This window comes from Esox lucius, chromosome 11 (assembly GCF_011004845.1).
Source record: "Esox lucius isolate fEsoLuc1 chromosome 11, fEsoLuc1.pri, whole genome shotgun sequence".
Classification (NCBI taxonomy): Eukaryota; Metazoa; Chordata; class Actinopteri; order Esociformes; family Esocidae; genus Esox; species Esox lucius.
In genome coordinates, this window is record NC_047579.1 from 39015793 (window position 1) to 39087881 (window position 72089).

Genomic DNA, 72089 nt, shown 5'->3' on the forward strand with positions numbered 1-72089 from the left:
TTCAACTTCAGATTCTATCCATATTTCTCTCATAAAACATATTTGTTATTCTCTGTAAAATTTACAAAAGACATCCTTTGTAAGGGGTATTTTGACCAGCCCTCACAAATTGGTCTGTGATACTCAAAAATTTAAACTAAAAGTGAGAAAAAAAGGAAAGGAAATATTGTGCTTTAAATAGGCCATTCAGTATTACAAAGGGGGTAAATAATAAAACAACATACAGTACCTGTCAAAGGGTATTTGTAAAATAATAGTGGAATTATGTAGCAACCATTAACATGATAAAAAGATAAAAATATATGTAATATTGTAGATTCTTCAAAGTAGCAACCCTTTGCCTTCATGACAGCTTTGCACACTTTGCATTCTCTCATATCAGTGTCACAGCCGTGCCAGGCATCTATGCAACCTCTCCTAATACCTTCACTGGTGCTTTGGTAGAAGTTGGTGTAATAATTACTGACCATAACAAAATGATTTCAGATGCCTTTAAATGTATTTGTTGTTTATGAATGTGGAATGGCTGTTTATACAACTCCTTTTCTGAAAAAGTTGGAATATTTTAAATAAAATCAGAAGGAAATCATGTGCAGACCATTTAAACTCAATATTCATTAGAAAATAGTACTGTGGTGGATTGAGGGGGTGGGTATGTGATGGACGCTATGTTCCTGCACGTTGGCTCTATCTCCTGGCCAGGAGAAGGGCCTCAGCGGGGGGTTCAATTACCCTACCCGCCAACATCACTCCAACAAGCATCAGTAAACCCTATCTGCGCCGCCCAGGGAAACCAGGATGGGACCCAGTCCGAACCCAAAACTGGGGAAGAGGCAGCCGACTATCATGATCAGTTCCTGGGTTGAGAAATCTCAGGGGATGTCCTTGATGGGAGCTCACACCAGCCCCAGCTTGGAACAGCACAGTTGGAGGACTCTAACCTCTTCCAAGCAAGTTCCTGGGGTGAATGATCTGATGGCTGCTTGCTTGGCAATTAAATTACAGTTATTGTATTATGTAAAGGAGGAAAATGGTCAAGTTACTGTCACATTGCTGATCAGTTATTAAGGTAGGAATACTGGTAAATAGTCTCTAAATAGTTTTTGGTTTGTGAGTTCAGAATTCTGAAAACGAAACAATGTAATATAGGCTACACCTATGTATTTAGGAAATGTATTGGAAGGAGGGTGTAGCTTTCAAAATTTGCTTTTCTAAATCAATTACATTCACAAATAAATTAAACTACAATAGTCAGGTACAGTAGGCCTGACAATTACATTTAGTTCCAAAATCATGTTTAATTAACATTTTAAATAATGTTAATTAATTAATATTGTACCTTAAATTTTCTTATGTAGGCTATAGAATTTACAATCTTACGTTTTAGCACCCGGTTCAAATGTTATCATTGGATTGAATGGGCGTTATCAGTGGTTATCAGCCTCATAGGTATGGGTCAAAAGGGGCCTGCTACGTCTACTGGTAGGCTCAGAAGGCTGTCTTTTGTCTTTTGTTTGCCCTAATACACTTCTGAGGTAAAGACCATCCAGGTAGGCTTTCATTTTGGTTTCTTCCTAAAATTTTCTGCCAGTCATAAAAGGCACTTTCAAATCAAACAATTAGGAAGTTATAGATAAGCTGCATACTGGGTGTACATCCACAAATGACATAACTTATCTTACATTCACTAGAAATTCTGTGTTAGAGACACTTTTCACTAGAAAGCTTACATTCTACTGGAGAAAGTCCCTTTCTTTTTTTATAATATGAAGATAAGCATTTGGAGAATTGTACTTCCTCTAACAATGGGTGAGTTTAAAAGACAAAACATCTTATTTCTGGAAAATGTAGAAAATTGTGAACACTGCTTTGCTTCAAACATATTTTAAGGGCTGCTTATCCCTACTTTAAGTTGAAAAATGTAAATCATATTTAGCTTACAATCATCCATCAATTTATAAAAGGAGGTGCTTAGTGATAAAATAGTACAAAATGTATTGAGATAAATTAAATACAAATGTAAAGTTGCAAGCCGTTGAATCTGAAGCATAGATCGGTGTCTCTGTTTATGTAGTCACTTCTTTGATTGTGAGTTTTTAAATCAACATTTACATTACACATACATTTGTGATGTACAGCCTATTTCCTTAAAAAACTGTAAAATCCGGGCAATAAAATTGTAAAAAAGTACACATCATTACAAAAATAAGGCTTGACTTTTAAACAATCATGGTATATTGACATTCACTCTGAAAGCCAAATCAACCAAAAAAAAGGAATTAACAAAGGGTTCTGAAATAAGTAATAATGTTCTCACTGAATGTTGTTAGGTAACAGGGAAGTGAGTCCTAAAACCCACCCAAAATGTATCCTATACACATTTTTGTAAGCTGTTTCAACATTTCATATTTTCTTGTACTAGTATTGTCCAGTGATCTGAGCCATTATCCCTTGTTCACAATTAGTACTGAAGTGTGGGTTCGTGTCCTGACAACAGCTTTTTTACAGAAGCAATCTCTCAGTATGTACAGTATTTTTTTTTATTGATTGATCTATTTTTTTTTTCTTTTATTTGGAATTCAAATTTTCATAGGTGCAATTATTCTGTTAAAATAATATCTTACTCAACACAAGTGTTGGGAAAAGTAATCAGAAAATATAATTTTGCAACTATTAAATTACTAATGACTTCACGCTGGATGTTAATAAAAGGATAATTTCATTTCCCTATATACATTTCCATTAATTCTGTATACATACCATCAGCACTTTGTATTTCATCACTTGATATGAGATTTTTTGCATTTCACTGAACTTCAGTCTCTTGGCAATTTCTCGCATAGAATAGCCTTAATTTCTCAGAACTGAGATGTTTCAGTAGAAACTTCTTTGTTTCTGGACATTTTGAGTCTGTAATCAAACCCACAAACGTTAATGCTGAATATACACAATACATCTAAAGAAGGCCAGGTTTATTGCTTCTTTAATCAGCACAACAGTTTTCAGCTGTGCTAACATCATCGAAAAAGGCTTTTCTAATGATCAATTCGACTTCTAAAATAATTAACTTGGATTGGCAAACACAAGGTGCCATTAGAACAGAGGAGTGATTGTTGCTGATAATGGGCCTCTGTACGGCTATGTACGGCACATTTTAGAGTGGCTTTTTATTGTGGCCAACCTAAGGCACACCGGTTCAATAATCATGCTGTCTAATCAGCATCTTGATATGCCACACCTGTGAGGTGGATGGATTATCTTGACAAAGGAGAAGTTCTCACTAACACAGATTTAGACAGAAAGAAATAGGCCTATTGTGTACATAGAGAAAGTCTTAGATCTTTGAGTTCAGCTCATGATAAAGAATTTGGGCAAAAACAAAAGTGTTGTGTTCATAATTTTGTTCAGTGTAGATATTCAGTTAAAAATCCAGCTACAATATTCATTTACAACATTAACAATGTCTGCAATTTCTGATCAATGTGATGTTGTTTTAATGGATAAAAAGATGTGCTTTTCTTTCAAAAAGAAGGACATTACTATGTAACCCCAAACATTTGAATGATAGTGTGTTTTACATCCACTTGCATATGGTGCGTAAGTACTTTGCAAAAGGTATATGCACTTCAGGTGGGCACATCCTTGGGTGGGATGCCAGGTGGCATCCCTGGGGAGGGGGGTGGGTCCTGTCATGCCCTCACCCTGATTCTGTTCACCTGTGTTGTCTTGTCAACCCACCAGGTGTCCCCCATCCCCTTGTTATCCCTGCTTACTTAACCTGTCTTCTCTGTTTGTTCTAGTTGCCAGTTTGTCTTGTTTGTTCTTCCAAGTAGTTCCCGAGTTGTCATTGCTTTGTAATCCCAAAGCCCTGTGTCGAGATATCACGTGTACCAGACTCCTGCCTGTTCACCTACTCTGGTCTCCTGCTCATCGTCCGCCTGTACCTTCGCGGAGATCACCTGTGTACCGAACCCCTGCTTATTTGACTGCTCAATTCTTGCTTTCCGACTGTTTCAATGAAACACCTGAACAGTAATTCCTGCCTCCTGTGTCATGCATTTGGGTCCATGTCTGATTTCTGATAGGCATGGCTCTGTAGTAATTACGGGTGCTAAACTAGCATGCCTGCAGTCCTGACCTTGAAAACATTTGGCGCATTATGAAACCAAATATATGACAAAGGAGACCCCAAACTGTTGAGCTGCTGAAATCAGCTAAACTGATTACTGCAATTGGTCTCCTACTTCATTTTTAAAACTAAAGCAATTGGTCTCCAGTTCCCAAATGCTAAAGTATTGTTAAAAGGAGCGGTGATGCAACAGTGGTAAATATGCACCTGTCCCAACTTTTTTGAAACTTATTGTTGGCAACAAATTCAAAATGACTTTCTCCCAAAACAATAAAAATTCTCAGTTTCGACATTTAATAGGTTGTCTTTGAACTATTTTCAATTAAATATACAGTTAAATGATTGTGCATCATTGCATTATATTTTTATTTGTATTTTACACAGTGTCCAAACTTTGTTGGGATCGTGGTAGTAAGAAAATTATAAAAGGTTAATCCCATCTGTCAGTGAATTTGTAAATAAAATAAAAATCTGTGGTGGGGATTCCCCCTTTTTTGGAAACGGGGTTGTAGACAAAGCTCGCCTAAGCGGCTTAATTTGTTGTTACACTTCACATACAACTGTTAACCCTTTTCTGTTGTAATATGTTTGGTCTATTTTTCTCACCTACAGTTTTTCAAATGGCTTTATCTTCAGTGCCAGGTGAGTGTTCCGGTGCAAATTAACAAAAATCCCCAGAACATATTAGATGACATGTTAGAATGTATTTTAAAAAAGAATAGAACGTTCTCAACTCTGTATTGCTCTCATGTGGAATTTCTTTTAATCACCAAGAACAGACATTTTAATCAGTATAGGATCTTTGCCAGGGCACAAACATCCCATAAAACACATCTACATACATGCACTTGTATATGCTGCCCATATCCACAAACCCCCTTTTTGATTCTTGTGTATCTGCATTGAGCAAAGGCCTATAATTTCTCCCCACTAGAGAGTAGTAGCATTGACAATGCTGATTTATTTTGAAACTTTAAGAAAACACTTCTTATTTTTTTACCCAAATTATACCATGTCCGCAGGAAATGCCCATAATGTTAGTGCAATTGAGAATACAGCAGAAATAAATGCAATTTAACTGTAGCAGATTTTATGTTGATATTTTTTGGTAGAAGTAGCAAATTTCCTTAACCAAGAAGGAATGACTCCTTCACAAGGATTTGGTTCTTGGTAACATTCAGTGGTGGTCGCTACCATTAGGAAAGGTAGGCAGCCACCTATGGCCCAGAAGGCGTAGGGCCCCGTGAAAGTTCAGACTGAAATAATATTCTTAGCTTATTCACTTAGTACAGCCTAGCAAACACTCTATTTAGCCAACAATAATTCCTGGACATCGGAGCACAATGCACAGAAATCATTTTTGACAACTTTCACCTTCCACTGGAGATTCCGAGGACGTCCCGTGAGACAATATAAACATTGTCGATTGGTGGCACCCAGAGGCATCGTCAAAATCATAAACAAAGGTGTGGGAAGTGTGGAGGCATCCAGGCTAGGCTAAGACTAGCCCCCATCGGCCTTCACTACCTAGCCTTTTCCTCGCTAACATACAGTCACTGGTGTCATGATTTACGCGGAAACGTGACTTAACAACAACATACCCGACAGCGTAATTCAGAGCTGATTGGACTGAAGTAGACTCTGGTAAAAACAGAGGGGGTGTATTGTGAATTTATGTAAACAAAACATGGTGTACAAACACTAACTTATCCGGGAGTCACTGCTCAACCAATCTGGAATACCTGATGATTACATGCAGGCTTTTACTTGTCTCGGGTGTTTACATCAATTGTTGTTATGGCAGTCTACATACCTCCGGATGGTAATGGTAAGTTAGCAATGAAAGAACTGCCATTAGCAAACAGCAGACAGAACACCCAGATGGTGTTTTAGTGATTGCAGGGGATTACAATCACGCAAACCTGAAAAGGGTTTTTCCCAAATTCCACCAAAATGTCACCTGTCTCACCAGAAGAGACAAGACACTAGATCATGTGTAATGTTGAGGTCTTTACCGACATTTTCAACATGTCATTGCCCCAGGCGGTTGTCCCAACGTGCTTCAAGACCGCAACCATTGTGCCAGTGCCGAAGCAGTCGACCGTGTCTAGCCTGAATGACTTCTGACCGGTTGCACTCACCCCCACGATCATGAAGTGCTTCGAAAGACTAGTTCTGGCCCACCTTAAGTCCTGCCTCCCCCCAACACTGGATCCCTCCCAGTTTGCCCACTGGTCAAACAGGTCTACAGAGGATGCCTTCTCCACAGCTCTACACTCTGCCTTGACCTACCTGGACAAAACCAACACCTATGTGATAATGCTATTCATAGACTTCAGCTCAGCATTCAACACGGTCATCCCCTCTAGGCAGGTCAACAAAATCCATGACCTAGGGATCAGCCCTTCTCCCTGCAACTGGACTTTGGACTTCCTAACCAACAGACCCCAGTATGTCAGGTTAGACAACTTCACCTCCTCCACCCTGATCTTGAACACTGGTGTTCCACAAGGCTGTGTACTGAGCCCTCTCTTCTACTCCCTCTTCCCCCATGACTGTGTTCCTGTGCACAGTTCCAACACCATCGCCAAGTTCGCAGACGACACCACGGTGGTAGGCCTGATTAGTGACAATGACGAGTCAGCCTACAGGGAGGAGGTCATGGGTCTGTAGACATGGTGCTCTGACAACAACCTGGCCCTCAATGCAGAGACAACCAAGGAGATCATTGTGGATTACAAGAAGTCTAAAGGCTGCAGCCACGCCCCAGTCCTCATTGATAGTATTGAGGTGGAGCGTGTGTCCAACTTCAAATTCCTGGGTGTCCACATCTCCGAGGACCTCTCCTGGACCCTCAACACCTCAGCCCTGGTCAAAAAAGCACAGCAGTGCCTGTACTTTTTGAGGAGGCTGAAGAAAGCCTGCCTGTCCTCCCAGATCCTTATGAACTTTTACCACTGCACAATCTCAATCATTCTAAAAACTACATCACAGCAGCAGCTCCATAGCCAACCGGGAAGGCACTTCAACGGGTGGTAAAAACCACCCAGCGCATCACTGGTGCACAGCTTCCTGCCATCACAGACCTCCAGCGCAAGCAGTGTTTGCGCAGGGCGCGCAGGATCATCAGGGTCCCTCCACCTCCATGCCACAATCTGTTTGCCCTCCTACCATCAGGCAGGGGGTAGAGGTCTATTCGATCCCGCACCAGCAGGCTCAGGAACAGTTTCTTCCCATCTACCTTGCTGAACTCTGTGACCCAGAGAACTCTGTTGACCCATCACTAACCATACCTCCCCGCCTCTCAGGGACCTTGTTGCACTACTCGCTTGTGCTACTCTGTCACTGCCTTGCAAAGCCTGATAATGGTCGTTTTCAGTTGTTACACATCTAGAATGCCATTTAGAAATTGCCATTTCTACCCAATCAACTATTATCTCACTTGTAACATACACTACACCTAAACTTTCTGCCCTCCTCCATTTGCCTTGATTGCACAATTAGTATTGCCATTTGTACTGCATTTGCCTTGATTGCACAACTACACATTCCAATGGTATAATACATAGAGTATACATAATACTTGTAAATACTTGTAAATACATTTTCTGCCCTCCTCTAATTGCACTTCTGGTTAGATGCTAACTGCATTTCGTGGTACTGTACTTTTCAATGACAAAGTTTAATCTAATCTAATGTTTCAGACTGAGCCCCCCCTTTTACTCTAATGGTCTGTCCCATATTGTTTCTCACGGCAGCAACCCAAAAGACGTTTAGGTTGCTTACGGTGACCATCCACCGTTCCGGCGTGATGGATACGATTAATTTTTCATGAATAGCATCAAGGCATTGTTGATGGTTGCGCAAAGCATCTCAGGACGGCAGCATGGTTGTATGAGCTGTTCTGGCATGTCAAGAAGTTGGGCCACGGTCAGTATTATGCAAATGATTCCAGCTAATGTGAGGCATTTATCCAATGGAAGTAGAGTCTTTCATAAACAAGGGAAGGTCTTCCTTGTGGGTCCCTCATTTTACTGCAACATGTGAAAATATTTTGCATACCGTAGACAAATAGCGTGGTGCTGAGCAGCACAAATTGCCTTCCAAAAATGGGTATTCATCCTTGCAATCCGGGCTCCGACTCCCACAGATCAGTCCTATGTTTGGACAGTCTGAAATACTGCAGACCTCATGAGAAAGATATCTCACAGATACTGAGTAAAAAACTTGAATGTAAGGTTTTAAAAAACATACAAAGAACAATGAGAAGCCTTGAATGTTTTGAAATAAACGTAATTGATAAACCTGTTGATTAATCTGTTGCCATAGTGGTGCAGACTAGAGTCTGACTGATTATAATTGTGAATTGATTATAATAAAAAATTAATGTTGTTTATTGATCAGAAACTGTCTGAGAAGCCCATTTTCCAATTTAAAACTTGCATTCATGACAAGCTAAGTGAGTGTCATCCTGGGGACTAATAGGTTCAGGGACCTGGCCTAGTGGGCAGAGAACAAGTGAATTGTCAATTAAATGCTGTCTTATCTCTGCCCCATTCTCTAAGACATTTTTCATTTCATGGGGGATTCCTTCTCATACTATTATTGCCATTTTTCCTTTCTCTCCAGTATTCTTCCACATAATAATTCATGTTTTTTTCTTATCTCACTAGGCCTATGAAACAAAACTGATGCAAGGATCTTTGCTGTTTTTACTATGTTTAGTTTGCTATTATTGGATGTAAGGCCTATTACCTAACATTTTGTGTACCAAATTGCTAGCACTCATTGATTGGTTGAACAGTGTTAACACAAGTTATTTATATTGGTGTGAGGAAGATCCAATTCAGATCAAGGGTTTCTTGTGTATTAAAAGAGTATAACAGAGTTGCAGACATTTTTAACTACTTTGATTTGTTTTTCTGTCCTGCACCTGATGTTTAAAATGCAGTTGAAAGTACACAGTAAGCAAGTTTTTATAAAATGTTTGAGTAGATCATTATTTCTGATTTTCCTATAATTTCCTTTTTGTTAGCCGAAGAGATCAGACTGGTCAATGGCTCTAGTCGCTGTTCAGGAAGAGTCGAGGTTCTTTACGAGAGCCAGTGGGGAAGAGTGTGTGGTCAGAACTGGGACATCAATGACGCCAATGTGGTTTGTGTCCAGCTGGGATGTGGGAGGGCTAAAAGTGTCCTAGATAGTGCCCAATTAGGACACAGGAGTGGTGGTGGGACTACATGGCTGGATAATGTTGGGTGTCGGGGTAATGAGAGTTACCTCACAGAATGTTCACATGGAGGGTTGAAACACCAAGACTGTTTTCAGGCTAAAGATGCTATAGCTGTCTGCTCAGGTAAGAACACTCCCCGTGTTTCTGTCATGACTCAAAGATGTAAAATGTATGAAACATATTGCAATACCCTAATCACAGTAAATGAGAATGTTGTAACACTGATAAGTACTTCCAACTGAGAAGCATATTCCAGTAGTTTTAACACTTAGTCCAGAGTGAAAGAAACATTTAGTAATTGAGTAAATAACCTTGTTTCCTGCTGAACATCAAATTCAGTTTAATGCTTGTGAAAGAACTATGTTCAGGAAGGTATAGTGGAATTCTTGATCTATATCAATGGGTTTATTTTATGTTTTAAATGAGCAACATTGTTGTGTACATTGCTGTGTATACACACCTTGTACATGTGAAATGTAAAACATAAGCCTCAACCTAGTTATCATTTTTAACATTTTCAACGACTATGAAATATCCAACCAAATTAGAAATGTTACTTATGTGACAGTTAGGAATGCTGGAGCAATAAGGGTAACAGTCTTTGTCAAAGACCCAATGAGATAGACTTTTACAATGTAAGCTCAGGGATTCAATACAGCAACCTTTCAGTTAGTGTCCCCATGCTCTTTCTTGTTACCTGCAAACTTATTGCTTTAAACCATAATTTTCTGTTTCATTCATAGTTAAACCAAGCATCCGACTGGTTAATGGGACAGACCTCTGCTCTGGGAGGGTGGAGGTCTATCAAGCTGGCCAGTGGAAAAATGTGTGTGGAGACACATGGAACCTGCAATATGTTAACGTTGTGTGTAGACAGCTGGGTTGTGGAAAAGCGCTGTGGGCCCCAGAGAAGGCCTACTTTGGTCAGGGCAGTGGGCGCTCTATCACTCAGTGCTCACGCACAGCACAAAGAACGCATGAATGTGGTCATGGTAACGACGCTGGTGTTGTTTGTTCAGGTAAGTGTAGAATCTATTGTCTACACTTCAGTTACATCAGGATTTGGTTTGAAAATTCTGAAAAATGTAGAAATGTCTCATCAATGGGACAATCCTGGTAAGCATTAAGTATTACTGCCATATTGAGCCCTATTCTGCCACCTAGTGGAGAAATTACAGTTTCACAAAGTCTGGAACAGAGTATCTGGCTAATTCAGTATATAGTCCAGCAGACTGTTCCCTCAGTTAATGTAAGTTCACTGGATGTTTTGACCTACAGGTTTGGTCTTGCAGAAGCCTTACCTCTCCATAGACCCGTCCTATTCTGACATCTTACATGGAGAGCAGGTCCAACTCACCTGCAATCTCCCAACCCTCATCCCATGTAATGCTGTAGAATTCATCTTCAACCTGAATGGAGACTCTGTCATGAATGTAACTGTTGGATCCTCACAGTCCAGAGTTATGTTAACCCAGTTTAAAATGGATGCTTCACATCAGGGCAGATACAGCTGTCTCTACAGAACCACCTCTAATGGCCAGGCCGTCAGCTCTCCTTACAGTAACTCAACTGAAGGTGAGATAGTTTGAGGAATCTAATCATCATAGTTAATCATCACATACAGTTTTAATGAGTGTAATCACCACTGTCAAATTCCTGTTTATATTTTCTACAGTGGTCCTTCTACATCCAAAAATCTCCCTCAGTGTTTCAAATGTTTCGATGTTCTGGGGATCTAAGGGGCCAAAGGTCACCAGGGGCCACAGCTTCTCCATCACCTGCTCCATTCAGCCACGGTATCCTGGAGGTCTCTTCCATCTGGACTTCTCTGGCTCCAACAGGACTGAGACTAAGCCAGCAGTCAACCACTCTGCCTCCTTTCACTTCCCTTTTGCAGAGTATAAACATGAGGGGAACTACAGATGTAGCTATGAAGTCAACTTTTCCACTTGGGCATTAGGGTCAGCTAAAAGTAATCTGACCGTCACCATTAGAGGTAAAAATAACACAAGCTTTACCAAAAAGCTGTACCAAAAGCATCCTTTATGAAACCTAATGTAGAACAATTTGAGTATTCTAACGAGTTATTTTCCTTCATGTCAAGTGTTGTGCTTGTTTTTTGTATTATATGAACAATAACCTTAATTTGTCCACTTCAACTTCTTTACTTATCTTTATGACTTTTTTTTTAATACTTCTATTGTCTCCAGCATCCATGGTCCCCTTCATTGCCTCTGGAGGGACTGGTGGGCTGGTACTGCTGTCACTGTTTCTGGTTGTCCTCTATCTAGTCAGGAAGAGGACAAGGGGGAGCAGGAATCCATCTACAGAGACAAACCAGAGAGAATGTAAGTGTTTTACTATAGTGATACTCAAAGCCAGAACCTGAACTTGAGTTAGACCTTAGGATTGGAAAGTTGAGTCAAGTGGAAGAACAATTCAGTCTGAAATGTGTTTGTTAATAAATCATTTCATTTGGAAGTATTTTTCGGTCATCCAGACTTTGCTGTTGATAATATTAATGAACCAATGTTTATGTGACAGGTATCAATAACAGATACGACAGAGGCCGAGAAGAAGGAGACTATGTGAATGTTGAAAATGTCCTTTACCAGAGAGGCCCTGAAAAAGTGAATTGTGGTGTTAAAGGAGTTCTACCTGGGTTTCGTGTTACTACAAACAGTTATGATGAGGAAGATGATCATGATTACATTAATGTCTCCATTCAGGACATTGCTCATGACATGAATGAGGACATTTATGAAAACTGTTAGGAAAATGAATAGCAGACTGACTTATTTCTGACTCAATCACATGGATTGGCCATAGAAACAATAATGCTATAGTTACAGCTATGTTTGGTATAACATTTTCATAGCATTTTATTTAATAATTAATGACAAAATCTTGATTATGGATGCATTATTATTGCATAATTTGTGAGTGGGGCACCATCTGCTGGTTATTGCTTGGCAGGAAATACATTTTTTTGAAAGACATTTCAGGATAATAGCATTTCTCCAAGATATGATCTTAATGTTATTAAGGCTTCAATCCAGGCTTTTACATTATTTTCAAGGCATTTGCAACTCTTATTTCATAACCAATTTTGCCATCATATTTACTCTGTTTGATAATTTAACTTGTAACTTGCTAGGTTGAGAGCACATGAGCCACACTTTACGGCCACTTTAAATCTTTGTAGAATCTCCCTTTGCCAGTAAAACATCAGTCTTCTCCTGTAACAGGCAGCCAGATTCAGATGTAAAATGTCCTTGTATTTCATGTGACAGTCATTTTATCTCTGTGCAATGATAGTTATTTAACTCTGATTTTAAATATACGAAAACATACAACTGATACGTAGATTTGTAAAATATAATTATTTGGATACCAGTGTTCGCGTTCATGTTACATATTACGGCACTACTGCGTAAATTGAAACCTTGGCACTGCCCCATAATATTGGTACCATCTTTAGAGTGATAGTATTACGTAGGCAGGGAATCTGAAAAACAACCCCACAACATCACGGAACCTCCACCATACTTAACAGTGAAGAACAGATTATTTTTGGTAAATCCGACCTTCTGTTTACGCCAAACCCACCTTGAGTGTTAGTTGCCAAAAAGCTACATTTTTGTTTCATCTGACAATAGCACTCGGTTCCAGTCAAAGTTCCAGTATCGTTTTGCATACTCCAGGGCCCTCATTTATCAATGTTGAGAAAAGCTTCTAAATTAACTCACACAAAGACAATTTAGAATGTTCACAATTACAAAAAAGTTGGTATTTACCAATTGCTCATGTTTGATTTACGCACACCTGTAATTTGCCTTGATAAATCAGAAACTTTCTGGAACACTGTGCTAGTGCATGTGAAGTCTCATTTACATAAAGAACTCCCCTAAATGATTTATGGTCACAAACCTTCCCTTTAAAAGCTATACTATAATAAAATATTGCATATGTGACAAATTAATGAATTGGATTGAAACAAAGGACCGTTTGCACTCCGCATAACATGCACACATTATGCTCTGAAAAATGAACACAGCCCATGTTTCAGGTGTACACAGCAACAACTGTAATAATGCAACAGAGTTACTCACTTTTGCTAACTTGATTTGGATTGTGGAGTCTGGTGGCCTGTTGTACTTTTCGCATGAGCCAATTTTTCTCAGAGTATGCTTGTCTTTAATGAGTTTGTCATAGAAATCTGTGCACTTTTAACCAAAATGTATTTTTATTCAAAATGTATTAACAAATAGTAACCAAACATTGCCTTTGTTGTTGTTACAGCGAGTAAAGATTTCACGTGCACAGGTGCTTTTTCAAGACACCTGAAAACTGGCCATGGAAAAACAGGACATTTTGTCACCCTATATACGCTTTAGGGGGTTTGTAAACTTGTCGACCGTGGCAAATAGTGTGGATATTATTGATATTTTTGTTGATTATTCCCAATAAATGTTGCTGTCTAGCTCTGTGTAAGTCATAGTTGAAGCTACCAAGGTTTTGTTTATAGATGTCATAGTGGATTTGAAGTTTTCCTCCACTTACGTTCCGATTTCCTACATTCTCTTTTCAGGGCGCTTACCATCATGGTGGTTCTCCATGTTGTTTTCTGTTTGCTCATAGTTTTCTTTAGCTTTACCGGTGCAACACGATCCATGACATTCAGTATTTTGGCATTAAAATTATCCAGGAGTACATCAACTGACTCTGAACTTATTGTTGGAGAGAAAGCTATGGCCTCCATAAACTGAGCATTGGTACTCTCGTTAATGTACCTTTTCTTAACAGAAACAGAGTTTACTTGACCATCCGGGGTAATAAAAAAAAGACAAATGATCAGACAGGGCCAAGTCTTTAACCATGACAGAGGAAATATTGAGTCTTTTGAAGTGAGATCAAAAGAGTCAAGTAGTGCAAAAAGTTATTAGGCATTACTGTCCATATTATCTATGTGTATGTTAAAATCCCCTGTTATAAGAAATAAGTATAATCAACGAACATAACAGAGAGTAGTTCAGCAAAATCATCAATCAAACTCGCAGAGGTCTGTAAATGGTTAAAAACAAAATGCTAGGAACACCCTTCAAAGTAAAACAGATGTATTCAAAAGAAATAAAATGAAATTATTTTCTTTGCACGGAATATATCTTTCAACAGGGCAACCACTTCTCCTTTCCTACCATTTCAACATGTATTCATAGAACCTCATATTTTGTGCTGTCTCATTGAAAACACTGGCACTACAGTCTTCTGTTAGCTAGGTTGTAGAATATTACAATTGTTGGCGAGAGATCTGATATTAAGTAAACCAGCTTAATAGAGATAATAGGGGTTCCTGGACTATTAGGTTGACGTGTTACAGATAACAGATTAGACAGGTTTACTGCATAAGTTGCATGCACTCGATTCCTTCTATTTCAAATCAACACAGGAATACAGATACTAGATCCTAGCTTGTTCTCAAGACAGTCGACATTGCTATTTTTACAATAGCAGGGACCCGAAGCACATCACCGAGTATATTCTGTGCTCTGTGGCAATAAAGGACAAGATTGTTGACAATGTGGCAGTTGTCTAAGCAATGAGGGTGGATGTGGGGGAGGGGGAAATGGTGAGTCTGGTGGAGGGGGGGATGGGAGTTGTTGAGCCCCCGTTTGGGACAAGGAGAACTTCTGGAAGCATTGGGTGATTTTAGTCAGGGGGTCCGGTGAGGGGGGGTTGGATACTTTGCCTATGTGCACTGTCCTTAGGAGTTATTTGAATATGGATGCAATAACTTTTATCCATCTTTGAAAGGATTGTATGCCTGTGGGCTCAATCTAGGTAGAAGGCTGAAGAGTGCTATACTTCAGGCACACTATGGTTCCATTCTAGATTTCCTGGTTAGGTGAGTAGTGTGAAAATATTTTGGTGAAGACAGACTTTACTGTCTACCCAAGACAGGATGTAACAGATGTGCTGTGAACTGAGTGTCATCACATGCAGGGCCGGCTCCAGCCATAAGTGACATAAGCGGTTGCTCATGGCCCCTAACTGCTAGGGGGCCTCCAACTGCTAGTGAGCCTTCAACTGATATGATAAATGAAATGGCTAAAGCCGGCACTGCTCACAAACCTTACTATTGCCTGACAGTGTGACAAACTTGTCATTACACTTTTACCATGAAATGTACTCAGTTCCTCAAGATGAGAGTATGGATATGTGTTCTTCATTTGACAGTGGGTGAGTTTAATTTCTAAATTGTCCAAAATACTTTAATTTGATTGCTGGTTTGCTTCATATGTAGTGTCTATAAGGATGACACCTTACCCAATACTTAAAGATGCATTCTAAAATCAACCAGTGGTTTTGCATTACTGGCCAGAAACATGATCACATTTCGGGATGATCAGTGTTGACTAATGCGTCCCGTTATCTCAAGCACAGATCTACAGTACTGTTTTTATATCAACGTCTGTGTTTAAATCAATGTTCTATTAACTATGTACACTACTGTTCAAAAGTTTGGGGTCAAAAAATAGTAGGAAATATAGTCATTGATAAAGTTAGAAATAATTACTTTTAATTGAAATAATACACAGGACAGATGGTTGCTGATAATGGGTCTCTGTACGCCTATGTAAAAATCAGTTTCCAAGTCTAACAATGTCTACATTGTATTTCTTATAAATGTTATTTTAATGTACAAAAAACTGCTTTTCTTTTGAAAACAAGGACATTTCTACATGTGTGACCCCAAACCATTGAATGGTAGTGTATATGTATGATGTCATGTACAAACTTCTGCCGTTATGGCTGGATGGAAAATTCTTGCTAATTCTGTGTCTAGGAAATCTCTTAGACTGTAGGGCCAAAATGAGTAAAAATGCACCACTTTCAAAACTGTCACTTGTATTTTTATTGTCTCGCCTGCCTCTTCTCTGTTGCTCTGTGTCGTCCATCCACCCACCAATTTGTGCCATCATGTCCTGGACCACAATTTTGGAAATGTATTGTTTCATTTCCTGTTTCTGCAAGTAAAGTTGTTCTCTTTAGAAAAATCTGCTCGTTCAAGGATCATTATTTGCAATGGTTTGCCATTTTTTTTCAATTACTGCCCAGTATCTTTCTTATTGTCTACATTGTGTAATTCTTTGAGAACAAAATGACGTGAAAATGGTCAATGTAAACCAACATTTCCAAACATTGGAGGATTCAAAACTCACACCAAAAATCGAAAAAACAATGTCTAGGCATGCTCCTGATGAGACGGTGGATGGTGTCCTGGGGGGTCTTCTCGAAGAACTGGATCAGGGCATCAGTGAGCTCCTGGACAGTCTGTTGTGCTTCCTGGCGGCGTCTGATGCGCCAATACATAACAACACATAAGTTACAAAACGTAACAGTTGGAGATACGCACTCATACGTTTCTACTTTATTTGTCAAATGTACTGAATAACACAGCATCATCCTGAACAATGAAATTCTTGTGACATGGCACCCGACATCTACATAGTTAGAATTAAGAAAAGTATATAATGCAAAATATACAGTTACAAAATAACCAGAAAAGGAACCAGGCAAGCCTAGCTCAGCCGCCCCGTAATTCAAAGTGAAAAATGTTGTTTGTTGCCCTCACTGGATTCAAATCCAGGTCTCCACATGAGAGGCTGTGTCTTTAATTAACCACTACACCACAGTGCTATACGTTTTGCTTTTCATGCAGTTGTGTGATCATACATGGATTTCAAGTGTCATTGCTCTATCAGTTGGGTAGATAAGGTTTAGGAGACAATTATTGATTTCATCTGTATATTTTTCTCCATTAGGTTGTCTACTCAATGCACCTCAATTTACCGGTAAGAAAATATATATTATAGTTTATGATAGACATATGAAACATATGAAAATGTTTTTTTGACATCCAAATACTGACACCAGGGCTAAATCAGATGTACATCTGCTTATTATTGTTTTGGCTGTGCTGGTAATGGAACTGCGTTTACTATGGCTTATTCTGATAGGGGCAATGAAAGCTCAGAAGCCACTAATTTTTAATGGAGGGTTGCAAACCATAAATGTTCATTCAGGTCAACATTAGTTTATCTCTGTGATGGGTGTTTTACACCGTAAAGAGAAGGGAGTGGTTTGTGACACGAGCAGTGGTTTATCAATGTCAGCTGATAAGATATACCCCAACAGTGCCAAAACAACAGTTATGTTGATGTCCGATTAGTCATATATTTGTCTAAAACTCAAGTGGGTGCTTTTATACTTTTATTTCAACACAATATTTTTTTTAACACAAAACATTTAATGGACTGGCAAGATTTTGTTCAATAAATCGGTTTTAAAAGTATTGGCACCCCTAAAAAATTATTAAAAGGTTTGCACAGCGAAATCTGCACATTTACCTAATTCAATCAACATTTGAACTAAGGCAGGGGTACTTAGTATCATCAAAGTATGAAACATGTATATCATTCTTATGGCCGTAGTGCGTAATCTGAAAATCCAAACATGCAAATTGAGTCTGAATCACTTGGTTTTGACATTGCATGGAAGACTTGTTTGGTGTGCTACAAAGCGAGGTAACTGGCTTATCGAGGTAATTTAGGAGTAACGTAGTGATATCGGGTGTAACTCGAGGTAATTTAGGAGTAACGTAGTGATATCAGGTGTAACTTCCTGATTAACCCGTACTACGAAAGGTGGATATGTTTTAACCGAGGTACTGTATTTCTGATCAATTTGATGTTATCTTAATGGATGAAAAACATTGTTTTTCTTTCCCAATCATTTGAACATGTACATATTAGGTTGCATGTATGTAAAATACATTTGTTATTCATCACCACACAGTCAGCACAATAATAGACATTTCTGGAACAGTTGAAATTGGCCAGAGGATTTATGTGCGTACTGTGTAAAATGAATGTATCCCCATTTGACCTCAAACTAGTGATGGCCATTAGAGACTTCATTACCGTTCTTCTAGCAGCGGGATATTATGCTAGCAGTGCTAACTCCGATTAAAAAAAATAAAATAAAAGCCATCATTGAAATATATAAGGTAATATAGTTAACAATCTAGTCTTTACATTTTTTGTTCAATGTCTGTTCCAGTGTTATTCTTGTCTGTTCTTTTTCACAGAATAGATTGTTAACTATACTGCCTTGTACATTTAATTGATGTGATAAAGAAAATCTGAGTGGTGCTAGCATAACATCCTGCCGCTAAAATAACACCAATGAAGCCTCAAATGGCCATCGCTACCAAAAACTATGACTATGACTCATTGTGTTTTTTTTATTCACTTTTGCTCAGTTTCATGAAGCGTGCCAATACTTCATTAGTTGATTGTATGTAAATGATTATGATTAAATATTTATGATTGAGGTTTTTATTACATTTAACCAAAAATAAATTGTACATTTAATGCAGCTGTGTATATTGAAATAAATGTTTTTTTGATGTCCATCTCTTCAACTACTAGAAAGTGCCAAGGTCAGGCTGGTCAATGGAAATGATCGATGTTCTGGCAGAGTGGAGGTCTATCACAGTGATCAGTGGAGGAGAGTGTCTAGTGATGACTGGGATGATATGGAGTTGGATGCAGAGGTGGTGTGTAGACAGCTCAACTGTGGGAGTGCAGTGAGTGCCCCAGTGAATGCTTTCCTTGGTCAGGGCAGTGGGATGATCTCAATGGATGATGTGGATGATGAAAGCGATCTTTCAGTGGGGTCTGGTTATGGATTTGAAGGAGAGGATGGTGAAGATGCTGGTGTTGTCTGCTCAGGTGAGGGTTGCACAATGTTTGACAATCTCTTGTTCCCAACACATCTCAATTGCATTAATGACTAAGTGACACAATCGCAGGAACCACTACCCAACAATTATCTGACTACTCCCATGAAGCCCTGTTTGAAGTTCATGTAGTCGAGTCACACGTTAAGAGTAATAGGTCTGTGTTGATGATTATTATTTAGTTTACATTTACCTCAGCTGTGAATTTAACAGTATAACTTTGATGTCAATGTGTTTTACGACTAGAGAGTCCCCAGATCAGGCTGGTCAATGGGACCGGTCTTTGCTCTGGCAGAGTGGAGGTCTATTACAGTGGCCAGTGGAGGACAGTGTGTGATGATGACTGGGATATGATGGATGCAGAGGTGGTGTGTAGACAGCTCAACTGTGGGAGTGCTGTCAGGGCCCTAGAGAACGCCCATTTCGGTCAGGGTAGTGGGCCAACCTGGATGGATGATGTTGGGTGCTCCGGTGGTGAAAAAACACTGACACAGTGCCCACACAATACAACCCACAAATGCGATCACGGTGAAGATGTTGGTGTTGTCTGCTTATCAGGTAGAGGGTTTTATCATGCTATATACTTTGTGTGACCTGTGACATGTAAAGTATTCAAAGGGTTCTGAGCAAAAGCATATAATTAACATAATGAAACATTCTTATTGTCACAATATTAAGGAAAACTACTGCTTGTAATTGTCAATTAGCCCCGTTTCCAAAAAGGTTGGGACACTGTATACAATGTAAAGAAAAACAGAATTTAATGATGTGCAAATCAGTTAAACCCTATACTCAATAGAAAATAGTACAAAGACAACATAAAACATTTTGAAACTGAGATATGTTATGGTTTCTTGAGAAACACATGCTCACTTTGAATTCGATGCCAGCAACACGTTTAAAAAAAGTTGGGACAGAGGCACCAAAAGACTGGAAACGTTGTGTAACACCTCCCTTTGCAACTGGATCCAGGACATCCTGATGAGTAGAGCTCAGGTGGTGAGACTGGGCACCCTCACTTCCTCTGCACTGACCCTGAGCATCGGAGCCCCTCAGGGCTGTGTACTCAGTCCCCTCCTGTACTCCCTGTTCACGCATGACTGCGTGGCCAGACAAAGCTCCAACGTAATACTTTAGATTGGGGATGACACCACCATCCTGAATCTCATCTACAACAACGATGAGACCGAATACAGAAAGGAGGTAAGTGACTTGGCTACATGGTGCCAGGACAACAACCTCTTTCTTAACTTCGGCAAGACTAAAGAGATGATCGTGGACTTCAGGAAGCGGCAGAGGGGGGAGCACGCCCCCATACACATCGATGGAGCTGAAGCAAAGAGAGTCTACAAAGTTTCCTCCGTGTGTTCATCAAAGATGACCTCATCTGGTCCAGGCAATCAGACTCTGCAGTAAAAACCGCCCAAAAGCGACTATACTTCCTGAGGAGATTCAAGAGGTTTGGCATGTCTGCAAAAACTCTCACCAACTTCCACAGGTGCATCATTAAGACCATCCTCTCAGGCTGCATTACTAACTGGTACGGCAGCTGCTTCACTGCTGACCACAAGGCCCTCCAGACGGTGGTGAAATCTGAGGAGCGCGTCATCGGCTGCCATTTCCCTTCTGTGCAAGGCATCTACCACACATGATGCCTTAGGAAAGCACGGAACATCATCAAAAACTACAGCCACCCTGACTGTGGTGTTCACACTGCTGCCTTATGGTGATGTTACCAGAGCATCGGGACACACTTCCAGACTCACAACATTCTCTTACCCCCAGGCTACCCTCCTTAACCAGTAACACTGATCTATTGATCACATGGACACTTCATACGCTCTGGTCACTTTCTGTGTACATACATTAAAATATGCTATTGTACATGAATCCATCCATAGGCACTCCAACATTTATACTTATAATATGTAAGATTAAGTGGACAGAAGGGGTCAATAAAATGAACCTTAATTGCAAAACTTCCCCCAAATCTGAAATTTGGATAATAGCAGATTAAGCCTCGGTCTCCGAGGTTGCAGATCTGTAATGTGGTGTTGTTTCTTTCTGTAGCATCTCCAGTCCTCGTTACTGTTTCTGGCGCAGCAGTTGGTATTCTTCTACTACTGATACTGGTGGTCATTCCCTGTGTAGTCTGGAGGAAGAGGAGGAACAGACAGCCATCCATGACGATGTCCCAAAGACAATGTAAATCTTGATAGTGATTGGGGGGAGGATGTTGAGAGTGATTGGTGGGGTGCAGGGTTGAATATAGGGTTTCAAAATTCCACTGTGGAAGATTCCTTGAACATGGAAGGATTCAACCAAAAATGCTAAATCCTTAAACCTGAATTTCTAGAAAATCTGGGAAATTTGGTGATTAATGTCAGTGGTTTAACTTACACCAATCAGCCATAACATTATGACCACTGACAGGTGAAGTGAATAACACTAATAATCTCGTTATGGCCTCTGTCAGCAAGTGAACATTCTGTCCTCGAAGTTGATGTGTTACAAACAGGAAGAATGGACAAGCGTAAGGATCTAAATGACTTTGACAAGGGCCAAATTGTGATGGGTAGATGACTGGATCAGAGCATCTCTAAAACTGCAGCCCTTGTGGGGTGTTGCTGGTCTGCAGTGGTCAGTACCTGTCAAAAGTGGTCCAAGGAAGGAAAAGCGGTGGACCCGGCGACCGTGTCATTGGCGGCCAAGTCTCATTGATGCACGTGGGGAGCAAGGGCTGGCCCGTGTGTTACAATCCAACAGACAAGATACTGTACACTGCATGCACAATTATTAGGCAAATCGCATTCCTCAAGATGTCTTTTTTTGTTGAACAAACACAATACTCTGAGTCAATCCAAAATATCATTGAACCTCAAACCGGAATGTTTAACAAAGGATATTTATTTTTGATCTTTCTCAGCGGAATACATAAGTGTGCACAATTATAAGGCAACAGTTAGTGTGCAAAATTATTAGGCAACAAAATTACTCAAAAACAAAAAATAATTTCTCCAACTCCCTTATTTATTCTACATTTTTTGAGGAAGTGCAACAAATAAGTAACACAAAATGTAGGTATGGGAGTTGAGTTTCAGTCCACCTTCAACCCGAAACGGTCCAACTACCTCATCCTTAATGATAGCAGCCCATACCAGTACCCCTCCTCCCCCTTGCTGGCACCAGACTCAAAGTGGTGCCCTGGGTCCATTAGTGATCCAGCCACGGGCCCATCCATCTGGTCCATCAAGAGTCACTCATTTCATCTGTCCAAAAAGAATTGTGAATCTTATTCAGTGGTCTTCTTTCAGCCTTCTTTACCATGGCCATGTCTCTGAGCACTTGACACCTTGCACTTCTGGAATATGGTGGCACTGGAATAATGTTTTATTCCACTCAAGTCGTTTGCAGTTGATTTGCGTCTTCTCTTCTCCATGCATTTTTGCACCCCAGTTGACTACAAATACATATCACCTGAAAATGATTAAAACCAAGGAGCATTCAAGTTTATATGGTTTGGAGTTGGAAAATGTGCATAGAAATAATAATACGATCAGAATACTCACTTGCCTAATAATTGTGCACTCAGCGTAGCTCAAATTGCTGTAAAGGTTAATGCTGGTACTGATAGAAAGGGGTCAAAACACAGTGCAACGTTTGTTGCATATGGGGCTGCTTAGCCGCTGACCAGTAAGGGTGCCCATGCTGACCCATGACCCCTGCCGAAAGTGCCTACAATGGGCACATGGTTTGAGGAACACAACAACAAGTTCAAGGTGTTGACCTGGCCTCCAAATTCCTCAGATCTCAATCCAATCGAGCATCTGTGGGATGTGCTGGACAAACGAGTCCGATCCATGGAGGCCCCACCTCGCAACTTACAGGACTTACAGGATCTGCTGCTAACGTCTTGGTGCCAGATACCACAGCACACCTTTAGAGGTCTAGTGGAGCCCATGCCTCATCAGGCCAAGGCTGTTTTGGCAGCAAAAGTGGGACCTACACAATATTAGGCAGGTGGTCATAATGTTATAGCTGATCAGTGTATATGATATAAACTGATTGCTATCAACTTTTAGGCTAGTACCTCAAAAATCAATCAATCAAAAGAAAAAATGAATAAAGACATTTTTTACACCACAAAGTGCTTTGACAGATACAGTAACCACCCTGAGTAAGCAAATGGAAGAACTGATGCACATTGGCTGGGAAGAATTCCCTTCTAGGGTCAAATATTAATAAGAACACTAGAGTGGTACCAGACTGAGGGGTTCCCAGTCCTTTTCTGTCTGTGCCAGGTGAAGGTTATAAGACTACAAGACCTTTTTGGGCCACATCACTGTTTTTGCATGTACATTAACTCAGTCTCTGACCTGATTTAAAAACACTAAGGTACGCACAGTCAGATAAAACTACATTACCAAACTGAAAAGGATGTATAAAAGCATCCAATAAAAAACAATAATTATTATTACATAAAAACACTGTAGGTGCACGGTGTGAAGATGTCGATGAAGAGGACTACGTCATCACTGAAACCATTATCAACAAGAACAGATATGACGACCTGAAGACAACATACCATGCAGGAATGTATGTGAGCAGGGATATGCATAACACAACAATGGAAATAATTATAACAGTTGTGAAAGAGGAACGTGTGTCAAGTTCCTGATTTTAACATTATACAAGTAACTCAAATGTATAAAAGTTGTTTTGATTAAAACACATTCACCCAGACAACCTAACACAGCTACAAAAGCATGATTGTAACTCAAAGGTTTGTGTTCATCCTCAGGACCGCTCCAGGAGCCATGACCAGGGTTGGAAACAATGAAGCTGGATCAGGGGCTGCTGAGGCCACATATGAAAATCTAGATTCAGTCACAGGGATGACCACTGCAGTAGACATGTATGGTGATGAGAGTGATTATATAGTCTTGGAACAGCTTGGTTCATGTAATCCTAGAGAGGGGAATTGCTATGAAGATGACAACACATATGAAAACTGTATGTGAGGCACTTGATAGACTCTATTGGGGGTATTTCAGAAAGCAGAGGGGTATACTATAAAAGGTGTTCAACCTACTCAGATCAAGGAAAAGTCAGGGATGAGAAACTCTGATTGCCTAAAGTGGTGTTAAACGGTACGACGACTGTGATTAAGATGTTTGTTAGTTGACTCGGTGTTAACACACTGGAGTTTGTGCGCATTCGCCTAAAAGGGGCGCGTTCGGCAACTCAAGCTGAGTCTTCTTTCCTGTCTATATTTATAAGCCTCCTAGGCGAGATAGAGGTCAGGGGGAGATTAGGGGGAGAAACAATGGGCAGAGGAGAGAAGTAGTGTTGTGGTGTCAACAAAAACAGTGGCGAATAGGGCAAGTGACTTGGTGAGTTACTGTGTAGCACGGTGGCTAACGCTGGTTCGTCTAGGCTAGTACATTGGTGTTATACAATACATCTGCTTCAGCAAACATACTTTCGACCTTGTTTTATATCAAACATACATGTAGATTGTCTTAATTTAAGCCAGCAAGGTTTTGTCTGGAGTACTGGAAACTGGAGTATTGGGCTAGCTAGCTGCCTGCTAACAGCATGCGGGGGAATTGGGGTGTTTGGGCTAGCTGCCTGCCAACAGCTCATAGCTGTAACTTTGTGCAAACTGCATTGATGTCAAGGCAATTGCGAAAACCTGTTCTAAAGCTCAGTCTCTCCCTCTTTCTGTATACTGAAGCCCTGATGCTAGGAACTTGCAGTCAGCACATTTTTAATCCAGATGAGGGAATGGTTTCAGACGCAATTTTAGCTACCTGTCATCAAATCAACAGCTACCAAATGTTTGCTAATGCAATAGCCAAGCTAACATGTAGCTATGTTTCTAGTTAGATGGTGGATTGCCCAATACATACACGCTCAAATCACTTCTTTATTCTGAAAGTATTAGACTAAAACATTACAAAATCAGCCAAATTAAGAGTTAAAAGAATTAAAAGTAAGACTTACTCTGCTAAGAGCTCTTTTTCTGGCATGGAATTTCTGCAAGTGCTAGCACTTGGTCCTCCAGTCCTGCCCGCGCCAGGTTCAGTGGAAAGCTTTGATGGTGGTGGACTTGATTCCATCGAGTGCAACGAGGAAACAGCATCGGTAATCAGCCTCACATGGTCCTTACTCCGAAATCCCATCAGAGACTCAGAGAATCTCCAGGTCTATAACTCTCCGGAGTGAAATGAGCGCCACAAACGACAGAGTGTGTGGTGACAGACGCGGCAGTGAAGTCTGCTCTCTTCACCTGCACAAAACGCACCCAAAAACGAAAGACCTTGCTTTTCCTAGAAGGAATTCCACGATTTCCAGACAGGCTGGAATTTGTGCAACCAGCACAAACACAATAATTTACCATTATGGCTTGACTTCTCTAAAACTTTCTCTATATTTCGCTCTCTCTCACCACTGTAGAGTGAGAAGCGGAGTGGGAGCACAACCTATTGTTTGCCTCTGCCTACGTCATATGACGCGTTGCTAGTGGGAAAGGCGTATTTCAGAGCCTAGCTTAAAATGGGCACTCTTTCATCAAAATTTCTGCTTTAGGGTTTGTGTAACATAGCATTTTCTACTTATGTGTTTTTAAAAGACCTCTTCAGACAACATTAAGTATTAATTTGGTTATGAATTCAACCTGCACATTGCTCTTTAAAGAACAGTTAACGTCTAAATCTAACACCATGGTGCCCAACAAAGCCAGAGAGGTTTGTTGGCAGCATACAGATGACAGAAAATTCGTGAGAGTAGTGTTCTTGTCCTATGTTCTCTATTTTGGCTTACAGACTTTTTTTATGTGTAGTATGATTGAGATGTAAGGACAAGTAAAATAGTGTACTGCATCTTAATGTGAAAACAATTAAGATAATTCAGTTATGGCCTACGTGGCCTACATCTCTGAAATCGACCCATTACTCACTGTTAATTATTTAAGAACTACTCCATAGAACACCTAGGTTGCAGGGCTACCTGTATGAAATCTCAAAATACATGAACATTAATGCTGTGAAATGAATTGCAATTCACATAACACCCTCATGTTCTCCCAGGGGTGCTCTAATGGGGATATGCGTACGGTCAATCGCACCCAGTGCTCGAAGTGGGGCAGTACTCACCGCTACGCAGTACCGGCACTTCAACATTTTACTCTTAAGCATACCTGCACTTTATCTTGCATACCGCTACTTCTCACATGCAGCCGGTACTCTACCACTGACAGAAAAAGCGTCAGTGTCAGAGAGATTTGTAATGACCTAATGTAACTTTACATAAACTACTCTACCCAGAGGGCAATACATGACTTACTAAAGATCTTGACAAATCACGTAAAGGCAAGCAGTCGGTTCACCCTATCAGGAACTGTCTGATGGCTGCGGCTTCCGCCTGAGCGTAAACATATTTTTCACTGGTGAAATCCAAAACCTAGAAACTTAGAAAAAGTGTGTCGAATTTGAAATTGTAAGTCATGTTAGCCTGGCTTCAGAAAGGCAATAAAAGAACACTTGTGCTAGAGCTACACACTGTAAAAATCTCAAATGTAATGATATGCAAATGAAAGAGAGTACCGGCACCTATTTTTTCCCACTTCAAGCACTGATCGCACTAATCACTTTCGAGATTCCTATAGAAAAAATATATCTTCTGTATATAGCCGAAGGCCCAGTATATTGCATAATAAAAATAGACCACGTATTTTTTGCTAATTACTTGCGATCGTATAAAAAGCATACTTGATCTACAGAAGGCTTAAATGGCCAGGGAACACTTGCATCAAGCAGTTTAGTGAGATTATATACTCTACATCCTACTCCAGCGAGTGGCATTGGAGACTTTCTGGTCCTAGTAGCCAGCAAAGATATCGAATTCACTCCGATGATAATCAGTCTTTATTAGAAAACACCATTGGGGTAAACAAAAGGAGTTACACTGTCTTTAAACACCCTCGCCTTGCGGAGTGAGCCACTTCCAATCCGTGCGACAATGTCGATTTGGTCCCCCAAATGTCCCAGTCTTTTTGTGGGCGGAAGGGCGGTGCTTACGTTTGTTAACATTGAGTTAACCTTGAAGATAAACTGCTCGGAGCAGTTCAGAGATGCAGCGTAAATTGTCAAGACAGCATACCCTGTGTAAAACGTATTCAACTTTCGTAGTACGGGTTAATTGGGAATTACACCAAGTTACTCATGAAGTTACCTCGGTAAGCCAGTTAACTCGCTTGGTAGTTTACCCCTCAGGTTTAGTGAAAACCTAGAGTTAGTTGACTCAGAGCTGATGGAAACTCTAGGTTTACATTTTCAAAGAGACAGTTCAGCGTTTCTCTGAGTCAGTTACTACGGCAACATACTCCGTGAAGCTAACCAGCTCGCTATCAGGTTTTATCCAACTAACCCTGAGTTTGTCCCACTCTTTCACTGAAACCTGCTATCTGAATTTGTCAGACAGGTCATGTCTTTTTCTCGAAGAGCCACTTGAAACATGAATTCTCCGGAGAAATCTCCATTGGGAGAGAGTGATCAGACCCCGCTTAGAGGTTTTATCATTCTCTAATGATTATCTGTTTGAGCTTTACCGTTATTCAGCACCACCGATCATCTATCTGAACAATATTCTCAGCCCTCATGTCGTTCCTATGACACATCGTCGACATTGCTCTCAGTTTGGAACAAATTCTTCGTGTTGCAGTTTTCTGCATAACATCGGTGATACTGCACTGAAATGTTTTCTGTACACTTGTAGTGTTGCCAAGTCACAGACACACAAGACACATGAACAATAAGTCCACAGACGTGCAGGTATCAGTCTAAGCAGTAATCAGTTAATATGTTTGGGTTTCTTAGAAAATTTAACTTACTACTTAAATACATGTTGCATGTAGCAACATAAAGGTGTTTAATTAGGTAGGGGATGCTAAACATCATCACAAGTACTTGACTCAAGAAGTTTGGCATGTCTGCAAGACTCTCACCAACTTCTACAGGTGCACCTTTGAGAGCATCATCTCAGGCTGCATTACTGCCTGGTGCAGCACCCGCTCCTATTGCAAGTCCCTCCAGAGGGTGGTGAAGTCTGCGTAGCGCGTCATCGACTGCAATTTCCCCTCAATGCAACGCAACTATCATACATGATGCCTTAGGAACGCACGGAACATCAAAAACTACACCCACCAAGGCTATGTTGTATTCACACTGCTGCTGCGGTCTGCTTGACTCTACCGGAGCATCGGAGCACGCACTTCCCGAAAACATTCATGTTTAGGTATTTGATCATTAAATTCATACAGGTACATTACAACCTAGGTGCTTCGTGGACTAGTCTATATCTTAAAACATTAACAGTAAGCAATGGGTCAATTTCAGATGTTTAGCCTGGGCTTTACATCTTCATCGTATTACAAGAGTCTGTAAAACAAAATAGAGAACATATGACAAGAACACTGCTATTATGAATGTACTGCAATGCGCTGCCAACAAGCGTTCCTGGCTTTGTTGGCCGCCCCGGTGTGAGATTTAGCCATTAACCTTTCTTTAAACTCCTCATATCTTGAAATTATAAACGTGCATTCTTCTGGGGAAGTAAACGGAGCATGAGCCATTGTGCAAAAACTCAGCTGCCGTTGCCAAATGCACCCCTTTCGTGAGAATGCGCACAACTCCAATTAAGTTAACAGAGTCAACTAACAAACATCTTAATCACTGTTGTAGTACTGTTTAACACCAATTTGGGCAATCAGAGATTGTCAACCCTGAGATAACCCTGAGTAAAATGTATTTGATAACCGAGTTACATTTTAGTAGGTTGAACCCCCTTCGTAGCATACCCCTCTGGGGTTCTGTGTCTGTCTGTATTAATCGCAATGCAGAAAGGTGCCCCTGTTTTTTTCACTTGGTGCTAGCAACAAAAGATCTCACCAGTACAGCATGTTTGTGTTCATCATGCTTATATATCACACCAACAAACAATAGCACACATTCACCAGTGCAAATTGTTTCCAATTATAATTTCCTTTTGACAAGCACATATTGTATACCTTTGCGGTTACACGGCAAAAACACCAACATTACACACATTCACCAGTAGGAATCTGGACAAGTTGCTGGCATCAAATTCAAAATGGGCGTGTTTTTTTTACGAAAAACAATCACATTTGATATGTTGTTTTGCACTATTTTCAATGAAATACAGAAAAATTATTTACACATCATTACATTGTGTTTTTATTTACATTTTACACAGCATCACAATGTTTTTGGAAACAAGGTTGTATAAATAGTTACTTAAATGAACATCTGCAGTACTAAATATTTATAAATGGTGAGAAAAAATATATATAACCCATGTGACATATTATTGGAAATAATTATGAAGCTATATGCACTGAGAAACGTATGTTGATGCATGTTCCACTATAACATTTTAATTGGTCAATATTCCTCACTAACAGTTTGCCAAATGTTACAAATGTAAAAAAATTAAATAATACATTGACTAAAACACATTGTCCAGCTGGGATGTGGGAGGGCTAAAAGTGTCCTAGATAGTGCCCAATTAGGACACAGGGGTGGTGGTGGGACTACATGGCTGGATAATGTTGGGTGTCGAGGTAATGAGAGTTACAGAATGTTCACATGGAGGGTTGAAACACCAAGACTGTTTTCAGGCTAAAGATGCTATAGCTGTCTGCTCAGGTAAGAACACTCCCTGTGTTTCTGTCATGACTCACAGACAGATACATTAACAATACTCTTACAATAAATACTATAGTCTTATCATCGTAAGTGTGAATCTTGTAGCACTGCTAAAAGTATTCCAAATGAGAAGCATATTTCTGTAGTTTTAGCATATTAGTCGAGAGTAAATGTTAAGTACGGTCAATTAATGTTTCAAGCGTTTCGTAAAGCCTCAACACAAATGTTTCGATTGTCTCTGTGTTTTGGAAAGCGTCGTTCTGCCCATCAATAGCAGCAAGGTCAAAAATCCAAGTAAGTCAATAAGAAGTAGGTGATAACGCTTGGTAAGTAGTAGAACGGACAATACTTCACAGGGACAGAGGGAACAAAACCGCTGGTCTCTCACCAGCGGTCATCCACAGAAGAAGAAGACTAATGTTTGTGTTTTTGTGTGTGTGTGTGTGTGTGTAGGCTGACCTAATAGCAAGTGTTTTTATGCCAAATACAAAAAAAAGCAACATAAAAAAGTAATAAGGTTCAATTAATTAGTAACATTTTAAGTCATAATTAACAGTACACTAACTTTGAGTTAAACATACTAGAAATGTTTGAGTTAGAGAAAGGTTGAGGTTCACTTTTAGACAAGGTGAGATAACTTTTTGAGAACAGTGTGCTTTGGAGGACCTTGGAAATGTCAACAGGATGATCATGTAACTGAACCTTTAAAGCTTAAAACCAAAGGTTTCTTCTCCTCATCCCTGAAATAAAGCATGACACTGTTGGCAAACACATGATGTTCCTTGCTGTTACAGCCATTTGCAATAGAAATTAAGGTAACAGCAAGATAGCTTAAGTGTTTTTTGGATTCCTGACTTTGAGGAGTAGTATAGCTTAAAGCCGCTTTGTATAGCTTAAAGCGCATTCATGGCTCTGGTGTGCGATCGGGCAGTTCTGTTACACACTGTTGCTCGGTTGAGCGACATGACATAACACAGTGTTTGACAAACTAATATTTGGAAACAAAAAATTGCAATATTCTACAGACACACCAATGCAGAAAACAGAAAAGAAACATTTAAAAATCTAGAATGCCAAAAACCTTTGCCCAGTACTATGTATGCATGTACAGCTCCAGAAAATATTTAGAGACCACTGCACCTTTTTTTTTCCCCTTTCAATTTGCAGTGGTCTCTAATTTTTAACCCTTCTGTTCCTCACTCAAAACCTTCCTTTTCGACTTTTTTGGAAAGGAAAAAAAAAGTTGCAATGGTCTCTTATTTTTTCCGGAGCTGTATGTATGTAGTGTATATACATTACCAGTCAAAGGCTTAGACACATTTTGGTATTGAATTACTGTATTAATTTGAAGAATGCCTGGTCAATTCCTTTTCTATTTTGTGTATTTCGATGTGCAATTTTATCGAACCACATTTGTCATCTGTCAATATGCAATGTGTTTGGTTCACAGAAGCTTGTTATTTGCGGATTGTATTTATACATAATAACAAAGTCTTTAAGTCTAGAGCAGTCTAGACTTTGATTATTACAGTTTTGACATGTATTTAATGAAGTGAAACCAATAAATACTTTGCCGTGGCTAATATCATTATTTCTAAGGATGAACCTAAAAAGGCTTTCTGACCTGCAAAGAGATACTTACCAATAGGGAAATGGACATTGTAACATCAGTCCGTAAGTGCAGATTGGGAATAAACCTGCTTGAATACAGACCTGTTGTCAAACCTCTCCTGGGGATCCCTGGCCGTTCCATTCATTAGATGTATCCCAGATATAGGGCACCTCTATCTACATTAGATGTATCCCAGATATAGGGCACCTCTATCTACATTAGATGTATCCCAGATATAGGGCACCTCTATCTACATTAGATGTATCCCAGATATAGGGCACCTCTATCTACAGCTCCGGAATAAATTAAGAGACCACTGCACCTTTTTCTTTCCTTTCCAAAAAGGTTGAGTGAGGAAGGGTGAGTGAGGAGGGAACAGAGTGAGGAAGGGTGAGTGAGGAAGGACAGAGTGAGGAAGGACAGAGGGAGGAAGGGTGAGTGAGGAAGGGAACAGAGTGAGGAAGGGTGAGTGAGGAGGGAACAGAGTGAGGAAGGGTGAGTGAGGAGGGAACAGAGTGAGGAAGGGTGAGTGAGGAGGGAACAGAGTGAGGAAGGGTGAGTGAGGAGGGAACAGAGTGAGGAAGGACAGAGTGAGGAAGGACAGAGTGAGGAAGGGAACAGAGTGAGGAAGGGTGAGTGAGGAGGGAACAGAGTGAGGAAGGGTGAGTGAGGAGGGAACAGAGTGAGGAAGGGTGAGTAAGGAGGGAACAGAGTGAGGAAGGGGGAGGGTGGACACAGTTACGGGGGCACACACAAAAACAGGGAACCACAACTCACTGGGGCAGGCTTAAAAAGGAGCTGCATTTTGGCAAAACATTTTGTTGCTGAAGTCAGCCATTTACTTTGTTGTTTGGTCGTGTGTGGTATTGTTTAATTAAAGCCAAAACCGACCGCATTCCGCCTGTGCCCGGTTCCTTACTCCCGCAACCCAATGACCGAAATTATCCACCTAAAAGGGAACCAGCAGGTAGAACGGGAGGAGGACAACCTTTGGAATCGCCGCCTCCTCGAGTGCATGCTAGAGCTGGAAGCTTCCTTGACCGAGGAGTGCATCGAGCAAGTACTCATGGAGGCATGCGGACAGATAGCAATCACCGGGTCCAAGGAGCTGCTGGCCTGGTACCCATTCCGGTTGGGGAGGGACATCTTCCTTTTGACTGGGAGGGCCCAGCCGAAACGGGCAGCACCGCACTGTAGGTTAAAAAACCCAACACCTGGTCCGCGGTTCCCCCCAGAACCGAGGCCTACCCAGACATTTTTAGGGGGTGGCTGAGTGGGTGCCCGAAGGGGGCCATGATGGCACCCCCTCTACATCCGGCTGCCCCCTGCTGCCTTGGACTCCTCCCGCTGCCCGGTGGTTGACGCCATCAGCTCCTCCCGCTGCCCAGTGGTCGACACCGCCAGCTCCTCCCGCTGCCCAGTGGTCACCGCCATCAGCTCCCCCTGCTGCCCTGTTTTCTCCGCCGCCAGAACCTGCCGAGGGCTGGTTGCCGCCCAGGCCCGCCGGGGACTGGCCACTGCCAGGCCCGCCGGGGACTGGCCACTGCCACCCGAGCCTGCAGAGGGCTCCTGTCCCGGCCACTACGGCGCCCTCTCCTGTCCCCGCCACCAATGGCGCAAGGCCCTCCTCCGGCTCTCCCGGCTCCTGACCCTCCGCCGGTGGGGGTTCTTCGCTGCCCCGCTCCCCCTTGGGTCGGGGTTCGTGTTGGCCCTTCCGGTGGCCAGGCCTTTGGGGGGGGTACTGTCACGGGACGGTGAGCAGCAGCGCCACCGTTCCATGCACCCTCAGTTCCCATCACTTATGAACACATCCCGGTTTTGTGTCACATGTCTTTAATCATGCACACCAGGTCCCTATCACATCATTTGTAAGTGTTTAAATGTTTCCCCTCTGCTCCCCGCATTTGTGGATCATTGTGGTTTTGTTGATGTCGTCGAGTGTGTTGCTGTTACATGTAAGTCTTTAGGACCTTTATGTACAGTCGTTTTGCTGCTGAAGTCAGCCATTTACTTTGTTGTTTGGTTGTGCATGGTATTCTTTAATTAAAGCCAAAACCGACCGCATTCCGCCTGCGCCTGGTTCCTTACTCCCGCAACCCGATGACACCCATTTATTTATTTTGAGATCAAGATGGTAATGGTAAAGCTCTTTGAGCTTCCCTGGTTTGTCTACAAATGTTACAGGCTGAATTAATATACTGCCTATAAAACTGACAGCCACAGAACATTAAGAGGAAGTGACCGATGAGCTATGCACATTAAAAGTTAGAGTAACTTCTTACACTCCCTAGACACAGTGAGACAAAGGCTTTTAAGTTGTTAAACTTATCTTCAGACATTTTCTTCAGTTGTACCAGAATAAATAATTTTGTTTATTTCTAAGATGAAAATCAGCATCTGGAGAAAACTCTTCTATTTGACAATGGGTGAGTTTAATTCATGAACTATTGAATCTACGGTTATTTGATGTATTCAGTTAATGTCTCACGAAGACTAAAATGATAATTTTTTATACCGTTTGTTCATAAAAGGCATTTTTTTCCCTCTGCATCCAAATTGTTAATAATTATTTTTAAATCCTGAAGAACAAATATATGTCACTATACAACTGCCAAGAGATGCATGGAATGATGGTCAACTGGATCCCAAATCTCACTTTTACAACTGAGGTTAAAACACTAAGGGAACAAGAAACCAGGCAAGCCTAGTTCAGTTGGCTCACAATAGAAAGTGTTGCCATCTCAAGATTCAAACCCGGGTCGTCCATGTGAAAGACAGCCTCGTTAACCAGTACACCACAGAGCTGACCATTCGGCTGGTTGTCAGTATAACTACTCTATCCTGAACAAATGCTATTTTGCTACTGGCCGTTTTAATAGTTAATTGGCCATTTGTGAATGACATTGATACAGTTTAACTAAAGTTTCTAATAAGTTTACCTCCACCACAAATAGCGGCTATGTATTGTATTTGTCAGTAATGAGCCAGTAATACGTTTTACCGGTATCTACTAACTTACTGGAATAGTCATAATAATTGAGCCATTGCTAGTGAGTCTGCCAAAGCTATTTCATTTCATGGCATAAGATGTTTTTTTTAAACCTTCATCGAATAGGGTTTAAAATCATATGGCCCCACTAAACTGGGTCTCCACCTTGGCCACCTATTATATGTGGATATAATATTGAAGTGTCAGGAGTAGGATGTTTTTTTAAATCTGTGATGTAAAGAGTAGGGTTCATTTAACTGTGAGAGGTAAAGTGTATGGTTCATTTATCTGTGAGGTAAAGAGTAGTGTTAATTTATCTGTGAGGTAAAGAGTAGTGTTCATTTATCTGTGAGATAAAGAGTGGGTTTCATTTATCTGAGGTAAAGAGTAGGGTTCATTTGTCTGTGAGGTAACGAGTAGGGTTCATTAATCTGTGAGGTAAAGAGTAGGGTTCATTAATCTGTGAGGTAAAGAGTAGGGTTCATTAATCTGTGAGGTAAAGAGTAGGGTTCATTAATCTGTGAGGTAAAGAGTAGGGTTCATTTATTTGTGAGGTAAAGAGTAGGGTTCATTTATTTGTGAGGTAAAGAGTAGGGTTCATTTATCTGTGAGGTAAAGAGTAGGGTTCATTTATCTGTAAAGGTAAAGAGTAGGTTTCATTTCAGATGGAGGACAGAGTGAGAAATTGCCAAATACTTTCTGTAGCTGTAGGAGAGTACTGACAGAGTGAGAAAGAGTGAGGGTTGTGATGGCAATTCCATCGATTAGAACTCTTTAATGAGGAAGAGACGAAATTCTCTTGGCACAATTGAACAGTTTTATTAATTATTTGCAAATAAGAGAGACGCGTCAAACGCTTACAAACATAATCGTCTGAGGAGTCTCTAACATAATACATGAACAGCGTTGTATTTATTACAGTTAAAAGGGGTGTGGTAAGTTGCTGTCCTAACTTAAAACAGCACATTCCCTTTGTTCTACTACTACCTAGGCTTCACACAAGGGGCAAGCTATCCTCCCCCACATGGGTAACCTCTTCAACTCTAGGAGAAGATTAGTTGCATCTGGACAAACAACAGATAGACACTGATGGGTTATACAGATTTACTGATTAACGAGTAACCCTGAACACCAGATCCCCCTCTCCTACATTCCTTTCCATATCCAAACATGGGTACTCAGTACATTAACTAGTAACTAATTCATACATGCATAAAACCAAGTATACATCTGTTCAAGAATTTCCACCACAGTGTGGACACAGTTACGGGTGCACACACAAAAACAAGGAACCACTACACACTGGGGCAAGCTTAAAAACGAGCAGCATTTTGGCAATACTTTTTGTACAAATGAATAATGATAAGAAGGGTTCTGAAGAACATATCGGGCTTATTGGCATCTCTTAATGTAACAGCATAATATAGTGGTCAATAATGTTAGATTATTTGCTAATTCAAACCCTCTAGCCAACCAGGTATAGAATTTGTATTTATTTTTTAGCCCTTGAACTAGGCACATTCTTATACTCTGGATTAAACTGGCTACATTGTATATTTTGTAGCCTGTATGTGTTGAGATACGACAAGTGACAAGCAACCACACAACCCTGTTATAGTAGGAAGTTAATGGTTCAGGCGTTTTGTGAAAATGTTTCTGATAATGCACAGAGACAAATTTCACAGTGTGGCATTTTTTCTACATTTGGGTGTACAGTTATTTAGGGGCTAGCCTTATGTAAAACTGTTAAGTGATTTAACAAGATTAAATTGCATCCTAACTGCATGTTTTGATTTATTTATTTTGAGATCAAGACAGTAATGGTTTCACTTTCAGCTTCCCTGATTTGTCAACAAATGTAACACTCTACATGGACTTTACTGCCTACAAAACTGTCTGCTGCAGAACATAAAAAGGAAGTGACCAATGGACACTGGAAAAGTTAGATGCAGTAACATCTAACTCACCCTAGACACAATGAGACAAAGGCTTTTAAGTCGTTACAATTACATTCAGTTTCCTCAGTTCCACCAGAAGAAATCAATTTCTTTTTTTCTAAGATGAATATCAGCATCTGGAGAAAAATCCTCTATATGTCATTGGGTACATTTAATTCATGAACTATCAAACTGTCGTTATTAAAATGTATTTGGCTAATGTCTCACATAGCCTAAAATTACAATGTTTTATACAGTTTTTCCATCTGCATCCAAATTGTTAATGATAAGTTTAAAGTCCTGAAAAAAACAAATATTGTCACTACACAACTGCCAAGAGAAGCATGGAATGATGGCCAACTGGACCCCAAACCCAAATCTCACTTTTACAACGGGTGTTAAAACGATAATGGAAAAATAAATATGTATGTTCAAGAAACTTGTATCTTGCAGAATGCTTCTCTTTTTCTCAGGTTCCCAGAATAGAGTGCCATTCTGGGATAGGGTTTTTACTTGAATGAGGAACATTTGATGTTCGTAATCTAAAGCACAACTCCACAATTCTGGGTGCCGATTCAGTGCTTCATCGAAAATGCCATGATAAAAATGTCAGAAGAATTTTAAATATATCATTCCAAAGAAAACATTCCTTAAACACCAAAATATGACCTTTCTTAAAAGTTCAAGTTAACTACCAGTAGCTAGCTTTGCTTGTTTGTTTGTTTGTTTAGAGTACAGTGCGCTCCCTAATATACAGTGGGGAGAACAAGTTATACACTGCCGATTTTGCAGGTTTTCCCACTTACAAAGCATGTAGAAGTCTGTATTTTTTATCATAGATACTCTTCAACTGTGAGTGACGGAATCTAAAACAAAAATCCAGAAAATCACATTGTATGATTTTTAAGTAATTAATTTGCATTTTATTGTATGACATAAGTATTTGACATATCAAAAATGCAGAACTTAATAATTGGTACAGAAACGTTTGTTTGCAATTACAGAGATCATACGTTTCCTGTAGTTCTTGACCAGGTTTGCACACACTGCAGCAGGGATTTTGGCCACTCCTCCATACAGACCTTCTCCAGATCCTTCAGGTTTCGGGGCTGTCGCTGGGCAATATGGACTTTCAGCTCCCTCCAAAGATTTTCTATTGGGTTGAGGTCTGGAGAGTGGCTAGGCTACTCCAGGACCTTGAGATGCTTCTTACGGAGTCACTCCTTAGTTGCCCTGGCTGTGTGTTTCGGGTAGTTGTCATGCTGGAAGACCCAGCCACGACCCATCTTCAATGCTCTTACTGAGGGAAGGTGGTTGTTGGCCAAGATCTCGCGATACATGCCCCATCCATCCTCCCTTCAGTACGGTGCAGTCGTCCTGTCCCCTTTGCAGAAAAGCATCCCCAAAGAAAGATGTTTCCATCTACATACTTCACGGTTGGGATGGTGTTCTTGGGGTTGTACTCATCCTTCTTCTGCCTCGAAACACAGCCAGTGGAGTTTAGACCAAAAAGCTCTATTTTTGTCTCATCAGACCACATGACCTTCTCCCATTCCTCCTCTGGATCATCCAGATGGTCATTGGCAAACTTCAGACGGTCCTGGACATGCACTGGCTTGACATGGGGGACCTTGCAGCCCTCTGGTCTTGGCCATTGCGGAGAGGTTGGAGTCTGTTTGATAGAGTGTGTGGACAGCAGAGCATGTGAGTGGAGTTGAGCGGCGCGGGCGGATTTTGGACAAAGCGCAGAGCGGCATTTTTAAAAGAACGGAGCGAGCGCCTTATTTCCCGCTCCGCTCAAACGCGAGTCTAAGCATGCTCAGTCGGGCCTGACCCAGAATCCATCTGTGTCTTGCAAAGTCATCAACACACAGTAAAACAGACAGTAGACATAATGGAGTTCAAAAAGTACTTTAAAAAAGAAAATGACAAGTCATACAGGTGTAGTCTTAAAATAAAACCATCTAACAATGATAATGTGCTACAAGAAAACGAAAAGACACATCTCTCGAAAACACAAAAGTGTGCAACTTGAACAAGCTGGGAAGACAGCAAAAGGTTAGCAAATCTAATACTTAACTTGCTACAAAGTTTAAATTAAATATAGTGTAATATTCAAACAAATTCGTTTTGTCATTCAAGTAGGCCTAATGGTTCGTTTTATTTAATTTGTGTCGTCCGTGAATTTGTATTTTTAATAGAGCGAGAGGAGGAGCAGCAGAAACAAAAGAAAACGTTGAGGAATTCAAAAGTTTCTTCACTGTAGGCAAAGGCCCAACAATAACAAAGCAGAGAAAAAGAGAGCTGGATGTAGCATTTTTTTATAAGGTTGTGGTCTGAGCTAAAAGTGAAATCGAAATCTAGATTTTTTTCCTTTTTTGGTGCGAGCGGGTGGCGATTTGAGTGGAGCGCGAAGCAAATGCGTTGAGCGCTGAGCGATATTGAACGGAGTGGCCTGATGTGGCTTGGAGCGGAGGGGTGAACAGTTCCGTGAGCGATGAGCTGAGATTCTCACCGCTCCACTCCGCTCATGTGCTCTGGTGGCAGGTGTCTTTTATACAGGTAACGAGTTCAAACAGGTGCAGTTAATACAGTTAATGAGTGGAGAACAGGCATGCTTCTTAAAGAAAAACTAACAAGTTTGTGAGAGCCGGAATTCTTACTGGTTGGTAGGTGATCAAATACTTGTCATGCAATAAAATGCAAGTTAATTATTAATAATTATTTAAAAATCATACAATGTGATTTTCTGGATTTTTGTTTTATATTCCGTCTCTCACATTTGAAGTGTACCTATGATAAAAATTACAGACCTCTACATGCTTTGCAAGTAGGAAAACCTGCAAAATCGGCAGTGTATCAAATACTTGTTCTCCCCACTGTATGTTCTTAATTTTGGTATTCAGCTGTGCCATCGTGCAAATCTAATGGCAATGGGTTTTGCACTTCGGTGGGTGGAGGACGTGCGGCCCGACAGGATTGTGATATGTACTGTTTCCCTGTCTGTGTTGTGTGGTTTAGTTTCAGGCAAGTCTAATAGGAGTGACTTGCAGATGGAGTTGTTGGTGTTATTGTGGAGTCTAGAGAGAATGGGAGTAGTGGTATGGTTCTGATGTGTACCAGCTCACTTGTGTGTTGAGGGGAATGTGATTGCTTATGGGGTAGGAAAGAGGGCGTTGGAGAAGAACTTCGATGTGGAAAGGTTGAAGTGTAGGTTTCTTGAGGTGGGTAGGGGATGGGGGAGATTATGAGGCATATTGGGGTTGGGGGATGGTCTGATGGAGGTTATTAGGGCTCTTTTTGGTTTTCTTAGTGGTTCTGGGTTATAATGCCATTTAGATGGAAAATACAGATTTGTCACCCAAAATAGTTGAGTTGTCCTTACTGAATGGTATTTACTCCACTGAGTTATTTAAGAACTTGGGAGGTCATGTCTTAATAATAACAATACCATTCTATCTGTGGTGATATGAGTAATTTCATGTACCCCACGTGGAGAGGCCAAGAACCTCCAGGGTGCCCTGCTTGGGAACCACTGCAAAGATGGATCAAACTATTGTTATTAGCCTGGAAGCCATTTCCCCTCACTAACCTAAAAAATGCCAGGTTTGTCATTGTTTCTTGTTAACTTTTCACTAGTAGAGAGCTAACTTCCACAAAATAGCTTATGATATTAATAAAGCGAACACCTGGGTATACAGACTACTGAAGTTTTATGGTTTTCCATGGCAAATTCAAAATAATGTTGAACACAACATGCTTCTTGAGCATGTGATTATACTGTATGTGGTTAGCCATGTGGTGGACTACAGATTACCCAGCATGCTCTTGTTTCAGTTCTATCTCGCTGAACATTAAGTAATTTTGGCTGTACATTTTGTTAGAATACATTAGATTCAACTCTATTGTCATTGAACAGTACAAGTACAGTACAATGAAATGCAGAAGTACAGTAAAACGAAATGTAGTTACATTTATGTATGTGTACTCTGAAACATGGATTAGAGATATCACTAATTTAATCTCTTTTCTTTTCTTCATTAGCTTGTCTACTGAACACACCTCAATCTACAGGCAAGTAAATGATAAGTTATAGCGTTGAAACCGGTGTGGAAGACCATTGACTAAAAATGCATTGACAGCCAAAATGTATTTTTGACATCCAAATATTGATACATGGGCCAAGTCAAATGTACATCTGCCTAGCATTTGCCATGGCTTGTGCTAGCATTATAGGGGGTAATGAAATATCAGGATCCATACATTTTCAATGTTGGAAGGCTTAGTGGATGGGTGATTGTTGGGCAATATTAGCATGGTCGAGGCAGTGTGAGCGGCGCTGGCCAACATTTGTGAAAGCTGAAACATAGCGACAAAATTGCATTATTGACGCATTTGTGTCTTAATGTTAACATCCAATTCAGTAGTGCTATTTACGACGCTGCATTCATAAATGTGTTGACAAGCATGATAAAAGAGTTGAAAAGAAAAGCTTTGAGGGAGGAAAAGAAGGGTTTAATTCTGGCTTTACTGGCAGAGGGATACAGTGAACGTCGGGTTGCTTCCATCCTGAAAATTTCAAAGATGGCATTTCATAAGAACAAGGTCAAGCAACAGACATTGAGGACAACAAAGCTACAGACTGGCAGTGGGCGAAAACCACTGTCCACTGACCGAGACCGTCAACTCATTCAAATATTACTCAACAACCATAGGATGACATGAAGTGACCTACAAAAAGAATGGCAAATAGCAGCTGGGGTGAAGTGCACGGCGAGGATGGTTCGAAACAGGCTTCTAGGGGCAGGGCTGAAGTCATGCAAAGCTCAAAAAAACCCTTCATCAATGAGATCCAAAGAAGAGCCAGGCTGAAGCTTGCAAAAGACCAGGATTGGACCGCAGAGGAACAGAGTAAGGTCATCTTATCTGACGAGTCAAATCTTTAGCTTTGCCCAACACCTGGTAGTCGAATGGTTATCCTGGAAGAGCACCTGCTTCCTTCTGCTTTGACAATGTTCCCCAAATCTGAAAATAGTTTTTCACAGCAGGACAATGCTCCATGCCACACAGCCAGGACAATCAAGATGTGGATGGAGATCAAGAACCTGTCATGGCAAGCCCAATCTCCAGACCTGAACCCCATTGAAAATCTCTGGAATTTGATCAAGAGGAAGATGGATGGTCACAACCCATCAAGTAAAGCCGGGCTTCTTGAATTTTTGTGCCAGGAGTGGCATAAAGTCACCCAACAGCAATGTGACAGACCAGTGGAGAGCATGCCATGACATATGAAAGCTGGGATTAAAAACCAGAGTTATTCCACCAAATATTGATTTCTAAACTCTTCCTGAGTTAAAACATTGGTATTTTGTTGTTTAAAAATGAATATGAATTTGTTTTCTTTGCATTATTTGAGGTCTGAAAACAATGCATATTCTTTTGGTTATTTTGACCAGTTGTTATGTTCTACAAATAAATTCTGTAAATGACAATATTTTTATTTGGAATTTGGGAGTAATGTTGTCAGTAGTAAACAAAACTGTTCATTTTACTCAAACACATACCTATGAATAGTAAATCCAGAGAAACTGATCATTTTGCGGTGGTCTCTTAATTTTTTCCAGAGCTGTATGTACAGCTGTATATACAGCTCTGGAAAAAATTAAGAGACCACTGCACCTTTTTCTTTCTGATTGAGGACGTTTTGATTGAGGAACAAAAGCGTTCAATTTGCAGTGGTCTCTTAATTTTAACCCTTCTGTTCCTCACTCAAAACGGGTCTATATAATTTACTATGACTTAGTTTCCACATGATTTCCACATGATGTATAATCTTTAATATCCATGTATTTATCTACTAGAGAGTGGACAGATCAGGCTGGTCAGTGGGACCGGTCTTTGCTCTGGTAGAGTGGAGGTCTATTACAGTGACCAGTGGGGGACAGTGTGTGATGATGACTGGGATATGAAGGACGCAGAGGTGGTGTGTAGACAACTCAACTGTGGGACTGCTGTCAGTGCCCCAGGGAGCGCCCACTTCGGTGAGGGCAGTGAGCCGACCTGGATGGATGATGTTGGGTGCTCCGGTGGTGAAAGAGATCTAACACAGTGTTCTCATAAAGGATTTGGGAATGAGAACTGTGGTCATGGTGAAGATGCTGGTGTTGTCTGCTCAGGTAAATGTTGCACCATCTTTTTGAGATTCTCGTATTCCTAAAACATCTTTTTTGCTGTAGGTGATATTTTGAAGAAAAAGCTGTGATGAATTTGTCTAGTCCCAGGACTTCAATGATATTGTCCTTAAATTACGTGTGTTTCCAACCTATTAGGTCCCCAGATCAGGCTGGTCAATGGGATCGGTTTCTGCTCTGGTAGAGTGGAGGTCTATTATAGTGACCAGTGGGGGACAGTGTGTGATGATGACTGGGATATGAAGGACGCAGAAGTGGTGTGTAGACAGCTCACCTGTGGGAGTGCTGTCAGTGCCCCAGGGAGCGCCCATTTCGGTCAGGGCAGTGGGCCAACCTGGATGGATGATGTTGGGTGCTCCGGTCGTGAAAGAGATCTAACACAGTGTTCTCATAATGGATTTGGGAAAGAGAACTGTGGTCATGGTGAAGATGCTGGTGTTGTCTGTTCAGGTAAATGTTGCACCTTCTTTTTGAGATTCTCGTATTCCTAAAACATCTTTATTGCTGTAGGTGATATTTTGAAGAAAAAGCTGTGATGAATTTGTCTAGTCCCAGGACTTCAATGAAATTGTCCTTAAATTACGTGTGTTTCCAACCTATTAGGTCCCCAGATCAGGCTGGTCAATGGGATCGGTTTTTGCTCTGGCAGAGTGGAGGTCTATTACAGGGGCCAGTGGGGGACAGTGTGTGATGATGACTGGGATATGGTGGATGCAGAGGTGCTGTGTAGACAGCTCAACTGTGGGAGTGCTGTCAGTGCCCCAGGGAGCGCCCATTTTGGTCAGGGCAGTGAGCCAACCTGGATGGATAATGTTGGGTGCTCCGGTGGTGAAAGAGATCTAACAAAGTGTTCTCATAATGGATTTGGGAAAGAGGACTGTGGTCATGGTGAAGATGCTGGTGTTGTCTGTTCAGGTATGTGTGAAGGAATTGGATTTTGACCCGTTTTAGATTAATTCCAAATAGTCAATGAATTACAGTTTTTCACAATTGCTATTGCTGACATTTCTTGAAACCTTCACAAATATTCTAAAAACCTTAAACACAGATCCACATCTTCAAACTACATTCACAAAACCCCTGACTCTTCTCTCAAAATCAAACACTCACCTTATAACCATTTAATCTGTTCTCAAATGTCACGTCCTGGCTGTGCCCCTAGCCATCTCTGCGCTGGGCTCGGGGCATAGCCAGGACAGGACAGGAGGTGGCATCTAGCCACCTCTAATCCTTTTTGGTTTCCCCAATTAGAGGCAGGTGTTGGTTATTGCCTCCAATTGGGGACCCTATTTAAGTTCAGTGTGTTGGCCATTGGTGTGGTTCATTTTGGTTTTCCTGTTTTCAGTTAAGCCCACGTCACTGGTTGCTGCTTTCTGTTTGTTGTATTTGGTTTTCTTCCTTCATTAAAACATGGATTACTGGGACGACCTCGACTCTGCGCCTGTGTCACTCTACTACCACAACCTCATCCGTGACATCAAAATTAAACAAAGCTTTCAGATCATACACACAGCCAATCAATATATAAACACTACAGAGCATTCATTACACACTACATTTAAAAAAAACAGAGAACACAGAAACCTGGGCATCCAGTTACAGATTTTTATTAAATTGTAAATAGTAAACCCATTTTGCAATACAAGTTTTCTAAATTTCTAAAACACTAAACCCCATTCTCTGATTCAATAAATTGGTTTAGACCACTGAGAATTTGGTTCAGTCACTCTTTTGGCAAAACGTCAAACAAATTCAGGTAGTTAGACACCCTTTGCAAATTGCATTCACTCTGATTGCAAAACTCTAAGCATATTCTCACTCACTAAATCACATTTCGCACTGTAATGCACTTGTTGCAAAATGGTAAACATGGGCGGCAAAAGATAATCAACTACAACACAGTTCTTATTGATTACACACAATATTCACTAAGTTGTGATAACAGTTTTTCCCCAAATTTTTTTTGGCATGTTTGCTGAATCCTTGGCTCTTTTTCCCAAAACTGTAAACATAATAACACAAACACAATATGGTAAACACTACCTTAGCAAAAGCTTAGCAAAAGCAAACACTGCATTCAAAACTGTTTCATCACTGCCCAAAATGTTTTTCTGCATCAAAATGACACACACACACATATGGAAGCCCTGAAGCCCAAGTAGTAAATAATAAATTTGGGCCCAGAGACTAGGTTTATCTCGTTTGAAAGACTTTAGTAAAAATTTGTAGTAAAACTTAGTAGTAAAAAATACATTTATTTTTGTTTAAGTGCTTAAGTTGAACTTCTTGCATTGTAAAAAGAGAACGCTTTGCTCACTAGTTGTGACCAATAGCAGCTAGTAAATTGAAAAGTCCAAAGAGAAAACGAAGCTAGATCAAATTAAAAATATTATTATTTTACTACTAAAAATAATAATCATAATAACTACTAAAAATCATGCCATACATACATATATAAGTCACATTTAAAATCCAAATATGGAAATCAAAAAGGAAAATTTTAAAGCTTAAATGTAAATACTTAAATTAAAATCTCAAATAGAAAATATATATATTTTAGTCTTTGCACTTTATAATTTTCAATTTGAATTTTCAATTTGTCAATTGCTGTTTGACATTTGAAGATTCAACTTTTCAAATTCCATTCAACATTTGGCTTTTCATTTTGACTTGACACTTGTCAATGTAAATGAGGAGGCGTGGCCCAAAGGCTGGTGGGAGGGTCTGAAACAAAAGGAGTGCAGAGGCACCTTATGGACAACAGGGGGAGCTGACTGCTGGGAAGTACACTGAGTTTGACAGGCAGTATACAGGTGCTGGTCATAAAATATATGTAATAATGTATACATTCAATCCACACAGACTGTTTATTTCTTTTAATTTTGATGATTATTACTGACAACTAATGAAAACCCCAAATTCAGTATCTCAGAAAATTTGAATATTGTGAAAAGGTTCAATATTGAAGACACCTAGTGCCACACTCTAATCAGCTAATTAAATCAAAACACCTGCAAAGGCCTTTAAATCAGTCTAGTTCTGTAGGCTACACAATCATGGGGAAGACTGCTGACTTGACAGCTGTCCAAAAGACGACCATTGACACTGTGATGGCAATTTCTAAAGTCCAATCTATTTACGAAAATGGTAGGTAAGACAGAGGAAAACTCAAATGCACAATAAACAGTTTATTCTTGCAAGGAGAGAATACACAGGTTACAAAGTAACAATGAATAATCTCTAAATCAGTATAGGAAATGCATCAGTATATAAGGAGGGAAAAAGGGGGTGTGGTAAGATGCTGCCCCTCTGTCCCATGTCAACCAAACACACCCTTTGTTCTATCACATGTCCTGGGCTTGACACAAGGGACATGGTGTCTTCCCTCATGTGGTTAACTTTCTTAACCCTTAAGGGGGGAATTAAAGCATCTGAGCAACCTACTGATAGGTAGATGATTAACCCTAAAGTTACTCGTGGCCAATCAAGAATGCCCCCTAGGACAAAACCCAGATCCCCTCTCCCACACTCCTCTATGCATTTAAACATTGGGACTCAGTCCTTTACTCAGAATATATTTAATCAGGTTACAGAAATTTCCCTAACAACACCTTGCACAAGGAGGGCAAGACACAAAAGGTCATTGCTAAAGAGGCTGGCTGTTCACAGAGCTCTGTGTCCAAGCACATTAATAGAGATGCGAAGGGAAGGAAAATATGTGGTAGAACAAAGTGTACAAGCAATAGGGATAACCGCACCCTGGAGAGGATTGTGAAACAAAACCATTCAAAAATGTGGGGGAGATTTACAAAGAGCAGACTGAAGCTGGAGTCAGTGCTTCAAGAACCACCACGCACAGACGTATGCAAGACATGGGTTTCAGCTGTCGGAATCCTTGTGTCAAGCCACTCATGAACAAGACACAGCATCAGAAGCATCTTGCCTGGGCTAAAGACAAAAAGGACTGGACTGCTGCAAAAAGGAGTGGTCCACAGTTATGTTCTCTGATTAAAGTAAATTTTGCATTTCCTTTGGAAATCAAGGTCCCAGAGTTTGGAGGAAGAGAGTAAAGGCATAGAATCCACATTGCTTGAAGTCCAGTGTAAAGTTTCCACAGTCATTGATGGTTTAGGGTGCCATCTCATCTGCTGGTGTTGGTCCACTGTGTTTTCTGAGGTCCAAGGTCAACGCAGTCGTCTACCAGGAAGTTTTAGAGAACTTCATGCTTTCTGCTGCTGACCAACTTTATGGAGATGGAGATTTCATTTTCCAACATGACTTGGCACCTGCACACAGTGCCAAAGATACCAGTACCTGGTTTAAGGACCATCGTATCCCTGTTCTTAATTGGCCAGCAAACTCGCCTGACCTTAACCCTATGGAAAATCTATTGGCTATTGTGAAGAGGAAGATGCGATATGCCAGACCCAACAATGCAGAAGAGCTGAAGTCCACTATCAGAGCAACCTGGGCTCTCATAACACCTGAGCAGTGCCACAGACTGATCGACTCCATGCCACGCCGCATTGCTGCAGTAATTCAGGCAAAAGGAGCCCCGACTAAGTATTGCCTGTTGTACATGCTCATACTTTTCATGTTCATATTTTTCAGTTTGCCAACATTTCTAAAAATATTTTTTTTGTATTGGTCTTAAGTAATATTCTAATTTTCTGAGATACTGAATTTGGGATTTTCAATAGTTGTCAGTTATAATCATCTCAATTAAAATAAATAAACATTTGAAATATATCAGTCTGTGTGTAATGAATGAATATAATATACAAGTTTCACTTTTTGAATGGAATTACTGAAATAAATCAACTTTCTGATGATATTCAAATTTTATGACCAGCACTCCCACCAGCCTTTGGGCCACGTCTCCTCATTTACATTGACAAGTGTCAAGTCAAAATGAAAAGCCAAATGTTATATCGACAATGAAAAGTTGAATCTTGAAATGTCAAACAGCAATTGACAAAAGTAAAATTCAAAAGATAAAATACAAACAAACCTTTCAGTGGCACAAAACGAGCATTGATTGAGCCAATATTGAGGCAGTTTGGAGCAAGTTGTGGGGCTGGTGACCGCTAAAATTAAATGTCTAATGTATAAAATGCTGCATTAGCACAAACAACACTTTTAACGGTGACCTACAGCATAAGAGATTCACTCACGGCGACGTAAAGCCAAAGGGAATCGCTCACAGCGACGTTAAATGGGAGCAAGTTGACGGGAGGTTGCTTATCTAGACCTCTATGGCAGAATCCACCCCCCATACAATGCCTTAATAATAACGCTAGCTCTGGTTTTGTCGCCATACCTAGCAGCAGGATTTGCCCAGGCAGAGTACATCAATGAGACAGAGCCGCTCGGCGCTCAGTTTTGACTTCCGTGTGACTTTACTCATATATACACTAACCTAAAGGATTATTAGGAACACATGTTCAATTTCTCATTAATGCAATTATCTAATCAACCAATCACATGGCAGTTGCTTCAATGCATTTAGGGATGTTGTCCTGGTCAAGACAGTCTCCTGAACTCCAAACTGAATGTCAGAATGGGAAAGAAAGGTAATTCAAGCAATTTTGAGCGTGGCATGGTTGTTGGTGCCAGACGGGCCGGTCTGAGTATTTCACAATCTGCTCAGTTACTGGGATTTTCATTCACAATCATTTCTAGGGTTTACAAAGAATGGTGTGAAAAGGGAAAAACATCCAGTGTGCAGCTGTCCTGTGGGCGAAAATGCCTTGTTGATGCTAGAGGTCAGAGGAGAATGGGCCGACTTATTCAAGCTGATAGAAGAACAACTTTGACTGAAATAACCACTCGTTACAACCAAGGTATGCAGCAAAGCATTTGTGAAGCCACAACACGCACAACCTTGAGGCAGATGGGTTACAACAGCAGAAGACCCCACCAGGTACCACTCATCTCCACTACAAATAGGAAAAAGAGGCTACAATTTGCACAAGCTCACCAAAATTGCACAGTTGAAGACTGGAAGAATGTTGCCTGGTCTGATGAGTCTCGATTTCTGTTGAGACATTCAGATGGTAGAGTCAGAATTTGGCGTAAACAGAATGAGAACATGGATCCATCATGCCTTGTTACCACTGTGCAGGCTGGTGGTGGTGGTGTAATGGTGTGGGGGATGTTTTCTTGGCACACTTCAAATGTGAAACAGCAATTGACAAATGTAAAATTCTAAAGATTAAATGTAAAATGATAAAGTGCAAAGACTAAAATATATATAAATTTTTTCTATTTGAGATTTTAATTTAAGTATTTACATTTAAGCTTTTCAATTGTCCATTTTGGGTTTCATATTTCATCTTTCAATCAATAAAAGACTTAAAATATTTCAGTTTAAGCATTTATATTTAAGCTTTGCATTTTAAATTTGACTTTTTAAATTTAATTATGGCATGATTTTTCATAGTAGTAAAGTAAAATTATAATATTTCTATTTGATCTCACTTTGTTTTCTCTTTGGACTTTCAATTTCAATTATGAATACATATTTCCTACATACATATTTGGCCTTATAGTGCTAAAACTCTGTGCACAATTTAGCAACTAGTGTTTACACCTGTGAGGAGTGGGTGTCGCCAATTGGTGTATAGAGCTTGGCATTGTGACTGGTGTTTCTTTCCAAAGGGACTACAGATATTTTGTTTTTGATTGTTGGACACTAAGGGTAATGCAGGAATTGTGCTTGTACTTTTGCACACTTGGTACATGAGTTTCAGGTTTCAGTGATTGCGTTTCAAGTTCCAATTTTGGTGTGTAAAACTGTATTATACTTTTCAATTGCAATATTTGTTTACTATTTTATTTTGTGATTTGAAATTTTTTGGTCCGTTCAAGGGATACACCTTCTTTTTGAGATTCTCTCATTCCTAATACATCTTAATTGCTTTAGGTCAGGGGTGTCCAAACCATTCCACGGAGGGCAGTGTGTCTGCGGGTTTTTGGTTGTTCCTATAAATTGGTTCCCATTTCACACCTTCACAACCAGGTGAGGGTAGAAACTAACCAATTAGTAACCTGATTAGTCAATCAAGTACAAGGTGAAAGCGAAAACCTGCAGACACACAGCCCTCTGTGGAATAGTTTGGACACCCCTGTTGTACGTGATATTTTGAAGAAAAAGCTTTGATTAATTTGTCTAGTTCTAGAACTTGAATAACACTGGCCTTGAATTATGTGTCCAAACAATTAGGTCCCCAGATCAGGCTGGTCAATGGGAATGGTCTTTGCTCTGGCAGAGTGGAGGTCTATTACAGGGGCCAGTGGGGGACAGTGTGTGATGATGACTGGGATATGATGGACGCAGAGGTGGTGTGTAGACAGCTCAACTGTGGGAGTGCTGTGAGTGCCCCAGGGAACGCCTACTTCGGTCAGGGCAGTGGGCCAACCTGGATGGATAATGTTGGGTGCTCCGGTGGTGAAAGAACACTGACACAGTGCCCACACTCTACCACACACAACTGCAACCATGGTGAAGATTCTGGTGTTTTCTGCTTATCAGGTAGAGGGTTTTATCATGTTCTAGATATTGTTTGACCTGTGATCTGTTCTGAATTGAAAGAGGTCTCAGCCACAGACCTTTTTTTTTACATAAAAAAAACCGAAACAACAGTCTTGTCATAATATTTAGGAAAGCTGCTATTTGTAATTATAATATATATACACAGTATGGTCAGTTATACAGTGGGGAGAAAACAAGTATTTGATACACTGCTGATTTTTCAGGTTTTCCTACAAAGCATGTAGAGGTCTGTAATTTTTATCATAGGTACACTTCAACTGTGAGAGACAGAATTAAAAAAGAAAATCCAGAAAATCATTTTGTATGATTTTTACATAATTAATTTGCATTTTATTGCATGACATAAGTATTTGATCACCTACCAACCAGTAAGAATTCCCGCTCTCACAGACCTATTTGTTTCTCTTTAAGAAGCATGCCTGTTCTCCACTCATTAACTGTATTAACTGCACCTGTTTGAACTCGTTACCTGTATAAAGACACCTGTCCACACACTCAATCAAACAGACTCCAACCTCTCCACAATGGCCAAGCCCAGAGAGCTGTGTAAGGACTTCAGGGATAAAATTGTAGACCTGCACAAGGCTGGGATGGACCACAGGACAATAGGCAAGCAGGTTGGTGAGAAGGCAACAACTCTTTGACGCAATTATTAGAAAATGGAAGAAGTTCAAGATGACAGTCAGTCTCCCTCGGTGTGGGGTTCCATGCAAGATCTCACCTCGTGGGGCATCAATGATCATGAGAAAGGTGAGGGATCAGCCCAGAACTACATGGCAGGACCTGGTCAATGACCTGAAGAGAGTTGGGACCACAGTCTCAAAGAAAACCATTAGTAACACACTATGCCGTCATGGATTAAAATCCTGCAGCGCATGCAAGGTCCCCCTGCTCAAGCCAGAGCATGTGCAGCCCTGTCTGAAGTTTGCCAATGACCATCTGGATGATCCAGAGGAGGAAAGGGAGAAGTTCATGTGGTCTGATGAGACAAAAATAGAGCTTTTTGGTCTAAACTGTTTGGAGGAAGAATAAGGATGAGTACAACCCCAAGGACACCATCCCAACTGTGAAGCATGGAGGTGGAAACATCATTCTTTGGGGATGCTTTTCTGCAAAGGGGACAGGACGACTTCACCGTATTGAGGGAAGGATGGATGGGGCCCTGTATCGCGAGATTTTGGCCAACAACCTCCTTCCCTCAGTAAGAGCATTGAAGATGGGTCGTGGCTGGGTCTTCCAGCATGACAACAACCCGAAACACACAGCCAGGGCAACTAAGGAGTGACTCTGTACGAAGAATCTCAAGGTCCTGGAGTAGCCTAGCCAGTCACCAGACCTGAACCCAATAGAAAATCTTTGGAGGGAGCTGAAAGTCCGTATTGCCCAGCGACACCCCCGAAACCTGAAGGATCTGGAGAAGGTCTGTATGGAGGAGTGTGCCAAAATCCCTGCTGCAGTGTGTGCAAACCTGGTCAAGAACTACAGGAAACGTATGATCTCTGTATTTGCAAACAAAGGTTTCTGTGCCAAATATTAAGTTCTGCTTTTCTGATGTGTCAAATACTTAAGTCATGCAATAAAATGCAAATTAATTACTTAATCATACAATGTGATTTTCTGGATTTTAGTTTTAGATTCCGTAACTCACAGTTGAAGTTTACCTATGATCAAAATTACAGACTTTGTAAAAACCTGCAAAATCGGCAGTGTATCAAATACTGCTTCTCCCCACTGTATAAGCTGTTCCGAGGATAGATAACAGAATGGATACATCTTTCTGTTTTGTAACTTATTCACATTTCATTGTACAGGTTTCACCTTGAAGACACCCTCTTTCTCGATAACGTCATCCTATTCAGTTTTCTCCCCTGGTGAAACGGTTGAGTTCATCTGCTCTGTCAGTCAGCGAATTCCCATCACAGTAAACTTTGATTTACATAGGGAAGGATCTTCAATAATGACCCAGGCATTACAAACCACTCAGACTAGTGCCACTTTTACATTGACCAGACTGCAATCTTCAGCCCAGGGAAAGTACAGTTGTCTACAAAACTGGACACGGAATGGTCAAAATATTATCAGTTCTCCCAGCAACTCAGTGAACATCACTATTGGTGAGTAAGACCGGCAAAACACAATTAGGGCACACAGACATTATATGAAAATGTGTATTGTGGTAAAGGATTATGCAACAAAATACCTCTAAATGGATGGATTGCTTCCTGCTTTCATGCCTGTTAGTTGCATAATGCAAGTCTTCTGCTGTCTGACTTTTGCCAGCCTTTCTTTCTTTTCTTACTTTTACATTTTAAATTTTAAACTTTAAATCTTTTACCTTTGTTTCATTTTTGTTCTATATTTGTTTTAATCATATTTTTAAAATGTTATGTAATTTTTAAAAGAGGACCCCAGCATAGTTCTTTTGTTTCTTTGAGAGATTTTTTATGATGGAGGAGCTAAGACTGCTGTTGGAGGAATGGATCAACCGCTTAGAAGTTTTAGTGACCCGAGCGCTCCTCCGGTCAGACTGTGGGTCCTGAAAACGAAGCTAGATCAAATTCAAAATATTATTATTTTACTACACTACTAGGAAAAATCATACTATAATTACATTTAAAAAGTAACATTTAAAATGCAAAGCTTAAATATAAATGCTTAAACTGAAATCTTTTAAATCTTTTATTGATTGAGAGAAAGATCAAATATGAAACTCAAAATGGAAAATCTTAAATGTAAAAACTTAAATTAAAACCTCAAATAGAAAATATATATATATATTTTAGTCTTTGCACTTTATAATTATGAATTTGAATTTTACATGTGTCAGTTGCTGTTTGACATTTGAAGATTCAACTTTTCAATTTCGATTTAACATTTGGCTTTTCATTTTGACTTAACACATGTCAATGTTAATGAGGAGGCTTGGCCCAAAGGCTGGTGGGAGGGTCTGAAACAAAAAGAGTGCAGAGGCACCTTATGGACAGCAGGGAGAGCTGACTGCTGGAAAGCACACTGAGTTTGACAGGGCAGTATACAGGTGCTGGTCATAAAATTAGAATATCATCAAAAAGTAGATTTATTGCACTAACTCCATTCAAAAAGTGAAACTTGTATAATGTAAACATTCATTCCACACAGACTGATATATTTCAAGCGTTTATTTATTTAAATTTTGATCATTATAACTGACAACTAATGAAAATCCCAAATTCAGTATCCCAGAAAATTTGAATATTACTTAAGACCAATACAGAAAAAGGATTTTTGAAATGTTGGCCAACTGAAAAGTATGAACATGAAAAGTATGAGCATGTACAGCACTGATAGTGGCCTTCAGCTCTTCTGCATTGTTGGGTCTGGCGTATCGCATCTTCCTCTTCACAATACCCCATAGATTTTCTATAGGCTTAAGGTCAGGCGAGTTTGCTGGCCAATTAAGAACAGGGATACCATGGTCCTTAAACCAGGTACTGGTAGCTTTGGCACTGTGTGCAGGTGCCAAGTCATGTTGGAAAATGAAATCTCCATCTCCATAAAGTTGGTCAGCAGCAGGAAGCATGAAGTGCTCTAAAACTTCCTGGTAGACGGCTGCGTTGACCTTGGACCTCAGAAAACACAGTGGTCCAACACCAGCAGATGACATGGCACCCCAAACCATCACTGATTGTGGGAACTTAACACTGGACTTCAAGCAACGTGGATTTTGTGCCTCTCCTCTCTTCCTCCAGACTCTTGGACCTTGATTTCCAAAGGAAATGCAAAATTTACTTTCATCAGAGAACATAACACAGCAGCAGTTCAGTCCTTTTTGTCTTTAGCCCATGCGAGACGCTTCTGAAGCTGTGTCTTGTTCCAGAGTGGCTTGACACAAGGAATGCGACAACTGAAACCCATGTCTTGCATACGTCTGTGCGTGGTGGTTCTTGAAGCACTGACTCGAGCTGCAGTCTACTCTTTGTGAATCTCCCCCACATTTTTGAATGGGTTTTGTTTCACAATCCTCTCCAGGGTGCGGTTATCTCTATTGCTTGTACACTTTTTTCTACCACATCTTTTCCTTCCCTTTGCCTCTCTATTAATATGCTTCGACACAGAGCTCTGTGAACAGCCAGCCTCTTTAGCAATAACCTTTTGTGTCTTGCCCTCCTTGTGCAAGGTGTCAATGGTCGTCTTTTGGACAGCTGTCAAGTCAGCAGTCTTCCCCATGATTGTGTTGCCTACAGAATTAGACTGAGAGACCATCTCAAGGCCTGAGAGACCATCTTTGAGTCAATTAGGTGATTAGTGTGGCACCAGATGTCTTCAATATTGAACCTTTTCACAATATTCTAATTTTCTGAGATACTGAATTTGGGGTTTTCATTAGTTGTCAGTTATAATCATCAAAATTAAAAGAAATAAACACTTTAAATATATCAGTCTGTGTGGAATGAATGTGTACATTATACACATTTCACTTTTTGAATGGAATTACTGAAATCAACTTCTTGATGATATTCAAATTTTATGACCAGCAACTGTATATGAGTAAAGTCACGAGGAAGTGAAAACCGAGGAGATTCTGCCATAGAGAATCCGCTCTGTGGCAGAAATGTTTTTGTAACTGCTTTCTTACGGATAGTTACAGAGCTATAGTGAAAAGAGAGTAAAGCCAGTGCGCTATCCAGTATGAAGCTGTAGCAGCACAAACAAACCTTTCAGTGGCACAAAACGAGCATTGATTGAGCCAATATTGAGGCAGTTTGGAGCAAGTTGTGGGGCTGGTGAACGCTAAAATTAAATGTCTAATGTATAAAACGCTGCATTAGCACAAACAACACGGCGACCTACAGCATAAGAGATTCACTCACGGCGACGTAAAGCCAAAGGGAATCGCTCAAAGCAACGTTAAATGGGAGCAAGTTGACGGGAGGTCGCTTATCTAGATCTCTATGGCAGAATCCACCCCCCATACAATGCCTTAATAATAACGCTAGCTCTGGTTTTGTCGCCATAGCTAGCAGCAGGATTTGCCCAGGCAGAGTACATCAATGAGACAGAGCTGCTCGTCGCTCAGTTTTGACTTCCTTGTGACTTTACTCATATATACACTCACCTAAAGGATTATTAGGAACACCTGTTCAATTTCTCATTAATGCTATTATCTAATCAACCAATCACATGGCAGTTGCTTCAATGCATTTAGGGATGTTGTTCTGGTCAAGACAGTCTCCTGAACTCCAAACTGAATGTCAGAATGGGAAAGAAAGGTGATTCAAGCAATTTTGAGCGTGGCATGGATGTTGGTGCCAGACGGGCCGGTCTGAGTATTTCACAATCTGCTCAGTTACTGGGATTTTCATGCACAACCATTTCTAGGGTTTACAAAGAATGGTGTGAAAAGGGAAAAACACCAGTATGCAGCTGTCCTGTGGGTGAAAATGCCTTGTTGATGCTTGAGGTCAGAGGAGAATGGGCCGACTGATTCAAGCAGATAGAAGAACAACTTTGACTGAAATAACCACTCGTTACAACCGAGGTATGCAGCAAAGCATTTGTGAAGCCACAACACACACAACCTTGAGGCGGATGGGCTACAACAGCAGAAGACCCCACCGGGTACCACTCATCTCCACTACAAATAGAAAAAAGAGGCTACAATTTGCACAAGCTCACCAAAATTGGACAGTTGAAGACTGGAAGAATGTTGCCTGGTCTGATGAGTCTTGATTTCTGCTGAGACATTCAGATGGTAGAGTCAGAATTTGGCGTAAACAGAATGAGAACATGGATCCATCATGCCTTGTTACCACTGTGCAGGCTGCTGGTGGTGGTGTAATGGTGTGGGGAATGTTTTCTTGGCACACTTTAGGCCCCTTAGTGCCAATTGGACATCGTTTAAAAGCCACGGCCTACCTGAGCATTGTTTCTGACCATGTCCATCCCTTTATGACCACCATGTACCCATCCTCTGATGGCTACTTCCAGCAGGATAATGCACCATGTCACAAAGCTCGAATCATTTCAAATTGGTTCACTGTACTGAAATGGCCCCCACAGTCACCAGATCTCAATCCAATAAAGCATCTTTGGGATGTGGTGGAACGGGAGCTTCGTGCCCTGGATGCGCATCCCAAAAATCTCCAACTTCAAGATGCTATCCTATTAATATGGGCCAACATTTCTGAAGAATGCTTTTAGCAACTTGTTGAATCAATGCCACGTAAAATTAAGGCAGTTCTGAAGGCGAAAGGGGGTCAAACACAGTATTAGTATGGTGTTCCTAATAATCCATTAGGTGAGTGTATTCTGCCCTGTCAAACTCAGTGTGCTTTCCAGCAGTCTGCTCCCCCTGCCTCTGCACCCCTTTCGTTTCAGACCCTCCCACAAGCCTTTGGGCCACGCCTCCTCATTTACATTGAGTGTCAAGTCAAAATGAAAAGCCAAATGTTAAATAGAAATTGAAAAGTTGAATCTTCAAATGTCAAACAGCAATTGACAAATGTAAAATTATAAAGATAAAATGTAAAATTATAAAGTGCAAAGACTAAAATACATATATTTTTCTATTTGAGAATTTAATTTAAGTATTTACATTTAAGCTTTTCCATTTTCCATTTTGGGTTTCATATTTGATCTTTCTCTCAATCAATAAAATACTTAAAATATTTCAATTTAAGCATTTATATTTAAGCTTTGCATTTTAAATTTGACTTTTTAAATTTAATTATGGCATGATTTTTCATAGTAGTAAAGTAAAATTATAATATTTCTATTTGATCTCACTTCGTTTTCTCTTTGGACTTTCAATTTCAATTATGAATACATATTTCCTACATACATATTTGGCCTTATAGTGCTAAAACTCTGTACACAATTTAGCAACTAGTGTTTACACCTGTGAGGAGTGGGTGTCGCCAATTGGTGTATAGAGCTTGGCATTGTGACTGGTGTTTCTTTCCAAAGGGACTATGGATATTTTGTTTTTGATTGTTGGACACTAACGGTAATGCAGGAATTGTGCTTGTACTTTTGCACACTTGGTACATGAGTTTCAGGTTTCAGTGATTGCGTTTCAAGTTCCAATTTTGGTGTGTAAAACTGTATTATACTTTTCAATTGCAATATTTGTTTACTATTTTATTTTGTGATTTGACATTTTTTGGTTTGTTCAAGGGATGCACCTTCTTTTTGAGATTCTCTTATTCCTAAAACATCTTAATTGCTGTAGGTCAGGGGTGTCCAAACCATTCCACGGAGGGCTGTGTGTCTGCGGGTTTTTGGTTGTTCCTATAAATTGGTTCCCATTTCACACCTTCACAACCAGGTGAGGGTAGAAACTAACCAATTAGTAACCTAATTAGTCAATCAAGTACAAGTTGAAAACGAAAACCTGCAGACACACGGCCCTCTGTGGAATAGTTTGGACACCCCTGTTGTACGTGATATTTTGAAGAAAAAGTTTTAATTTATTTGTCTAGTTCTAGAACTTGAATAACACTGGCCTTGAATTATGTGTCCAAACAATTAGGTCCCCAGATCAGGCTGGTCAATGGGACTGATCTTTGCTCTGGCAGAGTGGAGGTCTATTACAGTGGCCAGTGGAGGACAGTGTGTGATGATGACTGGGATATGATGGATGCAGAGGTGGTGTGTAGACAGCTCAACTGTGGGAGTGCTGTGAGTGCCCCAGGGAACGCCTCCTTCAGTCAGGGCAGTGGGCCAACCTGGATGGATGATGTGAAGTGCTCTGGCAATGAAAGCACACTGACACAGTGCCCACACAATACCACACACAACTGCAGTGGTGAAGATTCTGGTGTTTTCTGCTTATCAGGTAGAGGGTTTTATCATTATCAGGTAGAGGGTTCTAGATATTGTTTGACCTGTGATCTGTTCTGAATTGAAAGAGGTCTGAGCCACAGACCTTTTTTTTTTACATAAAAAAAACGAAACAACAGTCTTGTCATAATATTTAGGAAAGCTGCTATTTTTAATTATAATATATATACACAGTATGGTCAGTTATACAGTGGGGAGAACAAGTATTTGATACACTGCTGATTTTGCAGGTTTTCCTACAAAGCATGTAGAGGTCTGTAATTTCTATCGTAGGTACACTTCAACTGTGAGAGACAGAATTAAAAAAGAAAATCCAGAAAATCACATTGTATGATTTTTACATAATTAATTAGCATTTTATTGCATGACATAAGTATTTGATCACCTACCAACCAGTAAGAATTCCGGCTCTCACAGACCTGTTAGTTTTTCTTTAAGAAGCCCTCCTGTTATTCACTCATTACCTGTATTAACTGCACCTGTTTGAACCTGTTACCTGTATAAAAGACACCTGTCCACACACTCAATCAAACAGACTCCAACCTCTCCACAATGGCCAGAGAGCTGTGTAAGGACATCAGGGAAAAAATTGTAGACCTGCACAAGGCTGGGATGGACCACAGGACAATAGGCAAGCAGGTTGGTGAGAAGGCAACAACTGTTGACGCAATTATTAGAAAATGGAAGAAGTTCAAGATGACAGTCAGTCTCCCTCGGTCTGGGGCTCCATGCAAGATCTCACTTCGTGGGGCATCAATGATCATGAGGAAGGTGAGGGATCAGCCCAGAACTACATGGCAGGACCTGGTCAATGACCTGAAGAGAGCTGGGACCACAGTCTCAAATAAAACCATTAGTAACACACTACGCCGTCATGGATTAAAATCCTCCAATTGCAAACAAAGGTTTCTGTGCCAAATATTAAGTTCTGCTTTTCTGATGTATCAAATACTTAAGTCATGCAATAAAATGCAAATGAATTACTTAATCATACAATGTGATTTTCTGGATTTTTGTTTTAGATTCCGTAACTCACAGTTGAAGATTACCTATGATCAAAATTACAGACTTTGTAAAAACCTGCAATATCGGCAGTGTATCAAATACTGCTTCTCCCCACTGTATAAGCTGTTCCGAGGACAGATAACAGAATGGATACATCTTTCTGTTTTGTAACTTATTCACATTTCTTTGTACAGGTTTCACCTTGAAGACACCCTCTTTCTCGATAACGTCATCCTATTCAGTTTTCTCCCCTGGTGAAACGGTTGAGTTCATCTGCTCTGTCAGTCAGCGAATTCCCATCACAGTAAACTTTGATTTACATAGGGAAGGATCTTCAATAATGACCCAGGCATTACAAACCACTCAGACTAGTGCCACTTTCACATTGACCAGACTGCAATCTTCAGCCCAGGGAAAGTACAGTTGTCTACAAAACTGGACACGGAATGGTCAAAATATTATCAGTTCTTCCAGCAACTCAGTGAACATCACTATTGGTGAGTAAGACCGGCAAAACACAATTAGGGCACACAGACATTATATGAAAATGTGTATTGTGGTAAAGGTTTATGCAACAAAATCCCTCCAAATGGATGGATTGCTTCCTGCTTTCATGCCTGTTAGTCGCATAATGCAAGTCTTCTGCTGTCTGACTTTTGCCAGCCTTTCTTTCTTTTCTTACTTTTTCATTTAAAATGTTAAACTTTAAATCTTTTACCTTTGTTTCATTTTTGTTCTATATTTGTTTTAATCATATTTTTAAAATGTTATGTAATTTTTAAAAGAGGACCCCAGCATAGTTCTTTTGTTTTTTTGAGAGATTTTTTATGATGGAGGAGCTAAGATAGCTGTTGGAGGAACGGATCAACCACTTAGAAGTTTTAGTCACCCGAGCGCTCCTCCGGTCAGACTGTGGGTCCTGAAAACGAAGCTAGATCAAATTCAAAATATTATTATTTTACTACACTACTAGGAAAAATCATGCTAAAATTACATTTAAAAAGTAACATTTAAAATGCAAAGCTTAAATATAAATGCTTAAATTGAAATCTTTTAAATCTTTAATTGATTGAGAGAAAGATCAAATATGAAACTCAAAATGGAACATCTTAAATGTAAATACTTAAATTAAAATCTCAAATAGAAAAAAATATATATTTTTTTTATTCTTTGCACTTTATAATTATAAATTAGAATTTTACATGTGTCAATTGCTGTTTGACATTTGAAGATTCAACTTTTCAATTTTGATTTAACATTTGGCTTTTCATTTTGACTTGACACTTGTCAATGTAAATGAGGAGGCTTGGCCCAAAGGCTGGTGGGAGGGTCTGAAACGATAGGGGTGCAGAGGCAGGGGGAGCAGACTGCTGGAAAGCACACTGAGTTTGACAGGGCAGTATACAGGTGCTGGTCATAAAATTAGAATATCATCAAAAAGTTGATTTATTGCACTAATTCCATTCAAAAACTGAAACTTGTATAATGTAAACATTCATTCCACACAGACTGATATATTTCAAGTGTTTATTTATTTTAATTTTGATAATTATAACTGACAACTAAGGAAAATCCCAAATTCAGTATCTCAGAAATTTTGAATATTACTTAAGACCAATACAGAAAAAGGATTTTTAGAAATGTTGGCCAACTGAAAAGTATGAACATGAAAAGCCTTCAGCTCTTCTGCATTGTTGGGTCTGGCGTATCGCATCTTCCTCTTCACAATACCCCATAGATTTTCTATAGGCTTAAGGTCAGGCGAGTTTGCTGGCCAATTAAGAACAGGGATACCATGGTCCTTAAACCAGGTACTGGTAGCTTTGGCACTTTGTGCAGGTGCCAAGTCTTGTCGGAAAATGAAATCTCCATCTCCATAAAGTTGGTCAGCAGCAGGAAGCATGAAGTGCTCTAAAACTTCCTGGTAGACGGCTGCGTTGACCTTGGACATCAGAAAACACAGTGGACCAACACCAGCAGATGACATGGCACCCCAAACCAACACTGGACTTCAAGCAACGTGGATTCTGTGCCTCTCCTCTCTTCCTCCAGACTCTTGGATCTTGATTTCCAAAGGAAATGCAAAATTTACTTTCATCAGAGAACATAACTCAGCAGCAGTTCAGTCCTTTTTGTCTTTAGCCCAGGCGAGACGCTTCTGAAGCTGTGTCTTGTTCAAGAGTGGCTTGACACAAGGAATGCGACAACTGAAACCCATGTCTTGCATACCTCTGTGCGTGGTGGTTCTTGAAGCACTGACTCGAGCTGCAGTCTACTCTTTGTGAATCTCCCCCACATTTTTGAATGGGTTTTGTTTCACAATCCTCTCCAGGGTGCAGTTATCCCTATTGCTTGTACACTTTTTTCTACCACATCTTTTCCTTCCCTTTGCCTCTCTATTAATGTGCTTGGACACAGAGCTCTGTAAACAGCCAGCCTCTTTAGCAATAACCTTTTCTGTCTTGCCCTCCTTGTGCAAGGTGTCAATGGTCGTCTTTTGGACAGCTGTCAAGTCAGCAGTCTTCCCCATGATTGTGTTGCCTACAGAACTAGACTGAGAGACCATTTAAAGGCCTTTGCAGGTGTTTTGATTTAATTAGCTGATTAGAGTGTGGCACTAGGTGTCTTCAATATTGAACCTTTTCACAATATTCAAATTTTCTGAGATATTGAATTTGGGGTTTTCATTAGTAGTGGAGATGAGTGGTACCCGGTGGGGTCTTCTGCTGTTGTAGCCCATCCGCCTCAAGGTTGTGCGTGTTGTGTCTTCACAAATGCTTTGCTGCATACCTCGGTTGTAACGAGTGGTTATTTCAGTCAAAGTTGCTCATCTATCAGCTTGAATCAGTCGGCCCATTCTCCTCTGACCTCTAGCATCAACAAGGCATTTTCGCCCACAGGACTGCCGCATACTGGATGGTTTTCCCTTTTCACACCATTCTTTGTAAACCCTAGAAATGGTTGTGCATGAAAATCCCAGTAACTGAGCAGATTGTGAAATACTCAGACTGGCCCGTCTGGCACCAACAACCATGCCACGCTCAAAATTGCTTAAATCACCTTTCTTTCCCATTCTGACATTCAGTTTGGAGTTCAGGAGATTGTCTTGACCAGGACCACACCCCTAAATGCATTGAAGCAACTGCCATGTGATTGGTTGATTAGATAATTGCATTAATGAGAAATTGAACAGGTGTTCCTAATAATCCTTTAGGTGAGTGTAGATATTAATACGGACAATAATGTCAAATAACTTTTTGCTCTACTTGACACTTTTGATCTGACTCAACATGTGAAAGAGCGTACACATACTCAAGGCCACATTCTAGATCTGGATCTCTAAAGGTCTCGATATTTCTTCTGTCATGGTTAAAGACTTGGCCCTGTCTGATCATTTCTGTGTCTGTTTGAATCACTTATCACCCTGAATGTTCCAGTAAACTCTGTTTCTGTTAAGAAAAGGTACATTGGTGAGAGTACCAATGCTCAGTTTATGGAAGCCATAGCTTTCTCTCCATCAATAAGTGGTGACTCAGTTGATGTACTCCTGGATCATTTTAATGCCAAAATATTGAATGTCACCATGGAGAACCACTTTGATGGTAAGGGCCCTGAAAAGAGAATGTAGGAAAGCAGAACGTCAGATGAAAAAAATTATAAGTATTAGACGGACCATCAGAACTACACAGTCTAACAAGGACACTGTACCGCCATTACAACCACCAAGACATAATTTGGTTGTTGTGTCGCAATTTAATACAATTGATCAAAAATCCATAGAGGAAACAGTTCAACATCTTAATACTTCCACATGTTGTCTCGACACATTGCCATTACTCTATAACAATGGACCTACAGCAAATAGCTCTCTGCAATCAGGCATTTTCCCAACATCTCTAAAAACTGCTGCCATTAAGCCTTAAAAAAGTGAACACTGGATGCATCTATAATGAACAACTATAGACCTGTATCAAATCTCCCTTTTATAGTCAAGATCATTGAGAAGGTTGTCTTCAATCCTCAATTTTGTGACCTCAAGCGGTCTCTTAGACAAATTTCAGTCAGACTTCTGACCTCACCACAGTACTGAAATGGCTCTGATTCAAGTTTTAAATGATATATGGCTGAATAATGATTCTGATTAAATAACAATTCTGGTTCTATTAGATCTCAGCGCAGCATTTTACACTGTAGATCAAAGAACGCATATAGATAGGCTGGAAAATTGGGTAGGGCTCTTGATTGGTTCAGATCTTATCTAGATGGCCGGAGTTATTTTGTCACCATCGGTAATCATGAATCTGATAGGGTGGCTATGACAAGCGGAGTTCCACAGGGATCAGTTCCTCGGACCGCTTATGTTCAATCTCAATATGCAACCTCTGGGCCAAATTCTACAGAACAACAACATTAACTACCACAGCTATGCCAATGATACTCAAATATATAGACTCTCTGTGTCACTGTATAGAGCACATAAATACCTGGATGAACCAAAATTGTCTACAATTAAACCAAGATAAAACTGAGATTAACAAAAATAAAAGAACAAGTACTAGTAAAGAGCTGGATTCTCGGGCCTTAAAACCAGTGATCAAGTGCATAATCTTGGTATTCTGACTCAGGCAAGGCAAGGCAATTTTATTTATATAGCACATTTCATACACAATGGTCATTCAAAGTGCTTTACATAAATATCCATTTGACAGAGGTACTGTTACAGAAATAAGAAATAATAAAAACCATTAAGAATATAAAATCAAATACAGAACAGTGAAGAAATAAGAAAAATTAAAACCGTTAAGAATATAAAGTCAAATACAGTTTAGAATAAAAAATATAATAAAATAAAGGACAGTGAAAACAGTCGGACGGACAGTGGCACAGTGCTCATTCATTAAATGCAAAGTAAAATAGATGTGTTTTGAGTCTGGATTTGAATGTGACTACTGTAGGAGCACATCTGATCTCTTCTGGAAGCTGGTTCCAGCTGCGACTGGCATAATAGCTAAAAGCAGACTCTCCTTGCTTAGAGTGAACCCTTGGTATTTCTAGCTGATGTGATCCTAATGATCTGAGTGTTCGTTTGGGTTTATATTCATTGAGCATATCTGCAATGTATTGAGGTCCTAGGCCTTTGAACGATTTATATACCAGTAGTAATACTTTAAAATCGATCCTATATGTAACTGGCAGCCAGTGTAAAGACCTGAGGACTGGTGTGATATGATCATAGGCCAGTGAGGAGTCCATTACAATCCACCCTGCTGGTGATGAAAGCATGCACTAGTTTTTCTAAGTCTTGACTAGAAACAAAGCATCTAATTCTTGCAATATTTTTCAGATGATAGTATGCTGATTTAGTTATTGCTTTGACATGACTACTGAAGTTAAGGTCTGACTCTAGAGACACACCGAGATTCCTGACTTGATTTTTAGTTGTTTGACCTTTAGAGTGAAGGTACGCGTTCACCTTGAGAACTTCATCTTTATTTCCAAACGCAATAACTTCAGTTTTATCTTTGTTTAACTGAAGAATGTTTTGGCACATCCAACTATTTATTTCATCAATGCATTGGAGCAGGGAGTCAATTGGGCTGTAATCGTTTGGCGATAGGGCTAAGTAGATCTGTGTGTCATCTGCATAGCTGTGATAAGAGATTTGGTTCTTTCTCATTATTTGGCTCATTGGGAGCATGTACAGGTTGAATAGGAGTGGCGCAAGAATTGAGCCTTGAGGAACTCCGCATTTCATGGATGTCCACTCAGACCTCACATTTAAAGTGGTCACCAAAACAGCATTCTATCATCTAAAAAATATAGCCAGAATCAAAGGTTTGGTGTCCCATAAAGACCAAGAGAAGCTCATCCATGCTTTTCTCTCTAGTAGGGTTGACTACTGTAATGGGCTCCTAACTGGACTCCCCAAAAATACTGTAAAACAGCTGCAGCTCATTCAGAATGCTGCTGCTAGAATGTTAACCAGGACCAAGAGAACAGATCACATCACTCCGGTTCTTAAATCATTGCATTGGCTTCAAATCAGTTACAGAATAGATTTTAAAATGGTTCTTTTAGTTTATAAATCTCAGAATGGTTTACACAAATACATTTCTGATATGTTTGAGGAATATAAACCGAGCAGGGCTCTTAGATCCATGAACACAGGTCAGCTAGTACAGCCCAGAGTCCAAACTAAACATGGAGAAGCTGCGTTTAGCAGTTATGCTGTACACAACTGAAATAAACTACCAGAAGATCTTAGACGTGCCCCAAACCTATCAATTTTTAAATCCAGGTTAAAAACACGTATCTTTTCACGTGCCTATTACTGAGCAATTCAACTTAACCAAACTGTTTAGCCTTATAGCTTCCTATGTTTTTATCTTGTTTTTATTATTTTTATATTTTCTTATTCTATTTTTTATTATGATGTTGTTTTTATGTTATTGTATTTTTATATTTTTTCTTTGTAAAGCACATTAAATTGCTTCGATGTATGTATTGTGCTATATAAATAAGCTTGCTTGCTTGCTAAACACCAGCCATAGCACTTACAGGATTAAAAAGTTACATTTACAAAACTACTGGAATCATTGTGTATAATTACAGTTTTTCTCAATTTGTAAAACACAATACTTAACACAATTCACAAAACCACACACCCAAACTGCAAAATATCTCATATATCCTGCAAAAAGAAGCACTGCAACCAAAACTACATGTAGCGTTATCAAAATCAAACTTTTGCACGAAATGGCACACACTTCATTCATACTACCAGATTTTTGTCTAACCAACTAGACAATGTTGGGCATAATAAAAACCACTCTTATCTTTAGTATGCTTTGCCATAATGCTAAAATAGTCCACTTGTAAAAATGCACAGAAATGTTTGCAGATATACACACACAGACACACACACACACACACACACACACACACATGCTTGGAATGAATGGGTAAAGGCAGAGAGAGGCTGGTTCCAGTTGCGGAGCAAGCGGTTTATCTAGGAGACAAACTCCAGGTAGGGCAAGGCAAAGGATAGTCGTAAAGGCAAGGGTCAAAACCACGAGAGGCGAACAAATGCAAAATCACAAGGCTAGAGACCAAGTCGAGTAGTAAAGCAGGCGATGGTCAAAACACGTGAATCGATACAGGAACAGCACTAGGCAAAAGCGAAAACAGAAGGCTCAGTAATGAATGACAGAATGACAAACAATACCTCATTTGCTCAATCAGCTTATTTCTCCAACCTGATTGAGGCGAACAAAAACAATCAAAAATTTCTCATCGATACAGATGCAAAGTTAACAAAAAAGCAACGCTCAACAAGTGAAGTGGGTCTTTACTTAAGTTGTAATGGATACATGAACTACTTTGATGAAAAGATCATCACCATTAGAAAACAAATAACTGACTCCTTAAATAGTCCTGAGAATGTCCTGAACCTCCCTGACCAGGTGTCAATGGGGACACTTGAATTTTTTGATACCGTATCGCTCGACACATTCACAGAATTTGTAATGAGTTCTAAACCCACAAATGATCAGCTAGTCCCGATTCCAACCAAATTACTTAAGGAGCTATTTCCTGTGCTAGGTCAGCCAATGTTGAACATAATAAATTGCTCCCTTTCCTCCGGATGTGTACCAAACTCACAAAAAATTGCAAAAATTAAGCCTCTTCTAAAGAAATCGTATCTGGATCCCAACATATTAAACAATTATAGGCCAATATTGAACCTCCAATTCCTCTCAAAAATCTTCCAAAAATGTGTTTCCTAACAACTGAATGCCGTTTCTGAAGACAAATAACATTTATGAAATGTTGTCCAGTTTCAGACCCCACCATAGTACTGAGACTACACTCGTGAAGGTAACAAATTACCTTCTAATTGCCTCAGACAAAGGTTCCGCGTCCGTCCTGTTGCTTCTTGACCTTAGTGCTGCTTTTGACACTATTGATCACTCCCTTCTCTTAGAGAGACTGGAAACCTATATTAGGCTATGTGGACATGTTCTTGCCTGGTTTAAATCTTATTTATCTGAAAGATATCAGTTTGTTAGTGTGGATGGCATATCCTCTGACAAGTCAAAGGTATGTTTTGGTGTTCCTCAAGGCTCGGTTCTGGGCCAGTTATTGTTCTCACTATATATGCTGCCTCTGGGTGATGTAATCTGGAATCACAATGTCAACTTTCACTCTTATGCTGAAACCTTGTGAAGACAGAAAATGTTTGACCTCTGTCATTGCCAACAAAAGGTATATAACAAAGTTTTGAGCTTAACTTTTGTTATTGACCAAATACTTATTTTACCAAGGAATTTACCAATAAATTCATAGAAAATCCTACAATGTGATTTTCTGGATTTTTTCCCCTTATTTTGTCTCTCATAGTTGGAAGTGTACCTATGAGGAAAATTACAGGTGTCTCTCATCTTTTTGAGTGGGAGAACTTGCACAATTGGTTGCTGACTAAATGCTTTTTTGCCCAACTGTATATATTTCAAAATTAGCTACTTTAGAAGCATGCGTTTCAGATATTAGGAAGTGGATGACAGAACATTTCTTGCTTTTAAACTCAAGAAAAACAGAAATGCTCATTTTAGGACCCAATAAACAAAGAGCTTTGTTAGCAGATCTCACTGTGAACATCGACGGCTGCATGGTCGTATCCCAAAAAACTGTAAAAAACCTTGGCGTTACCCTTGACCCTGACCTCTCCTTTGAAGAACATATAAAATATGTCTCGAGTTGCTTATTTTCATCTTCGGAAACAAATGCAAACTCAGTGCAAACTTTCAAGTGTCTACTAAAGACTAATCTTTACAGCATGGTCTATGATTAGGTGTAGCCTGGCCCGGGGGCGTGAAGGTGACCAGAAAGGCTTGATACTGTCCACCCTTGCTGTCTTGCCAGGTGGGCTCTCATCGCCACTGGGATGCCCTCCCTCCAATGCCTCTCGGGGGCAGAGTCACTGGCTTGTTGTTGTCTCTCTTTTGCGCACTTGTGCAATTGGGCTGTACTCTGCTGGCAATATCTTCTGGTCTTTGTTAGGTTGAACCCAGCCTCATCTATAAAGATGAACTCATGTGGGATTGCACGAGAATCCATTTCCAGTACTTCCTGAAAACAAAGAACAGAAATTTGTCAATATGGTGTCCACTTCACTGGGAAACAACATTGCGTGTAGTGTACTGCAGTCAATATTGTACTTACATCCACATATGATTGTCTGACCACTATGTTTCTTTGAGAGTTTCTCTCAAACGACACCTTATAAAGTTCATTCGGATTTGGTTTCGCTTGAGAATGCGAGCCAATGTGGAAAGACTGACTCGTTGAATGATGTTGAATATGGTGTTGTCTTGGATGATGTGGCTTTGAATTTCTCATAATCGGATTTCATTATTTTTCAAAACCAAGTTTACAATGGCAGAGTCCTGTACCCGGGTGAACATTCGGCCTCTTCCGCCGAAGAGAAACAGGTGTAAACAGGTGTTACCCAACTGATACACTATGACATGGGGTGTACTACATAGTGTGAAAGAAATGTTAGTTACATACATGTACTGCAGTCTAAATGTCCGGATGACACAGGCGACAGTAAAACGACTCAAGTTGGGCTGCACTCTCTGTCCAGCCTCTCGCATTGTCAGCCCATGGTTGATGACATTATCAACTAAGGTTGCTCTGATTTCATTTGAAAGTTGTTGTTTTCTTTGGCCATGAACTCCTCTACCAGCTCTACTTCTACCTCTCACTCTGGAATATTATATGGATACATTCGTCATATCCAGGAAAAAGAAACAAGGCACACCTAGTTCAGCCGGCCCGCAATAGAAAATGTTGCTATTTCAAGATTCGAAACCGGGTCGCCCACACAAAAGGCTGTGTCATTAACCACTACACCACGTAGTTGTACCTCTGCTCGGTGACTGTATAGTTTCTTGTCTCTATCCTGAACAAATCCTATTTTGCCACTGGCCGTTTTTATGGTTAGTTGGCAATTCGTGAATGACATTTATACAGTTAAACTGACTAACGTTTCGGTCGGTCAGTCGCTCGCACACTCACACACTCATTCAGATACATTCATTCTTCTTAGCCGGCTCCACTTATGTGGTCCGGCAAAATAATATCTTTATGTTTACAGTAAAAGTGCAATAATTGGCTTGCACATACTTGAACAAATAGGAATCGCAACTCCTTCACTCTAACAGTGTTCCTCTCAAAGGGCACTTTGTATACCTGCTTAATTCGGATTGCATTTCTCCCAAGAACATGCTCAATTGTGGAGAGACTGCATTGTTGAATATTGTGGAATAGTTGATTGTCCTGTATTATTCTTTGTAGAATTTCTTTGAGGCAGAGGGTGTTGTTATGGACTCCAATGTCAACAATGGCATGCTCTTGTTAAATTTAAAATAGACTTGTTCATCCACCTGAATGTTTTCAAACTTCAATTCTGAACTTCAATTCTTCAGCATTATCAATAGAAAACTAGAACTACATAAGAAAAAAGCCTACATAGACTCTCACTGTAGAAGTAGAATGGTAAAGTTACCGCTTTTCCTACTGTAATGTGAAGATAATTGAAGGCTGAACCCGCTGCCCAGCTTCTCTCAAGGAGAGACCATGATTTATGACAAGGTCAATAAGGGTTTCTTTAGAAACATCTCTGTACCCTATCCTTCTACCTCTCTTTCCTTCTCTCACACCTTGTCCTCACACTTTGTCCTCCCCTTCCTCTCTGCTCGTCTTGCTTCTTCTCCTACATCTTCAGCTCGTCTTGCTTCTTCTCCTACATCTTCAGCTCGTCTTGCTTCTTCTCCTACATCTTCATCTCATCTTGCTTCTTCTCCTACGTCTTCAGCTCGTCTTGCTTCTTCTCCTACATCTTCAGCTCGTCTTGCTTCTTCTCTTACATCTTCAGCTCGTCTTGCTTCTTCTCCTACATCTTCAACTCGTCTTGCAGAATCTCCTCTTCCTATATCTTCTACTCCTCTCCCGTCATCTGTTTCTACTTCTTCAACTGTTCCTCTTCTTCTTCCTCTTCCCCATTCACCCCCTTTCACTCTTACACCTCTTCCCTTTTCCCTTCTCATTCTAATTCCTCTTTTCTGGTTGTTGTAATAGAACTGTGTAAACAATTGGGGAAACTTGCATTTCTTGTGTTGTGTGTAGTATTTACTCATCAGATATCAGTTTGGGGCTGATTGAAAGTTTTGGTTGGCTGTATGAAATACAGAATTTTGTGCACAGTGTTATGAGAAATATATGCACATGATTTGTAATTTCTATTAAAAGGAACATTTACAATCTGATTAGGACAAATACAAAGTGTTCAGATCATTGTGTTAACTGTTTTGAGAGCTGTTACCCGAGTTTGGATAAATGTGTCAAATCAGTTGGGAAAAACTGTAAAAACAATACATAGGACTACACAATACCAATTCTTTGCAGATATGATGTTGTTAATTACCTTGGCCAAATTTAAGGCCTGACTGAACCGCTTAGGAAAAAGTATGAGACCTACCACTGTTTATTGATCAGGCATTCAAATATTTAACACAGGAAAATGTAGGATTGGGAGTCTCTAAGAATGTTTAGCTTGTCAACCCCTTTGATAAGCGGAATGTCTCTTTCTAATCCTATAGGATTACAGATGTTTGTGAAGAGAGGTTTAACAAGCAGCTGATAGAGACTGAGGTAATAGAGGCCTCAGAAAAAGGGGCCCAGATCGTGAGCCCAGCTGATTTTTAGGGGTCCAGATACATTTTCTTTGCACCTCATTTACCAAAATGAGTTGAAATGAGAAACTGGGTCTCTGGGGAGACACTTTGAAAGCATTTAATGACATCTGCACCTCATCCACTCAACCCATTGGGCCACTGGTCGCTCTCAGACCCCATTTGTCTATACATTGTGTATCTACTGGACTATGTTGCACTCAGTGGAATAATTCTGTATTACAGCATTGCAAACATTAAAATACTATTTTATTTCCATAGTTATCCTTCCACCACCTAGAATTTCCCTCACTGCTCCAAATGGTTCAATGGTCTGGGGATCTAAGCAGTCAGAGGTTACCAGGGGCCACATCTTCTCCATCACCTGCTCCATTCAGCTACAGTTTCCTGGGGGCCTCTTCCATCTGGACTTCTCTGGGACCAACAGGACTGAGACTAAGCCAGCAGTCAACCACTCTGCCTCCTTTCACTTCCCTGTTGCAGAGTATAAACATGAGGGGAACTACAGCTGTAGCTATGAAGTCAACGTTACCACCCGAACCTTTCATTCTACTAGATCAGAGTTACTGACAGTCAGCATTCAAGGTAAAAGCTGAATGTTTTTCAAGGGGCATTACTACATTAACATACTTATGATTTGTGTGTAAAGACTCGATAGATGCTAGGTAGGCCGATATCACTCAGGGCTTGTTTACGATAAGATACATTTTCTGAGGAATGTCAAAGAAACTTGACATTTTCGATTTTCTGTGCCGTATGCATGCATATCACTAGATTTTACCTTGACTGACATGCATTATCCTGGTGGAAATGTTTATGCTAACTAAGATATGTAGCATTTTATGGTCCCTCTCGTAATGTACAGAAGTGGAAAAGGTTGAGACAGCGACTGAAACCAGGTCTTCAAATGTGCAGATCTGTAATGTTTGTTTCTGTAGCCTCTCCAGTCCTCGTTACTGTTTCTGGCGCAGCGGTTGGGATTCTTCTCCTACTGATACTGGTGGCCGTTTCCTGGGTGGTCTGGAGGAAGAGGATGAACAGACCTCCACCCATGACCATGTCCCAAAGACAATGTAAATGTTGATGGTGATTGCAAGGTTGACCGTAGGGTTTCAAGTTTCCTTGAATAGGAAAGGACTAATGCTATGTGCACACTATCCACTCGCTCAATCTCTGCAAATCTCTGTTTTTTTGCATGTACATAACCTCCATCTATTTGAAACACTGCCGATTTTGCAGGTTTTCCTACCTACAGGTCTGTAATTTTTGTCATAGGTACACTCCAACTGTGAGAGACGGAATCTAAAACAAAAATCCAGAAAATCACATTGT

At 40.2% G+C, this 72089-nt stretch overlaps 3 protein-coding genes across 5 annotated transcripts; all 3 read left to right on the forward strand.

Moving 5' to 3' along the window:
• The first annotated feature begins 9748 nt into the window (after positions 1 to 9748).
• On the forward strand, positions 9749 to 12133 carry LOC117595229. The gene is made up of 5 exons (XM_034295150.1): positions 9749 to 10378; positions 10638 to 10934; positions 11035 to 11355; positions 11570 to 11707; positions 11904 to 12133. The coding sequence occupies exons 2-5, from the start codon at positions 10787 to 10789 to the stop codon at positions 12131 to 12133; spliced, it is 837 nt and encodes a 278-aa protein (XP_034151041.1). The 5' UTR covers positions 9749 to 10378; positions 10638 to 10786.
• Positions 12134 to 15554: 3421 nt separating this feature from the next.
• On the forward strand, positions 15555 to 24792 carry LOC109616307 (deleted in malignant brain tumors 1 protein). Of its 3 annotated transcripts, none has more exons than XM_034295115.1 (6): positions 15555 to 15599; positions 17186 to 17215; positions 18854 to 19156; positions 21235 to 21369; positions 23658 to 23760; positions 23966 to 24792. In XM_034295115.1, exons 1-6 carry the CDS (start codon positions 15563 to 15565, stop codon positions 24183 to 24185), a joined length of 828 nt encoding a protein of 275 aa, XP_034151006.1. In that variant the 5' UTR covers positions 15555 to 15562; the 3' UTR covers positions 24186 to 24792. The 3 variants fall into 3 exon arrangements, with proteins under 3 accessions (XP_034151006.1, XP_034151007.1, XP_034151008.1); XM_034295116.1 differs by having other exon boundaries at positions 15555 to 15595; XM_034295117.1 differs by lacking the exons at positions 21235 to 21369; positions 23658 to 23760; positions 23966 to 24792 and adding an exon at positions 19411 to 21224.
• A 16454-nt stretch (positions 24793 to 41246) lies between these two features.
• Positions 41247 to 43561, forward strand: LOC117595230 (deleted in malignant brain tumors 1 protein-like). The gene is made up of 5 exons (XM_034295151.1): positions 41247 to 41340; positions 42291 to 42611; positions 42759 to 43070; positions 43224 to 43409; positions 43536 to 43561. The coding sequence occupies exons 1-5, from the start codon at positions 41247 to 41249 to the stop codon at positions 43559 to 43561; spliced, it is 939 nt and encodes a 312-aa protein (XP_034151042.1).
• The last annotated feature ends 28528 nt before the right edge of the window (positions 43562 to 72089 follow it).

What these genes read in the sequence shown, in the direction of transcription:
- LOC117595229 (XM_034295150.1), top strand. Translation starts at nt 10,787, where the DNA reads ATGAATGTAACTGTTGGATCCTCACAGTCCAGAGTTATGTTAACCCAG. An exon ending in TTACAGTAACTCAACTGAAG is followed by an intron (nt 10,935 to 11,034) that starts GTGAGATAGTTT and finishes TATTTTCTACAG; the next exon opens with TGGTCCTTCTACATCCAAAA. An exon ending in AGAGACAAACCAGAGAGAAT is followed by an intron (nt 11,708 to 11,903) that starts GTAAGTGTTTTA and finishes TTTATGTGACAG; the next exon opens with GTATCAATAACAGATACGAC.
- LOC117595230 (XM_034295151.1), top strand. Translation starts at nt 41,247, where the DNA reads ATGCAAAGCTCAAAAAAACCCTTCATCAATGAGATCCAAAGAAGAGCC. An exon ending in TGCTGGTGTTGTCTGTTCAG is followed by an intron (nt 43,071 to 43,223) that starts GTAAATGTTGCA and finishes CCAACCTATTAG; the next exon opens with GTCCCCAGATCAGGCTGGTC. An exon ending in CGCCCATTTTGGTCAGGGCA is followed by an intron (nt 43,410 to 43,535) that starts GTGAGCCAACCT and finishes TTGTCTGTTCAG; the next exon opens with GTATGTGTGAAGGAATTGGA.
- LOC109616307 (XM_034295115.1), top strand. Translation starts at nt 15,563, where the DNA reads ATGAGAGTATGGATATGTGTTCTTCATTTGACAGTGG. An exon ending in CAATGCACCTCAATTTACCG is followed by an intron (nt 17,216 to 18,853) that starts GTAAGAAAATAT and finishes TTCAACTACTAG; the next exon opens with AAAGTGCCAAGGTCAGGCTG. An exon ending in GACGATGTCCCAAAGACAAT is followed by an intron (nt 21,370 to 23,657) that starts GTAAATCTTGAT and finishes AAAACACTGTAG; the next exon opens with GTGCACGGTGTGAAGATGTC.